The sequence below is a fragment of the Xenopus tropicalis genome, chromosome 2 (assembly GCF_000004195.4).
Source record: "Xenopus tropicalis strain Nigerian chromosome 2, UCB_Xtro_10.0, whole genome shotgun sequence".
Taxonomy (NCBI): Eukaryota; Metazoa; Chordata; class Amphibia; order Anura; family Pipidae; genus Xenopus; species Xenopus tropicalis.
In genome coordinates this window covers 89,261,594-89,333,682 of record NC_030678.2, presented here as the reverse complement: position 1 = coordinate 89,333,682, position 72,089 = coordinate 89,261,594, and the positions used below count along the sequence as shown (strand labels likewise).

The window sequence follows — 72,089 nt, the reverse complement described above, 5'->3', positions numbered from 1 at the left end:
TTCTAATCATAATGAGTGCCCCCATGTCATTTGGAAGGACCTACTGGTTAATAAAGCATTAGTGAATTTATTAAATGATCCCCTTATATATATATTTATACGTAGTTATCATGTCATCTTAAGCGCCTCTTCTCCAGTGTAAACAGACCCAACTTGGCCAGTCTTTCTTCATAACTGAAGAAAGACTTCATACCCTTTACCAGCTTAGTTTCCCAGCTTGTACCCTCTCTCACTCAATATTATCCTGTAAAATTAATATAGACCCAATAAAGAACCCTGAGGGACCCCACTGAGAACCTCACTCCAAGTAGAGAATGTACTTTTAACAACCATCCTCTGTAGCCAATTACCTATCCATGTGCAAACGACTTCACTAAGACCAACAGACCTTAGTTTAGAGAGCAGTCGTTTGTGGGGCACTGTATCAAACACTTAGGCAAAATCATGAAGCAAACAGAATTGATTGAGTCCTCTAAAACCATTCTTTTGAATCAATATACTGTAGTTCCTTTAAGGGCTCTGGCACACGGGGAAATTAGTCGCCCGCGACAAAAATCCATGTTCACGGGCGACTAATCTCCCCGAGTTGCCATGACCCGGCATCCCACCGGCGAACATGTAAGTCGCCGGCGGGATGGCACACGAGGCGGCGCGATTTCCTGGCGTGTGCCATCCCGCCGGCGACTTACATGTTCGCCGGTGGGATGGCGGGTCATGGCAACTCGGGGAGATTAGTTGCCCGTGACAAGGGAGATTTGTCGCGGGTGACTAATCTCCCCGTGTGCCAGAGCCCTTAGTGTAAAGACACACGGAGCTACTAGTAGCAGCTACTTGTCACAGCTACTAAAATAGACAATGCTGATCATTTACTGATAATTGTCTCTACGTGTGTTTAGGCAGAGGCAATTCTCAGTATTGTCTATGGCAGGGGATTTTCTGGGGTTTAGTAGCCATGACAAGTAGCTGCTACTAAGTAGCTCCATGTTTCTTCACCCTAACATTGAGTGCACACTCCTGATAACTTGGAAACATATCAAATGCAAAAACAGATGGATGTCATTCCCGTTTATGCTGGGGCAAAAACTGCCTCTGCTGTGGTTTATTAGGGCAATTAGCAAGGATGGTACAGATGTTTAAGGGACCTCACGCCCCCTTTTTCAGTGCAGCATTCCCCATCACCAACTCTGAGCTTAATTTAAAACCCAAAGTCTGCATACCAGACCATTCGAAATCTTGCGAGATCAGTGATGTCAATGTCTACATACGTCGGCATCACAATGCTAGGTGTTGGTCTGGACAATACATAAACATTCCATCTTATGGTTACATTCTAAACAGTTGTTACTGCGCTCACATAGCGCCTAAGGAAGAAACATAAACCACATATGAAATTAGCAGTCAGATGGATTGTCATACTCACCAGTATGCAGGACCTAAATTTTAGCCTATAGAAACTGTTATTCTGTTCTCTCATTCAGACTTGAAGGGGTATCTATAAAATATGTCCAGCATGCCTTATGTTCATTTGCTGACAATATCGGATTTGTGTTGTCCTATTCAGTCTTTCACTGCTTTAACTGTTTTGCCCACGTATCTATAACCCACTGTCCAGCTTCTTACTTAGCTCATCATAAAAAGCAATCAGTTTTGTCTGGCATGACCTAGTCTTCCTAAAGCCATGCTGATTACTGCTCATAATGCTCTCCAGAACATAATTTTGAATGTGAACCCTTAACAAATATCAAATAACTTGCCCACCATGTATGTCAGACTTACTGGAGAGGTTTTAGAGTTTCAAAACCTTGTATTTTCTCTCTTTAATTATATTTAGAAGGTGAACTTTTCAACAACATTACTGGAAGATACTCTTGAGAAACATAATCATTTGCCAATCATGGGAAACATTCAAATCAACAGAATATCTAATAATCCCAGCAGAGATACACTGACCTCGTTGTGTGCCTTACATATGATTTTATTAGTATGTTCAGTAAATACATTGTTAATGTCTCCTCAAGTCCTCATTCTCCAAAGGGTAATATATACAGTATGTTTAAATGCCATTATGTTTTGTTTTCTTTCTTCTTTCACTTATTTTTTCAGTTTTCCCAACTTATTGACTGTAAACAAATAGTGGGTCCTTGTTTGATAATGTAACAGTTACATTATTTTTATTTTATTTATTTAACCTTTGTATTTATAAAATGATATATAAAAAGAAAACATTTCAAAGACAGTGGAGTAACTATAGAGGAAGCAGACCATTCAGTCGTGAGGGGGCAGGACCATGGGGTCTGCTTCCTCTATAGCCAGTGAATGATTGTGCACCCAGTTCGGTCAGATGTGCTTTCTGCTCACAGCAGGGGGGGAGTTTGGGGGAGACTTTGGTGCGCACCCGGCCCCTCCAAAGATTTCAGGCACTGCATCTTGGGTTGGCAATTTGCATCAAATTAAATATTTAGCACTTTGCAAAAGATTCTTAAATAATCCCTTTATACTTGAACTTTGATAGTAAGCAGTAAACACAATAGAACTTATTTAAAAACATATTTGCTAAACATAAGTGCTAAACTGCATAACTGCAGTTACCAAAAGGTCTTTCACTTCCCACTTTGGTTAAAAGTAATTGATTGGTTGCTGTTGGCATCTGCAATTTAGCATTACGGTTGTAAGTTGTAAGCCCCTGTTTTTGGCAAAGACATAAAGACTAGAAAGGGTGTATTAAACCACTGCTGTCCAGCTTATTACATGTAGTGGGACAATAATATCTCACACAGCATGTTGGAAGGCAAAATTAAATTGAAATATTGATATATATAGTGATGTCTATGGAGCCTATGAGCAGACTTGGGGCCATAAAAATCCTTTGGCCACTAATATCTTCATGCACAGGCAAAGGTGCTCCTCAAATGTCTGCATATGTAAAGGTTTGAAGCTGGAAGATCAACAGGATAGTTAAAGGAAAGTTTTGCAACCCTTATTTATTGGATGGGCTAAAAGCATTGTGACCTCTCCCTGTGTGTTCAGATGAAGAGTTATTTATAATCTTCCTTAAGTTCTCCCTTTGTTCATCCGCATCAGCAGATGTCCACAAAAATGTGATTAAAATGGAAGTTACAGGAAACTATGAACATTATACACCTGTTGACTTTTTACAACCTAAGCAGTTCAGGAATTTAAATTCATCTAATACTAGTCTCTTGAGTTCCAAATATGGTAAGGTATTTCAGTTAACATTTCTAAGTAGTTCTGAAATAGAAAAAACCTCTAGACTAAAATATTACGAAATCTAGGATCTATAAATTTATTACAAAACACTTGAAACCCAGATTTAGTGAGCTCCTTTTAAAGAACAGCAAGTGTCTTTAAAGTTCTAAAATATGTTTCTAGAAACAAAATGTATTTTAACTCAAGTATGTCTTGTACTACAGTAACAATAATATAGTTTTTTTTAAGGCAGAGTAAAGGCCCCCATACACGGGCCGATAGAAGCTGCCGATATCGGTCCCTTGGACCGGCTCAGCAGCTTATCGGCCCGTGTAGGGGCAGAAACGAGGGGCCTGGCCGACCGATATCTGGCCTGAAATTGGTCAGATATCGATCGGCCAGGTTAGAAAATCCAGTCGGATCGGGGACCGCATCGGCTCGTTGATGCAGTCCCCGAACCGACTGCCCCATTGCCACGTGCAGAATTTGATCGTTTGGCCCCAGGGCCAAACGATCGAATTCGCCTACATGCCTCCCCGATATCGCCACCCGTATGGCCAGCTTAAGACTAGAAGGTTGGAGGAGATTTTAAACCAGAAATAGAGAGCAGTAAGGCTGAAGGGACATGAGGCGCAGGCTTAGCATCTCGCAGCCTGCATTTTATATTTGAATGTTGATTTATAACCCCCTTAGTGTGTCTTCACACAGGCCATGTACCTGTCAGTGCCAGCTGAGTTTATGGGAATGCATGAACTTCTTTCCGCCTGTGGAGAATACGCAGATGGAGAGAAGCTGAGCCTGCCCTGGTCATATTAAGGAAAACTGGTAAATAGGTGATGGGGTTAATGATATAGAGGGCCCAAGAGTTGTGCTACTCAAGTGACTTTGGTTTGATAAAGCCCAAACAACAACACAATAGTTTCCGGCATGCTTCAAAATGTAAGAGTAAGGGCAGAGCTGCACAAAAGACTTAGATCAATAATATACTGTATATACTTACCACAAAATCTTGCCACATAGCTACATGCAACAGCATGAAATTTTGTAGGATGCTTTGAAAACTCATCAGTTTCCTGCTGACAATTATAATGGGGGGGGGGCTGTAATATCTGTATGTTAATCATTATGTAATGTAAAAAAAAGTAAACATGGCAGACAACTGCATTTCTCCAGTACACATACTAGGTTTAGTTTAATCAAAAGTCAGTTATCCAGGCTGTAAGGGAACAAGCTGAAAGATCTTGTATATAGTGAAGTTGCCAATAGTTTAGTCCCTCTGTTCTGTATTGGGTTCACTTATTTAATCTGTTGTGGGTAGGTATTGAAATTATTGTATCTAATTTTGCTATTGACATAGGATTGTGCAGAAAAATCCATCTAATTTGTGCCATCAATGCAGTGGAATCTTGATAAACTGGCATCTTGGGGAGACAAGTGGCAGAGAAGATTAAGAGACAGATTTATTTAAACTCGTATTTGAGAAAAATTTGTGTTTTTTTCTACCACTAGTAAACCTACTTTTTTTAAAAAAAAAGCAGAAATGTCTACACATTTATTAAAATGCAAAGACAGTTGTTTAGACATTTTAGAATATACAAAGAGCAAATATATAAAAATGTGAACAAATATGAATAAGAATACGAAAACCTTGTTTTCACAAGATTTTCATCTGATTAAAAACCAAAAGAATCCAGAAACCCTCTAAAACTTTGAATCAAATAAAGATTTTACAAATTGATAAGGGCAATTTCCATTGACTGCTACATGGCCTTGGCAGCTTTTAGATGACAAAGTTTTATATTGGAGTTTTTTGTGGTTTTTACATCAGATATATTACAAATAATTCATGTTTTATAGCAGTGTTTCCTAACCAGTGAGCAACATGTTATTAACCAACCCCTTGGATGTTGCTCCCAGGGGCCTCAAAGCAGGTGCTCATTTTTTAATTTCTGGTAAGGACGCAAGTTTTGGTTGCATAAAAACAAAATATAATGCCAAACAGAGCCTTCTGTAGGCTGCCAGTCCAGATAGGGGCTAATAAGTAGCCAATTATAGCTGTTATTGGCACCCCCAGGAAAGTTTTTTATGCTTGTGTTGTTCCCCAACGATTTTTCCGTTTAAATACGGCTCACAGGTATAAAAGGTTGGGGATCCCTGTTTTATAGTAATTAACTATTTTTAGTTTAAGTTTGATTTAAGGAAACAAGAGTGTTTAATACAGGCCTCCTCAGCAGTAGGATTAGAAGGTGTAAGTAAGCAAAATTCTACAGGCTTTGTATGTTCTGCTTAAGTAGCAGCCACAGACTCTATTAAAGGTATAGTTGAAATCAAAAGTGTAAATAAAAAGAGCATGTTCACTAGCTATCAGCATGATAATTTTATGTAACACGTAGGTTACATGTAGGTATCATGTACAATAATATTAAAAAACAAAACAGAACACATAGAAAGTTAAACGAGGGTTACAAGAAACCAGCCTGGAGCGTATTTTTGGAGATCATATCTGTAAGCTTGGATAACAGACTGCTTTTGTATCCTTTACATAACATTTCTAGTATGTGTATAAAGTGTTTAAAGCTTTATTTTTATTTTCTGAACAATCCATTTTGAGGCTGTACCTGACTTTAATATAGTGCGGATGTTCCAGACTAGAGTAGTACAAGAAATCATTGGGAAATTGAGCCAAGATGGCTGCCTGTCACTTCCTTTCAAAACTATTGTAGGCCAATTAGTTTTTGACTAAAGTGTCAGGCCCATGGTAAAAAATGTTATTAATTGGAAGGTGTCTAACAAATTCACTCCCCAGTGATTATGACTTTCCTTTTTAATGTAACTGCATCAACAACACATTAATCTGACAATCAGCTTTTTTGTCGCATAATCAACGAAAATATATAATATTCTACACATCTGTTTAAAATGTGGGCCCATTGCATATATGACTAAAAACATTGGTCAGATTTGTTTAGGAATGGGAACTGATGTTCTTTGATGGAAGCATCTTGTATTGCTTTTCATTTCCTGTTTGCCTCTATGTATTAAGGATTTCTTTTAAAACTTAAATCACAGTTGCTTTGTACATTTCAACTAAGCAATTACAATTGTTAGTAATTCCTGGCAAAGCATATTATGGCTGTAAGCCACATGTCAATGCTGTGCAGTGTGTGTGTGAGGTATGTTGTCACTGGCGCTGTAATTACTGTAGAGAGATAACCGTAATTACTATGGTGAGTGTAAGAGAATGCTGCATGACCACATATAAAATAGACAGATGCATCAAACTAACATCAGGAAGGCATATATAATTGCTTTAATAACATGCTTCCCTGATCAGTCAAGACAGCTAAAGCTTTAAGGAGAAAACACACCTTGTTTATAAGTAGCATTTAACTTGCTCACTCACCCCTTATCAAGACCAGTGCACCACAAAGTCATAATTTGTTTGTGCATATGACATACCTTCCCCCTAAACAGTAACATATAAATATCGCTAGGTGGCAAATAGATGGTTTTTTTTTATGCCTTCACTAATAAAATAAATGAACGGCTAAACTAAATGTTATACTGATACAAACTACCATTCTTCTTGGTATAATAACATTGGTATTAAATAGCAAACCACTAAAAGCGATTAGTCTGAAATCACATTGTTGAAAGTCACAGTAATGTCTATGGGATTAAAAATATGACAAGCAGCATATGACACGAAAGGCAAGCAAACTATATTTCAACTCTAGATTGTGATTATTGTTAAAGCAATCTATTCCTAATAAGTTATAAAAAGGCCAATCTGTACTGAGCCTCGGTCTTTTTAATAATGTTAATGTAGAGAAGATAGAGAAGGTGTCTATATTATTTGATGATATCACACAAATATGGAATATCTGGTGACAACAGAAAGATGAGGTACTCTAGAAGATTGCATAGGGAAATGAAGTTCTCTTGCTTATGGGCCTCCTGATTTGGACACTATGGTGGAGAAGCTAAGGAAATTTAGTTCTGTATTAGTACTGGGAAAGATTTACATGGTGTTGAAAACAACTTCTCTCAACCCACTTAGTGAATGACATCAAACTGAATAACTGATGATTGTATATACATATATGCTAAATGTTGCAACTCAGTCACATTCATTCCCATATACTTTAATTTGCACATGATTTTGTCTGGCATTAGAAGGTGTGTTATGAAATAGTTCCACTGAGTAAGAACTGTGTTTTCTGTGCTAAGATGCGCTGCCGAATTTGGAAATTAAGACAGGATGTTGCCCACAAATGTTAATCTGCTCCTAATCAGAAACACATGTTCCAGGTTTTAGAACATTGCTGTAGAAATGTTTCCATTACCGGTAAAAGAAGAATTTTAGTGTGCGCTTACAGAAATTCCTCTCGAAAACATACATCAATTTAACTCTTCACACTCATATGCTTTTGGTAGAAAACCACATGTTTTAAAATAAAGGTAACATTATGTACTATAGAAACTTACTTAGGGTGAGGAGGTATTTTTTCCATGATCATATTGAGTGTTTTAGGACAGGTGGTTCAAAGGTTTGCTTATCTGCAAAAAAATCTGTATTTCTTACATATTGCAAGACTACTTGATACATGCACACACACATGGGGAGACTGTATGCAATGAAAATATTACATTTTTCTGATTCCTAAAAAAAGGTTACTAATTTAGAATATAGGTCTGGCCAAGGTTCCCATTGCCTCTCTCCCCATTGTTTCTCTCCATTCTGTAATTTACAACATAAAACTAACCTAGGATCAAATTACAAGGGTCATATTTATTATAGGGTGTAAGCCAACATCACCGATGGTGTTGCCCATAACAACCAATCAGCAATTAGATTTGAACAGTCACCTGCAACTTAGAAAACAAAAGCAAAGAAATTATTGGTTACTATTGTCAAAATAACCGGTAATGTTGGCTTACACACTATAATAAATATGCCCCTTGAGTTGTTCACCTTTGAGTTAATTTTTAGTATGATGTAGAAAGAGACAATTTGCAATTAGTCCTCACTTTTTATTATTTGTAGTTTTTTAATTACTGCCCTTTTTGTTCAGTAGTTTTGCAGTATGGAGTTTCAGCAGCTATCTGGTTGCTAGGGTCCAAATTACCTTATCACTCAGGGAGTGGTTTGAATAAGTCACGGAAATATACCTGTAGATAGAAGAGGGCTTAATAGAAAGATAAGTAATAAAAATAACAATAACAATAAACCTTAAGCCTCACAGAGCAATAGATTTTTTGCAGCGGGGGTCAGTGATCCCCATTTCAAAAAGCTGCAAAGAGTTAGAAGAGGAAGGCAAATAATTAAAAAACTATAAAAAAAAAAAAAAGAAATAATGAAGACCAATTGAAAAATGGCTTGGAACTGGCCATTCTATAACATACTAAATTTTACCTTAAAGGTAACTTCTTGGAGGCTTTTTGGAGTGTGGGCTTGAAGGTTCTTGAAGGTAGGCTTCTTGGAGTGTATTTTGATGTGTATGGCTGTGTGGCATGATGCTGTGGGTTCAAGGGTACTATTTCCTGTTGCAGATTCAGTATTTAAATCCATTAATCCATTCTAATGTGTCTCATATGCATTCAATTACGCTTAAGGTGTGTATGTCAGACTGTGGGGGATAATGATTTGTTGTTTTCTTTAATGAGCTGATTCGTAATGATATTTACAATGTCATGTATGGCACCAAAACACAGATATTACCCAGTCTTGTCACAAAATTATCAGGTCAGAAACAATTTTGCTATAAAATATACTGTTTCCTATTGCAGATACAGTATTTGAATCTATATTCTCCTGATCATATTGCTTGTTTGCTTCTTGTCTGTATATTGTGGCTTGTGCCTTAATCCAAAGTCTCTCTATGCTCTTGTGGTATTTCTAGTCTACTGATTTTCAAACCTGTTAAGTAGTGGGGGTGATTGTATATATAAAGGACAGAGTATATTAAAGGGGTTGTCCACCTTGTGAGTTAACTTTTATTATGATGTAGAGAGCAGAGTAGAGACAATTTACAATTGGTCTTCATTTTTTATTTTATGTAGTTTTTTTAAATTATTTTACTGTTTGTTCAGCAGCTCTCCAGTTTGGAGTTTCAGCAGCTATTTGGTTGCTAAGGTAAGCTATCCAAATTACCTTAGCAACCAGGGCATGGTTTGAATAGAAGAGAACCTGAAGAGAAAAATAAGTAATATTAAGTAGCAATAACAATTAAACTGTAGCTTCACAAATAGTTTTTTGGCTCCTCGGCCAGTGACCCCTATTTGAAAGCTGCAGAGTTAGAAGAAGAAGGCAAATAATTCAAAAACTATGAAAAATAATATAATGATGACTAACTGAAAAGTTGAAAATGTAAACAAATGTTTAATAACACAAAATATCTAAAAGGAAGAAGCCCACCTTCTATAGCAAATAGAAAAGCTGCACGAATGTGGAAGCCATAATAATTAAGATAACTGACAGTATAACTGAGCCTTACGTGAACCAGTTGCACAACCCAATAAACAATGATATGTATATTACTGATAAAGAACATCAGATACCTAATGAACTCCCTACAATATGCAGTTGCCAATCTACCTTGTAGTACAAGCTTATTTGCTGTTCATTAATTAAAGTTCTACTAGTGTGTTTATAATAGCTGATGCAGGAAAAGTTGATGTACCGTGTTAGCCAGTCAAAAATATTTACAGGGTAACAAAAGTGGTATAAAGGTGATACCTTTATTGGCTAACTAAGATAATCATAGCAAGCTTTCAGAACATTTTAGTTCCTTGGCTTGAAAAAGGAACTAAAATGTTCTGAAAGCTTGCTATGGTTATCTTAGTTAGCCAATAAAGGTATCACCTTTATACCACTTTTGTTATTTTTTATTTCAAAAGGGTTACCCTGTAAACATATAATAGCTGAGGGATGCTTTACAAAGAAATTAAAATCTAACCAAAATTGGAATTAAGTTTGAGTTTACCTGTTGAATGAGTCAATATATCAGGGTAAGTGGAACATATTGTTACGTATGTGGGATAAATAGGATTTCAATTCAAATAAGCAGGGGATCAGTCACTATTATAATATTTTCAGTGCCAAACAATTTTGAACTTACTTCTTTGCATGTTGCCAGGAGAACTGTAAAGGCAAGGTTGATTGCATGCTGGTACTTCAAGATCAGCACTGTAGATTTTATACTCACTTATTTAATTGTTTTAAGGAGGCACATTGATCAGAGACAGAGATGATAATATACAAGAAGCTCCCAAAAAGAACTAATAACAAGGGCTGTCAAATTAATTTTATGTTAATTTTGTCATTGCCTGTTAGATTAAACAAGAAAAAAAAATCTGTATCTGCATATCCCCAGTGGTCCTTTTTTAGTCTGGACACTCCCAAATTCCAGAACCCAAAAAGGGACTGTGCTAACCAGAGGGCAGATTGTGTTAAAAAAAAAGACAAGGACGTGTCTGTCTGGGGCTGCTCCCAGCATGGCCTAAAATGACCCAGTTTTTAATGCTGGGAGGTAAGGAATACAAATTAAATCAACTTGCTGCAGGTCTGATTACTAATCAGCTCTGATACATGCAGTAGGAATGCTTTTGGTGTAACTATTCACTACATAGCTCATTTCTGATCAGGCCTTCAGAATTTGAATAAGTGTTTGATTTTATATGGATAGGGGATAGATGTGAAATCTGTATACCATAAGGCTGAACAAAAAGTAAGGACCAGGGACAATTCTTAGCCCCATGCCACCTAAGACAGCCTTCCCGATGCCACTCCAGAAGTTTTTCTAAACTATAATGGGGAAGAGGGGGGCCACATTGCTAGTGCAGAGAGCACGATTGAAGAACTCTTAAAGTGACAAGGGGCAACTTTTTATTCATCCCTGGTAATTAGCTGCATGTATAATAAATCATTACTAAACCATTGTAAATAACCTAAACATATTGCCTTGCTTTTGAGGCACATTATTACCAATTGTGTTTGGATGTCACAAAAAGTAGATTTGATAAGTTGTAGAGGAATAAGCTCTCCTGCACCTTCTACAATCATTTGTCATTTCACATGTTCAAATTTGGACTAAAATTGTTCAGGATGTTCTAAACACTTTTGCGCAATTTATAATAATTATTTTTTTGCTTGGTTGCAAATCTATTAACAAATCCGGCGCTGACAATGGGGTCTGTTTCCTTTATAGTTACGCCACTGCTAACAAGGAGAACTCTTCTGATGTCTCTGTTTTCCTTGGGAGAATATTCTTCTTGTACAGTTGCAGGAACTAACCAGAAGGTAGCATTGTAGTTACAAAGTTCAAAGTATATTAGCAGCTAATAAACAGCTTAATAGCTTTGGATGGAATGATAAATATTAAAAACTGCAAACATGCTAAGAAAGAACATCAGTCTGAACCTGTCACTAATCCTTAGTGAGTTGTGTCTATGCATGCAACTTGCTTCCAGTTACATAGATGCTAATACAATTGTTCATGCTATGTGCAGGGCCGGATTTAACTTTTCAGCGCCCCAAGGCCGCCCCCGCCACGAGTGCACATGCGCAATCGCACAGCGCCCTCTCCCCCGAGTGCGCATGCGCGATCAATGCACATGCGCAATTGCACATTTAAACTCCCATACGGAGCAGTGGGGAGAGGTCCCGACTGCTCCGTATGGGAGCCAAATTTAAAAAATCTGTTGCGGCGGGGCGGCATGCCGCCCCTAAACTTGTGCCGCCCTAGGCCCGGGCCTTTGTGGCCTTTCCACAAATCCGGGCCTGGCTATGTGCCAGAGGTGATGCCATTCACACACTAATACAATAACAAAAACATACACCACAACTTGTACTCAGTTTGCTAAAGCGTATGCAAAATTACACCTGTATTGAAGAAGCACATAACATAATAGTGGAAGTCTAAAAAGATACTGAAATTATGAGAAAAAAGTTGCATAGCTTATAAAAATCATGGCAAAGTGTAACTTTTTTGTAACATATTTATTTACTGGTATTTATATAGTATCAACATCTATACGCAACACTTTACACACTGCCCCAGTGGAGCTTACAATCTTACAATCTAAGGTCCCTACTATCAATTACACGAGGACCAATTTTTGATCAGGAGCCAACTAACCTACCTGTATATTTTTGAAATGTGGGAAAATATACAAACTCCCTGTGGCATGGTGGGGAGGGTATGCCACACTAGACAAGCTGTGAGGGAAGAAGAGTGCTTACTAGGGTTAGGCAGGAAAGGTACTTGCCTGGCACCCCTCCCCCCATCCCCATTGTTGCACCCCAGGCAGGAGCCTCTTCTGCCTACTCCTGGTTCCAGGGGCGGGAGCCCCGGTGGGCCCTTCACCCCCCAGTCCGACCCTGGTTCCAGCCCTGTACACCAGCACTGCAAAGCAGAATTCCTACCTACTGAGTCACCATGCTGCATTCATAAATATTAAATAGAATATTATTTTGCCAAAATAAATAGCACTGTTCCATTGCAGTCTATGGCACAACTCTACCAATTGTTTACATACATACAAATAAGCTGGGAGTGGTTTTTTAACATGTTAAGCTCTCCTTAACATATATCTATATAGAATAGAAATAAAAATATATCTATATCTAATAGAAATAAAAAGAAGACATGCTTTTCTGATAAATATTTGTTTTTGTTTTAAAGCGGACCTGTCACCTTAAGAAATAATTTCAAATTGTTTTCTATTGTGTTTGGCAAGCAAAATAAACTTTACTTACACTATATAAATTATTTTAATCTTATTTTCTTCAGCCTTGGAATTCACAATTGCAGCAAGCAGGCAGGGGCCATTTTGTGGACACTGTTATCAAAGCAGTCATTGCATCCTGCCAATATCTTGTTTCTGTGCCAGTATGGGGGGACCTGATGCCCATGTCCATGCACTGGTTACACAATTACATGGTGAGGAAGGAGGGGGAATGTGAGGAGGGCAGCGACATCTAAGAAGTTCTGAATTGAAAGGGAAAGTAACTCTCTGCCCCACCTCTATGCCTAAGGCATAGAGGCGGGGCAGGCATTATATGATTGATAGCTGGGATTTTAAAATGCTTTTATAATGGGTTTGGATGTGGTAATAAAAAAATTATTTTGGGTTTCATGTTTAATTTGAAAAGGACTTTTATTATACAGCTTTTTTTTTTTTTTATACAGGTCCACTTTAAAAAAACTGCTGTTATTTAAACTGAAGGGGACCAGTGTTACAGAGATATAAATAGTATGTACATATAATTTACACACCCAGTAAGTATTTGTTCAAATTCTGGTTTTGGCACAGGACCCTATAATCATGTGCTACCTATAATCTAATTAAAAATGATCTTTTATAGTAGAGTTAAAGGTAGCTTTGTTCCTGTAGAGACTTGCACATGCATGCATATAACCAGTAATAGGATCTGATGCAGATACTTGATCTTACAATATACTCCCTTTTTTGTTCAGAAAATCTCTTATAACCTGTGTCATACACAAATGTAGGTATTCTACTTTTCATCACAGGCAGAAGTATATAAAAACTTTATTACAAATGGCTCAGCTTCTGTATGACAAAACATTACAGGGATAAAACCATATGCAAAGGCTTAGCCCTGATAAACATAAACAGTTTCACAGTATTCCACAGCAGGGGTATGCTTAGAGCATATGATTAAGTGCATACATGCACGAAACGCGTCAGGCGTTCTGTTTTTAAAAGGATGTGATTAAAGTATCGAAATTTTATTCTACTCTTTGGCTGTCCGTGGTGCTTCAAGAGCCGTCTTTCTGAGATTTAGAGCAGGGGTCCCCAACCTTTTATAACTGTGACAAACAAACTAAAGTAGAGTTTCTGAGGCAAACACACCAGTACCAGTGTAGGGCAACAGTATATTTTAACTACTTTAAAACACTTTCCTCCAATGGGAATCTCATCTGATCTGTGTAAATCTGTCTCAATGTATAACTAAGTTTTCTGTCAGTAGAATTCTTATTGGTTTTGCATGTGTAATTACGTGTTTTGGTAACTTCTATAAAGAATTAGAAGGCATGGGGGACAGATTTACAGTAGGATTTAGGGTCCCTAGGTGGGCTAGTGTAAAATTGTACGTCTTTAGGCTAGGTGTGTTTCCACTTAACTAATGGCTTATGAGTAAAAAAGGGCGGGGATGACTGCTCTAGAGAAAGGTTCTTGGAGGTATGAAACCCCAAGAGCAGGAGAGTTCACATTACAAAATTAGCTTTTCCTGGTGCAAATAAAAGACAACAAACAAAATACCAAATAATGAATAACAGTGATTTTCAGTTCTTCACAAATAAACACAAATAAAAGGAAAGTCATTACTGCAATATAGAATTTTTATTACTACCCTTAAATTTCCTAATAATCTCAAGTGGCTTCAAATGGTTCTTGGAGGTTTTAGATTTTACCGTAGAGCTCTGCTGCCCTCTAGTGAAAAACAAGGAACTTGTTTCTAAATGATAAAACTTGTACCAAATTTCTTTTAACAGGAATTTATTCAAAGGGGCCCCTTACCTTAAATAAAAATGACATATGGAGTGTTGCGTTGGTTTCTGGTTACAAGACATAATAATTATTTGATCATATATTTTGACATATTTATGATAAGCTGCAGTCCATTACTGGCAAAAGTAACTGAAGTGTGCAAGGGTAGTTGTAAAAAGTTGGCACCAAGTCTAGCAACTAATCACAGGTTTGCTTTCAGACAGCATACTAATGAATGCTGCCTGCTGATTGGTTCCAATGAGTTCCTTGAACCACAGCAAACCTAGCCCCATTAAATCATTATACCGAAAATACAAAATGAACACTCCAAGAACACAAACAGGAATACTATGCAATCAGGTTGACTTTTTGATGACCCACATATGGGTTTGTGGCCAGCAGCATACTCTTTAAGGACAAAGACAAAGGGGTTCTCTGCACTCTCCATAATCAATAAGCTAAGGATATTATGGGGCACATTTACTAATCCACGAATGTACGAAAAGCGTCCGAATGCGTTTTTTCGTAATGATTGGTATTTCGCGATTTTTTTGTAAATTGTCGCGACTTTTTCATAGCCATTACGACTTTTTCATAAATTGTCGCAACTTTTTCGTAGCCGTCGCGCCGAGTACGAAAGTTTCGGATTCATTCAAGCTTCAGTATCGTGACTTTCCTTGGGCCAGGTTGGAGCTGCAGAGTGCCATTGAGTCCTATGGGAGGCTTCCAAAATCATGCAAAGTCTGAAAGGTTTGCCCGCCATTTACGAGCGCTCAATACGAAAAAGTCGCAACAATATACGAGCAAGTCGTAACGGCTACGAAAAAGTCGCGACAATTTGCGCAAGTCGTAATGGCTACGAAAAAGTCGCGACAATTTACGAAAAAATCGAAAAAAACACGAAAAAGTCGCAAAATGTTCGTTTCCAATCCGAATTTTTCCCATTCGGATTCAGATTCGTGGATTAGTAAATCAGCCCCTAAGTGTTTATGATTGCTCGAGCCTTTCAGCTTAAAGCAGTCATAAAGGAAATCCTGCACGAGTTAAACCTCATTAGCTGAATTATTTTCCCCAAGCGGGCTTTCTTAAAGGAGAAGAAAAGGTAAAAACTCAGTAAGCTCAGGGCTGGATTTCTACTTGGGGCGCCCCAAGGCCGCCCCCATTCGGCGCCCCCCCCGCCGCGAAAACGCGAATGTGCATGCGCCTACCTTCCGCATGCGCGAACACCCCCTCCCCACCGCTAATGCGCATGCGCAAGCGCCTAGCTTAGAACTCCCATACAGAGCAGTGGGGAGATGTCCCCATTGCTCCGTATGGGAGCAAAATGTTAAAATTTGCTTGCAGCGGGGCGGCATGCCCCTGTGTATGTGCCGCCCTAGGCCCGGGCCTTTGTGGCCTCACCACAAATCCGGGCCTGAGTAAGCTTTATCAGAAAGGTCTATGTAAATACAGCCATAAGCACTCACAGAAACGCTGCACTCTGAGTCGCTGCACTGCACAGGGTCCTCTGTCAAAAGATTTCTTGCCTTTGTTTTCCTGTGCCAGAGACACGCAGCTCTCTCCTCTCTTCCCTTTCCTGCTGCCCCCTCCCTCAAGAATGCTAAGAACTCACTGCCCCCTTAGGAATGTGGATCTGAGCCAATTAGCAGAAAGCTTTCTCATAGTTTTACTAACTGGGCATGTACATAGGTCTTGGTCTCGGTGCAGGAGCGAGGCATTATGGGAACTTTCTTTACAGAGTTCAGCGTTTGATATTCCTATGAGGCTTCTGATCATCTGAACAGGTGAAATATGGGGAGACTTAAGGGCACTATTGAGACAACTGAAGGTATGCCTGCAGCTTGAGATTAACTCTTTATTAGCCTTTCCTTCTCCTTTAAATAAGAAAAAGTTTAGCACCGAAAAGTTTGGGTAAAAATTCAAAAACTAATAAGGTTTTGCCCCTGAACCCCACATGTTCCTTAACTCATGCAGGGTTTCCTTTATGATTGTTCAAGCCGAAAGGTTTGAGCAATCATAATAATAGCCAGTACTCTTGGCAGCAGGGTGGTGATATCATAGGGGGGTGAACTGGGAATTGAGGGCAAAAATAGGCCAGTGGGGCAGTAGCTGTGCATGGAGGTGGGAAAGAACGATAGGGAATTACAAACTTACTGCCTCAGATGGTTATTTACAGTCTGGACAGGTGAAATATCATCACTAGGCAGACTAACCAAAAGAAGCCAAGGGTGAAATTAGCACTGACACCTGTACCTAGAGGGGTGACATTAAGTTGGGAAAACTAATGAATATAATTAATATAAATAATAATGACTATAAATAATGAATATATATAGTAAAATTCCTACTAATGTGGCCAGAATTTCTGAATCATACAAAATTAATTGGTCAATGCACTTTTAAAATTTTTTATTTTACCATTAAGTGATCAAATGAAGACCTCCTATAGGCACTAAACTTTGTCAAAATTACCAAGTCATGCTCATAAGACCCAAGTCATATGGAGTACATTTGAATGTTCAACATTTTGTGTATAGATGCCCCTTATAGTTATTTGTATGTACTAAACATATTTCCGTTTCCATGAATATTGTGCAAACATGATGTCAGCCTCCCCTCACCTGTCAACTTACTTTTGGAGGAGGTTAAAACCATTATATCACATGGGAAGATTGTTGGTATGTTTCCAGTGTTCTATTGGAAGACTGATCTTTGTGGTAAAAAATCAAATTCCATTTGCTAGCTTCGGGCCCCTTCCTATTCACTTGAATAGAAACCTCATCAGTTCACAAAGTAGTGCTTGGAATCGTGCAGCAAGTAGGGCTGCTACTCAAAGTCTTCTATGGAGAGCTTTTGGCTAGCACAATATTAATGTATACTGTAGCACAGACAGGCTGTTGAAAGGAGGGATGATGAAGTGTTGAAGAGTAACTTGATGTGTTTTTGGACAGTGGGTGAGTGGGAGTGTAATTGAGTGGAACATACCAACACCTTGCTCACTGGACTCCAACTGAGGACCCCAGTGTTTGCAAGGCAACAGTGTTAACCATTGTGCCATTGTTTGATTGATCACAGTTAGAAATCTATTTTCATGAGTTGAATCTTATTTTAATGTTTCCTTTTTCAAACTAACTCCCCTTAGGCTCAACTATGGATCTTAGAGGTTAGTACTACAGCAATATCCAGTGATCTACAGTATATGTGAATGATGAGACATATCCAGTGCTCTAATGGCGATGAAGGGAGAAAGGGGAGGAAGGAGAGAAACTTCCTTGCTCAGAACCATACTAAGGAGAGAGCACAGTCCTGTTTACTGGGAAGATATGTTTCTATTTCTGTCCTCGGTCAATTCAGTTATTCAACTATATTAGAGGCTCAATGAAGTAATAATGCACCACCCCACCTGCAGGTCTCACAACCAAAACATTAACTGAAACAATGTCTGATGGGATTGGAGATACCACACACATTCACTGTCGCTCACCCTCCCCCAGACACAATATCAGAAGACCAGTTCAGTGGGTAAGGTACCAATTGCTCAGAAGTATTCTGTCCTGGCACTAAAAAATTGCTTTTATTCATAAGCCACTTATCCCAATTTGTAAGAAAAGGCATGACGTTTGCCTAGGAGCAGTAGCCTATAACAACCAATAGGATGTTTGTTTTTAAACAGGTGACTGGTAAATGCTTCCCATTGATTGGTTGCTTTGGGCTACTTCACCTGGGCAAAGTTAGTGCCTATTATTACATAACCCTGATAATATCACCACAATATCACAAAACTGGAATGGTGGTGGGCAGTGCCCATAAGAGCACTTAAGGGTAAAAACCCACAGAGTGGTTGAGTCGCCCGCAATAGATCTCGGCTCTTCCACCGGTGACTCCTACTGTTGCCGGTGGAAAGTCTTTTCGGGACGGTTTGTCACCCGCAATAGATCTCTTACCCTTAAGGAGAGGGAAAGGCATTTTACTGCCAATAGATCAGCCACAATAGTGCAAGCTAGAATACTATATTTATTCTGCATAAAGCTTTACCATACCCGAGTAAACAGATCTAGAAGCTCCCTCTGTTTCTTTAAGATAGCAGCTGCCATTTTAGATTGGTCTCAGTAGTTTTCTGCTGCAGCTCTAGCTGCTGGTAGCTAAGATTACACAGCACAGTTGGGAGTGGGAGCGAATTCTGATGGGGGGGGGGGAGGTAGAGAGGAGCAAACTGAGCAGACTCATGCCCGTGCCCTGAAGGATTTTTCTGAGAGCAGGAAGTCTGATACCGAAGAACATGTGTACAAAAAGAATAAGAAAAGAAATCCTATGTTTATTTTCATAGAGGACTCAGTGCAGCATTTCTGTATTGACCTTGTAAAGCTTACTTAGTTTTTACCTTTCCTTCTTTAAAAATATTTATGGTGGACTGCTAAATATAGTGGCAAGTAGTAGATCACATACCCATTAATAGCCCTTGTTTTCTCACCCCACATAATGGCTATTATTTGATAACCAATCTCTTACTTGTCTTTTTGAATTGATCACCTGGAGCCCTCTACCCCTCTAGTGCACAGCATAGCAATTATTTGAGGAAAAAAACAAGATTTTGCTTGTTAGCCCCCACCAAGTCTAAAGAAGGCACAGTGGAGGAAAACTGGGGAGGCATGAGAGTAAAGAATTAGCTGGATATATGAATTTCCCAGGGTATACAATATCAGTGCTGGAGCCATCATGCCCTAAAGAGTGCCCTGAAGAATTGGATACACGTATAGGTTTTTTTTGGTACCCTGTAACTATATCAGGATGACTGCTGCACCAATCTATCTACAGTATATATCTGCAAGCTAAAGGGTCCTGGCTTGAAGACCAATCCTGATTAACATTTTGGTTCTCCTAGAACCAGGCGAGGTCTGCCCTTGCTTTACTGACCATTACACTATTATTAACTAACTGCTGTGATTTTAGTGAAGGAGTGTAATGGATATGGCTCATAAAATGGGCATGGCTTAAGAGTTTTGGTGCTGCTTACTGGTATCCTGATCTTTGTTAGGGGGCCCTATCCATAAAAATGTACGGGAAGTCAGGCTTTCAGGTAGCAGAACCTTACTGAAGATAACTGATAATACATAACCCAGGAATTAAGTGTAAGTAAAAGACAGAATGTTGAACATTTTGTACAAATGTGGAGGAAAGTAAATCTGTTTTTATGTACGGTACTCACTCCTATAGCTCCATAGACAGGCCCGGTGTTGGCTTGTGTAGAGCTACACGGAGTGGATATTGGTGCGAAAATTTGTATTTTTGAGTTTCCACAACAATATCCTCTCTACAGGCCCGGATATGTGGCAAGGCCACAAAGGCCCGGGCCTAGAATGGCACAGATTTAGGGACAGCATGCTGCCCAAGCCACACTGAAATTTTAGCCACATACGGAGCAATGGGGACCAGATGCGTAATCTCTCCCCCACTGCTCCGTATAGGAGTTATATGGACACACATGCACGCGCAGGTGAGGGGGTTGGGGAATGGGGGCGGTCTCGGGGTGCCCTGATAACATATCCGGCCCTACCTCTCTAACTCTCAAGCTAATGCTGGGCATTTCAATGGAGCTAGAGGAGTGCATGAAAACAGATTGCCTCTCCTTTGTCTGTGTACAAAAATGCAATCCGCTTTGCGTGCCCCTGCCCTAAAGCTATGAACATCATTTAAAGTACCCTTTGTATTTAAGATCAGCCTTTGTTGATACCATCACAAACCACTAGCTTTGCAGCCTTTGGACATTTGCAGTCCCCTGTGGCTATTTGGGCTTTCCTCCACCTGGCCTGAGATTGAAAATAGGCCCAGAAAGACCCACTTGTCTTTGCAGTGGTGCAACTATCTGACTGAAACCGGTCAGATGTCGATTGGGCAGCTTTAAAAATCCCATCAGGGTAAGGAGCATGTTGGCTTGTTGATGTGGTCCTCACCTCAATGGCCTGCATCCCGTCAATGATCTACTCTAAAAACAATGTAGGGCCCCCTAATTTTGTGAACAAGACATTATAAAATTAAAATGCATTGACCTCCTGGGCCTATGGTTGCCACCTGGCTGTTATTTTACAGGTCTGGCAAGAAAATATAGGGCTTTATACTAAAATTATTAATAGGGCAGAAAGATAAAAAATATTAGAAGGCTGGTATTATTTTCAGAGACGGTGGCAACCCTATCTGGGCCTTCAGCTTCTTATAAATTTATACCAACTGCCTAAAAATTACTGGCTAAACCACTAGCTAAAAAAGGAAAGCTTCTAAATACAACACATTTAAAATTTTTAACCATTTTTCAAATATCTCCACCTTCTAAAGAGCTATATATATAAAAATGTGTTTAGGTGTAAATATCAACTGCTTCGTTTCTTATGGTTTCAAGGTGTTCTAATTTGTCTCTTACTGTATTTTAATATACTTGGGGCACTAGTATTAGCTGCTTCTCACTGTATATAATATAGGTGTGCCAGTATTTTCTCCTTTTCCACTGTATAATGCAGTGATCCCCAACCAGTGGCTCGAGGGCAACATGTTGCTCACCAACCCCTTGGATGTTGCTCTCAGTACCCCCAAACCAGGTAGTTATTTTTGAATTCCTGACTTGGGGGCAAGTTTTGGTTGAATAAAAACAAGATTTACTACCAAATAAAGCCTCCTGTAAGCTGATAGGGTGCATAGAGGCTACCCAATAGCCACACTTAGCCCTTATTTGGCACCTCCATGAACTTTTATGATGCCTGTGTTGCTCCCCAAGTCTTTTTACATTTGACTGTGGCTCATGAGAAGGAAAGGTTGGGGATCCCTGGTATAAGGTATCAGGGGCACTTATACTTGCTGATCGTCATTGCCTTAGGATACAAGTAAAAAGGCAAATTGACTTCAGCATACCAGTTGCATACCAGATTTTGGGAACAAGCAGGCCCTTGGCTTGGATGCAGTTGCTTGGGGACCCCTAAGAAGCAGATGTGCAAACAATGTCTCTACTGCTGCCTCCACTTCCTTTGCCCTCCACAGTCACCCACAGCATCCCTACCAATCAAGGCAGCCCACCTCTGGATCAAGAGGTCCTCATGCCTCTCTAGACTGCCTGTCTGTTACAACACATATGTGTTACACACTCAAAAACACACTTTTTACACTAAACACACATTTACACAAACAAAACCTTTTGAGGATTGTGACACATTATTTTTTCCTTAGAAAAGTTTTATTGCCAATGCAAATACCATTATCGCTACTTCCACTGTGCAGTATCCTTTGTATTTTATTTTGGTGATTTATTTACTGATTTTGTATGTTTTGAATTCTTTTTTGTGCTTGTAAACTTTCATTGGATTAACAAAACTATTTAAACTGTGATGCTAATGACCTATGTTTCTAGTCAGAAAAAATGTGATTGATTTTATTGGTTTTCAGTTATTTTTTTGCAATCTGCTCTATTCTTTGTTACTTGATGCACACTGGGCATCAAACTGTTCAGAAGGGTCCTGCCATTAATATAAAGTGTAATTTCTAGGATACATTAGAATATGTGGAACATATGATGGGGTAAAATGCAGGCATTGGGGTGATTTTGAGAAATTTCATAAAGCAGATTTACAATTTTGCAGTCTGGAGAAAAAAAAAGATGTATTTACCTATTTTATTTTCTGATTTCTGTGTGGTACTTTAAAGATTTGGGAGTGTAATTCTGGGAGTTGTTGATGTCAGGAATCTATATAAAACTTTACATATTTGGTGTTGGTGTGTTCAAGAGACACGGGACTTTATAAATCATTTGTATGTTCTTGTAAAAAATAAAATCTGTTGATCATTTGTCTGAAATGCTGTAATATTGAGGAACCTGACATGCAGACATTTTATATCATTATATGTATATATACATATATATACAGGGCAAGGTTTAAAGTGCCCTGTTTGCAATTTGCACCTTGCCCCACAAAGGGTTGCCACCTTTTCTGGAAAAAAATACTGGCCTTCATATATTTTTGCCTTTTTACCCTATAAATAACATTGGCTGGCCAGGCAGGTAAAATCTAGCCACGTGGTAACCCTAGCCCCACTGTATGCCTAGAATGTAGTCCACTTCAGTCATTAGAAAGTGCTGTCTGTGTTTAGAAGAGCTGCATAAAAGAGGGGTTACATTTATTGTGACGACTTTGTAACTGGTTTTGCAACAGCACTGATCAGTGTTGGACAGGCCCACCAGGATACCATGAAAACTCCCGGTGGGCCAGGAGTCAGTGGGCCCTTCTGCTCCTGACCATTTGGCCTACTTCATGACCATTCAGGGCCGGAACTAGGGGTAGGCTAGGAACTAGGGGTAGGGGTAGGCTGCCTAGGGTGCAATGATTAGGGGGTGCCAGGCAGAAGCCTCTGCTGCCTACCACTAGTTCCCCTACTTTGCCATTGCCCCCGCCGCTAATGACAAGCATTGGGGGCAATGACCCATGGCATCGCACCCCCCCCCGAAATGTGCATGCGCGCCAATGGAGGGGGCGGGGCGGGCGAGGTAGCCGACTGGGTTGCCTAGGGCGCCCGGATGACTTGGCCCGCCCCTGTGACCATTCCCTATTTCTGAACGCGAACAAAGAGGAGAAATAGATGGAAGAATAGATGCTAGCATGTAAATACAAGAGACTTGGAGAATTAAGCGGTTGAGTGAGGAAAAATAGTTTGGAGAGTGGGCCCATGGTCTAAGGTTTTCTGGTGGGCCCCTGGGGTCCCAGTCCGACACTGACACTGATAGTGGCCACTTCCATTTATCAATCTCTTTGCGGCTCTCAGAGATTCTGGGAGCTGTTGATGTCAGGAATCTTGACCATCCATAAAACTTTACATATTTGGTGTTGGCGTGTTCAGGAGATATGGGACTTACTAAATCAATTGTAGATTTCTTCATTTTATTTGAAAAGGAAGCATTTCTGTTCAAGTATGTTTCAAAAGATTACTATTTTCACTTTATCTACCCATCCGGACAATTTTATGTTCACGATAGTTCCCCTTTGAATTAAAATGTTGCAACTAGCAATAGCACTTAGAAGGGCAGAGGGCAAGCAGAAGGATAAAGAGGAGGCGCGTTTGGGGCAAGAGCAGATGGTAAGCGAAAAGACCTGTGAAAGAAAGTCTAAAATCCAAGGACCGCGCAGCTGGCAAATCTCTCTCTTAGGGTACAATAAGGCTGGGATCCACGGGGGGTGGGGTTTAAGGGCGAGAGCTATCCCAAGCACCAATAGTAATGAAGAGAGGTGGGGCTTGACCTGTTTGCGCGTTCACGCCTCCCAGGCTGTGTTGCAGGAGCGCGCAGGAGAGGAGCAGAGCTCGTGCTTGCCGCCACTACACAAAGCTTCAGCCGCCGGTGCGTGGAGCGCGTCTCTACTACTCCTGTTGCTCCTTCTGATTATTCTGCCCGCCTCCTTAGCTTGATTTGAGGCCACGCCCCCTATATCTTCCAGCCTGATGCTCACTACTAAGAAGTCCGAATCCAGTGGGGGTGGCGACAACGGCAGCGACCCGCAGCCCCCTGCTTCTTCCTCTTCTTCATCTTCCTCCTCCTCATCGTCGTCGTCTTCGTCCTCATCAGGGATAATGGCTTCGCCGGATACAGCTGCTGGCCTAGAGAGAACGCCAAGGAAAAAGGAGAGGGCCTCCCCCGGGGCAGAGCATGGAGCCTCCACTGCTCCTGGAATCATGGCGGGCGCAGAAGGGGGGCAGCCGGAGACCCCCGAGGGACGGAGGACCAGCCGCAGGAAAAGGGCCAAGGTTTGTGAAAGGCTCCAGGTTTATATATATATATATATATATATATATATATATATATATAAAATGGGTGGGCTGCTGCCAGTATTACTTCCACACTGGTAATATTCTTGTCTTCAGTTCACATATTCATACTAGTCATTCAGTAGTTTAGGCTATTGGTGGCCATTCTGCGGCCCTCCTGCTGTGCTTCAGTTTCTCCTCCCAGCAGCCCCTGACAGCCACAGAAGAGGCCAGTTAAAGTTCAACAATAGCTGGGGGGAGGGGGCACACATTGCTGGTATTGGGCGATTTTCTTAGGACTTCCCTGTTATTGTGATAATAAAGGGGCTTATTCTTGTCCCATTTAAGAGCAGTTTTAGGATATTTATTATGTGATATATGGTGGCACAGTGCTTTTCTGTGGCTGAAAATGAATACCCTGTGCCAAGCATGCGGCTTCTATTCAGGCATTTATTTACTGGTTTATACTGTACCATGTGCAGTACTTTGTGTGCCAGTGAAAAAGTATGTATATCTGGCTGTATAATCTTAGTGTCCTGGTACCAAAAGTAAAGTGCCATGTGCATTAGCCTTATATGCCTACTAAAATGAGCAGTTAGAGCCCAACATTATTTTATGTGTTTTTTTTCATTGCTAGCCCTTCCCAATTGTCACTCCCTTATGGCTCATTCCTAAGGACAGATCTTTTGTGTATTTAGGACATAGGCAAAAGATTATGTGCTCACCTGCAAGGTGAGTAAACCAAAGTGTATAGTGTAGATCTGGACTGTTTGGCTTGGGATAAATAAAAATGCTTAAGGTGGCCATACATTACAAGATTCCCTAATATGCCCATCTAAAGTGGGCGATATCTGCTTAATTTGACCATTTGGCCAGATCAAACCTACCCAATTGACACCTGGACTATTTCAGATAGTGGGGTATGGCCATTGGGGGTCCCCATATAGGGGTAGATAAGCTTCTGATTTGGTCTAAAGGACTCAAATCAGCAGCTTAAATCTGCCTGAGTATGGCCACTGTAAGAGTTTATGAGTTTACAGCTATGTATGAGTTTACAGCTATGTATTAGTAGTTTTGGTCTAACACTCTGATACTTTTAAAAGGGATGGGGATGACTCAGTTATAAACAAATTGGATACAATTGTTCTTAGCCTTTTTAGTACAGTGTATTTTGCTAGTGTTTTATGTTAGTGCCTTTATAATAATTTGTGAGCATGAGTGGAAAAACTGTGCTGTGAGCACTATAGACCAATCTTCGCAATCCCTGGGCTGACACATGCGGAGTAGAGCGAAAAGATGGATTTTTTGTTAAAGTTTGACTTTTCACTCTACTGCGCATGTGCAAGCGGCGTAAAGGAAGGGGGTCACTCACTCACTGGTACCCTTGGCTGGTGCAATTTTTTGCTAACAGGAGCACCGGCCTAGGGTATCAGGTAAGTGATTGTACCTTGCCTTCTCCTTTAAAAATCTCAGGAACTCGGCACTGATGAACCATTCTATACATTGGGGTAAACCTGGATTTCTTTGATAAAATAATTAGCTAGTTACTAAATCTATTCAGTAGAAGACTATGATGACCACATTTCTGGAATATCTTTGTGTATGGGAAAATTGATACAAGAATTCGTAAACATGCAAACATAAGAAACTGGTTCCCAGATTTTATTACTTGTCAGCTCTAGTAAGTAAAAAAGAAGCTGTTCGATTGCAGCAACAGCAGCAAAGGCAGATAACTGTAATGTGAATTAAGGCTTTTTTTTTTTTTTTCAATTGGATTTGATAATGGGTTAAGACTATATACTATAAACTATACTGAAGGGCCTTGGACCATATGTGTACCTTCACAGTAATTTTATCCTTAAGCTGGCCATACACGCACCGATAATATCGTACGAAACCTCATTTCATACGATATTCGGTGCGTGTATGGCATGTCGGTGAGTCGACCGATATCACAGGAAGCTGCTGAAATCGGTCGACTCGCCGATCGCCCAGGTTTGAAAATTTTGATTGGGCGCCATAGAAGGCGCCTGACCAAAATCTGCCGTCAGGGCTGAATTGGCAGAAGGAGGTAGAAATCCTATTGTTTCTACCCCCTTATCTGCTGTTTCAGCCCTGAACGGTGTGTGGCGGATCTGACGATGTTTCGTGCAAACATCGTCAGATCGCCAAGTGTGTGGTCACCTTTAGGCTTGACCATGTACTTAGTTTCTTTGCATTACATTTTCATTTTAGTATAACCCAACCCATTAACCTTTATATAGAAAAAGTAGCCCATTTTATGACAAACGTTAGACAGCACTGTTTCATTGAGTCTAAGATCTGGAGTTTACATACAACTTCCTCTTCTCTTGATCTGGTTAGTATCATCAGCGCTTTATATTTTACCCATAACTAAATGCACTGCTGCTTCAACACTCTTTAATGCCCCCTTTTTGCAAATTAATTCAAGCAGCCTGCATAATAATTGTTGTGCTAGTTACTCCAGTTGTGAACAGCAGTAAAAAGGGAGAGGGGTTATTGTCAGCCATCTGCTACTACAAACAAAGAGTCCATTAGAAAAGGCCAAATGATATAACAAAAGCTCCAGCTCTTGCTTGCTTTGTACAGGGAAAAGAAGCCATTTTAACCAATTCTAAACACTGGACCTCTTAATGCCTAATATTTTGTTAGATGAAGAAGCACATAATGTGATTTCTTATGAGCCCTGGTGCATTTTCATTTCTGTTTGCACCTGTGAAGAACTTTAACCTCACTATATCCTGGTATTTGTGCATCACTGCCTGTGACCCAGAGTACCATTGGCTGCCCTGGGGTTCTAGTTATGGGCAGAAACATGGCACGCCAGGGCCACTGCTTTTTTTTTTTAAATTGCTCTTTGCTACTTGCAAATTTTCATATAATAAATGCCCTGGTATTTTCTGTAAGAGGGATAACCCCAGATAGAATGAACACAGAAGCTCAGACGTGTCTGTTTTATACATATTTTAGCCTATAATTTAATTTATCAATCAACAAACATGTATCTGTAAAATTGTAAGTAAGGTCTAAAAAGGCTTGTTTAAAATTGTTACAAAAAAATCATGACTAAGAATCATTTATAGTGTTTGAATTTAGAGAACGAGCTTGCTGACAATAAACCAGTTAGTGTTTCCTGACATTGTTACATTGTAAAATGCAGGCCCAAGATATGGTTCAGTTGGGCTGGCAGTATTTTCCCTTACTTCTTGGTTTGGTACTTATGATTAATGTGCAAAAAACATCATAAATTGGCATTCAGTTTTCTGTAAAGAAACTACAAAATGTAATAAGTGCTGCAGCATCAGCTAACATGAAAGGCTATGCACACAATGATCCCACACGGCTGAATGTATGAATATCATACATGGGGCCATATATAGTATAGCCACCTATCTTTTTCCAGACATTCAGGCCGATAGCCAGAATGATAAGAATGCCAGGAAGTCTAGAGGAGACGTGGCTCCTGTTCATGACCTTACCTCATGATGCACTGGCCGACACTGGAGCTCGGGCACATGAAACTTTTATACCTGTCTGAACTGAACCTTAGGGCCGAAGTCACTCAGGATGATTAGTCGCTGTGACTTTTAAGAAACTCAATCCAATAATGTGACATTAGCAGTGTGCCGATTAGTTGCAGAGCTTTTTTAAAAAAAAAAAAAAAAAAGTTGTGACTAATTGCCCTGTGTGATTTCCCCCCTAATTAGGTCTTCAAAGCAGCCCCACCTTCAACATTATTTCAGTAAATGACCAAGTCTGAAAAACCACAGTATCATATGTTCAGGTTATATTAAATAGTAAAAAATGCAGTGCTGCTGTTTCATGCTTTTATTAAACTTTCTTTACTTTTTCACTTTTTTGTTGAAGAGAAACTGTTATTATACAAAGTATCAACTTTTGCCTGAAATTCTTCTGATTTGGAAGTTATTAGCACTCTTTGTTTTTGTAGAGTAGTCCATTTCCTGCTACTCTTAGCTATTTTTGTTTTCTTTCTGGTATCCAACAAAAAAACAGCACTGGCAATCATTTCAGTTAATTGCCCCATTAAAAATGTTTTAGCACACAATTTAAAGGAACAGTAAAACACTTTCATTTTTTGATGTTAAAGTAATTCAAATATAATGTGCTGTTGCTCTGCAAAAAACTGGTGTTTTTGCTACAGAATAACTACTATATAAATAAGCTGCTGTGTAGCCATGGGGGCAGCCATTCAAGCTGGAAAAAAGGAGAAAATACACAGGTTACATAGCAGATAACTAGTAGATAAGCCCCATATAATGGGGGTTTATCTGTTATCTGCTAAGTAACCTGTGCCTTTTCTCCTTTGAATGGCTGCCCCCATGGCTACACAGCAGCTTACTTATATAAACTATAGTAGTGTTTCTGAGGCAAACACACCAGTTGTAGAAATGCAGGGCAACAGTACATTATATTGTAATTACTTTTATACACTTTAATTTTTTGGTGTTACTGTTCCTTTAAAGGAACAGTAACACCAAAAAAATGAAAGTGTTTTAAAGTAATTAAAATATAATGTACTGTTGCCCTGCACTGGTAAAACAGGTGTGTTTGCTACAGAAACGCTACTATAGTTGATATAAATAACCTGCTGTGTAGCCACGGGGGTAGCCATTCAAGCTGAAAAAAGAAGAAAAGGCACAGGTTACATAGCAGATAACAGATAAGCTCTGTAGAATATAATGGGATTTCAGTGCCTTTTCTCTTTTGGATGGCTGCCCCATGGCAACACAGCAACTTTTGTGTATATAAACTAAAGTATTTTTTCTGGGCCAAACATGCCGGTTGTACCATTACAGGCAACAGTACATTATATTGTAATTACTTTTACACACTTTCATTTTTTAGTGTTACTGTTCCTTTAATGTCAATTTGCTGTCAAGCTCCAGTGCTGCTTCATTTAGGCAATTGTTCTTTAACCCTACATGCAGCAGGTAGTGGCTAACCCTTCTTATATAAGATATAAGAAGATACTTATGTAAAGTATAAATCTCCTTAAAGGATAAGAAAGCCTTTTATTATTATTATAATTATTTATTATTAAAGCCCCAAAAAAGAATATATAGAGCACTCTGTTTCATGTAGATTCTGTATCACAAGCAGCTCAACTTAGTGTGAAGCTCTGCCCAGTTTTCTTTGCTGAGCTCTCCTTCTCTCTCTAACAGTGAAGATTGTTGAAGAGGAGTCTACTGCACATGCTTTCTGCCTCCGCTCCAGTGGAAAATTGGGCATGCACAGCAAAGACCTTTAACCATCTTCACAGTAAGGATGAGAAGGAGAACTCGGCAAAGTAAAGCGGGTGGAGCTTCATCACTATATAGTAGGAAGTGGCTTAGGGAGCTGATGATTAAGCTGCTTGTGATACATAATCTACATAAAACTGGGCAGAAAAAAGTGACATTCAAATAACTAAAACTGTGGTAGTTTCCATTACTTACTTTTGCTTTTGTAAATGTACTCTTTGAGGTGGAGTATCGTGAGATGGATGAAAGCTTGGCAAATCTCTCAGAAGATGAATATTATTCTGAAGAGGAAAGAAATGCAAGAGCAGAGAAAGAGAAAAAAGTGCCACCGCCTCCTCCACAAGCCCCCCCAGAAGAAGAAAATGATAGTGAGCCTGAAGAGCCTAGTGGTAAGCGTTGTTTCATTCAAAGCTGCAAAACAGTGATCTTCTGCTATATTAATCAGGCTTTGTAAGCTGACAACTTGATTGGAAGGTGTAAGCAAGCATTGTAGGCTGACAACTTGATTGGAATGTTTAAGGAAGCATTGTAAGCCAGGTTTATTACTATAATAGATAAACACAAAGTATGATAATAAATACTAGGTACGATTGAAATAAGTTAAGAATCAAAGAGACAAGAGGATTGAGGTCCCTGCCCTGTAGAGCTTACAATTTAAATGGGAGGGTGGCCTACAGACACAAATAGGAGGATATTGGTGCTGCAGGTTACAGTAGGTGACACTGCAATATAAATGCTAGTTCTCAGATCTGTTGCTTTGCGAGTGCTCCAAGAGGTAGTCTTTGAGTTTAGTTCTGAAAAGTCTGAGGGAGGATTCTCTCCAGAGGAATTCAGGGAGGGCACTCCAAATGTAAGGGACAGCAAGGCAGAAAGGTTTAAGGTGGGAAACAGCAGTTGTATTGGGGAGGGGGGTGCTTATTTTGTTGACACTGTTGTTAAGGCAAGCATTGTATCACCCCAAAACCTAGTTTGTGCCAGAATGGGGGACCTGATGTTCATGCACTGGCTACACAATTAGATAGTGAGGAGGGAGTGGGGGGGGGGTGAGGACTGCTGTGACATCTTGGAAAGTGCTAAATAGAAACTGAAAGTAGTTGTCTGCAGGCATAGAGGCGGGGCAGGCAATATATGATTGATAGCTGGGATTTTTAAATAGCTTTATAATGGGTATGGGTGTGTTAATAAAAGAGGAATTTGGCTTTCATACGTAATTTTAATAGGACTCCTTATACAGCTTTTTATGTCCGCGTGACAGGTCCCCTTTAAGACAGACTGTAGAGGTGATAGATGGGAGTTAGGGAGGACAGTTAGTAGCAGGTTACACTAGTCTAGTTAGGATAGGATGAAAGCGTGCATGCAACCAATCAGATTGTTGTTTTTTCAGCTGGCTGGGAAAAACCCCATTGCTGATTGGTGGCTATGAATGCTTAGCAACATATCTGCTCTCTGTTGCTAAATAAATCTCAAAGTTTTGTAACTGGTAATGGTGTTTCTGTAGCAATTGGATTGTTGATATTTTGTTAACCTGTTTAATATGACAGTAGAACATTGTGCATGTTACATTATATCTGTTCAGAAGTTGCGCTGGCATATATGTAAATTGGCCACTAAAGGCTGCAAGGTTTAAAGCTACAATTGTCCTCAAGGATAGATCCATTTATGAAATAATTAGTAGCCAGACATTATGAACGCAGAGGGGAGTAGCATATGTATAAACATGAATACAATTAATACATTTAGCACACTGCCTGCGTGTTATCTGGAGTGTATGCCTCCTTTATTATTTTGTGCTACATCATATGCCGGCCATGTTGGGGGAGATGTACCACAATTGCAGGAGTGTGTGGAACACAGTAACTCTGTTACAGGCTGAAGTAACATCCCAACACATTGCAAAAAGTTATGGACTTTGGGTAAATTCTCATTTACTTTCCTAAATACCTGTCTGTCTGAAAAGTTTTTCTCACTTTAAAGATTTTCTGCTCTTGCTGGTCCTTCCAGCTTATTTTGCATGGCATTGATCTAATAAGCTATGCTAATAAGCTTATGGTAGCAAGTCATATCAATGACATTGAAATAAAAGTAAGATGACCAAACTTCACCCAGAGCCTAGGTTTAAACAGATTTTCTACCCAATATGTCCTGGCAAACTCCAGAAATGTTTGACATTGTTCTCATGTATAATGGCTTATTTTGCACACCCACCCTTGCAGAGCTCTTGAATACTTCTGCAAGGCACTTTGTGAGTTAAGGAGGCCCAACCAAAATTTAGGCCTCAAAGGCAAGGATTATACTTCAAGGAATACTGCTATGGGAAAACTTCATTTTTCAAAACCCATCAGCTAATAATTTCTAAAGCAGAATCCTGCATTGAAATCCATCTTTTCAAAGTGCAAACAGATTTTTTGACTCTTTAATTTAAAAATGTCATATAGGGCATATTCATTTCCTAGGGTGGCGCAGCTATGTGGCTTTTTTCTGTTGCCATGCAAGTTGGAGTATTATCACTCCTTTTTCCCCAGCAGCCGATCAGCAGAACAATGGGAAGGTATCAAGATAGCAGCTCCATGACACCTGTATTGCTATAAGTGGTAGATATCAGAATAGAACTCAATAGTAAAAAATCCAAGTCCAGCTCATGACTCCCCCACTTACATGTGAGTAGGAGAAACAATAGTGTAGTGCTGGCTCCTTTAATCAAATTTTGTTTTGCCTTTTGTAGGTGTAGAGGGTGCAGCTTTCCAGAGTAGACTTCCTCATGACAGAATGACTTCCCAAGAGGCAGCATGCTTTCCAGATATCATCAGTGGTCCACAGCAAACTCAAAAAGTTTTTTTGTATATTCGGAATCGTACAGTAAGTGAATATACCACTATGCTCTGCTGAATTGAATATAAAGGTTACAGCAGTATATGCATTAAGTATCCTTATTACAGCTTGTACATTTTGTTTGGAAAAAAATGCTGTGCAATTTTATGTTCAGATGACACTTATTTTTTTGTATATCTGTTTCAGTGTTTTCTTGCAGAACACCAGTGACATTGTTAATGTAAATTGTATGTGATGCCACAGACAGAACAGCAGTGACATTAGCGTTAATGTAAATTGTATGAATGTGATGCTACAGGTGATTTTGTTGTAAATGTTCTTCATGCCTGCACCTGACCATTACCCGATTCCATCAGCAGAGGGCAGTAGATGGTGATTGATTTTTTTTTTTTGAATTTTGATGATAAACTGAGAAAAAACATAATGAGCAAAATACTGCAAATTCCTATTTTTAAAATGTACATCTGAAATACAAGGAAAGCCACTGATTACAGATGTCTTAATTTATTTACTGGTTTTCTTTTTTGTAGTTGCAATCGTGGTTGGACAATCCAAAAGTTCAGCTTACCTTTGAGAACACACTTCAGCAATTGGAAGCTCCTTACAATAGTAAGTTGCTCTCTTCTATTTGAAATATACAGTGTTATCAGTTCTGTTTTGACAATATAATGAAAATTTGCTCTGCCATGTATTGGATGGCATTGAGAGGTAGCTTCTTAACACTTCAGAATAGGTAAGGTAATAATGTGGCGGATGAATGCCTGTGTTCTGTATTTTAGATATATTTTAGTTATTTATACTTCATCCAGTGCTAGCCTTTCTTCAGGACATCCCAATGTTTTTTAATCTCAAAACTATAAGACAAAGACTCCTTCCATTTTTTATCTGGACTTTGTAATATTTAATAAAGTTAATAGCCTTTCTTCTTCGTCTTGATAAGAAACTCTGTGGCTCATAACTTCAGCCAGAAATTATATTGTAATTTGATGTGTTCCGCAAAAAAGTAGTTTTTTACATTGTTCTTGAAAGATTGAAAAACAATTAAGCTTTATACACTTTTGTGTCAAATGTACATTAAAAACCAAGATTTTGTATAATATTTATATTTATACTATTTATACTTTTTTTTTTTCCTTCTAGGTGATTCTGTGCTGGTACATAGAATACACTGCTATCTTGAGAGGCATGGTTTAATAAACTTTGGTGTTTACAAACGACTGAAGCCTTTACCGAGTAAGCAAGCACATTCTTAGTAAATATGCTTTTAACCTTAGTTTGGGATCTGACATAAGAAGGTCATCCTGTTATATAGTTTTATTGTGTTTCTGCTCTTTTTCTTACTTTAGAAAGACTGAAGCCAATCCGAATTTCAAAGAAGGCAATGACAATAACTGGATTGTTAATACAGAATATTATTTTTCATGTGATATTACAAATATTTTAAAGATGCAGTAGTACAGGATATTATCATTAATTGGAACATTATAATTCTGTTTTGTTGTTTATAGATAACAAGGTTCAGATTAATTACTTTACAGATGTATGTATGTATGTATAACTTTATTTATAAAGCACCACAAGCGTACGCAGCGCTGTACAGTCTTACAGAATACAAAATTACACACAGGGAGGACAAGTGATATAATAAATAAATACAATAAATATATATATGTATATATATAAGTGCCATGTGGTATGAGACACAGGAAGGAGGTCCCTGCCCCGTAGAGCTTACAATCTAAGTGCAGTACAGATGTACTAACGTGCTACTTTACTATTTAAGCAACTAATATGCTCTTCTAGTGGAGCCCCTGCAAGCTTCATTTACTTGAAAGATATGTATATGGCTATTACCACAATGTGTGACTATAATAATGGGCCACCATTTCCTTCATGCTCCTGGCAGATCATTGTGATAATCCTTCTGTTAATTATAGTTGTTTATTGTAGCATATATTGACTATTGTACATTTATCGTTATGAGGCATTTTACTAACCATTAAATTACTTTCATGTGTTTTATTAATAACAACTTTTCCTATGGCTAGTTTGGGGCAGCCAAATTGTGTTACCCAGTGTGAGTATGTATTGAAAAGGAATCCACCCCCCCCATTGTTTATGTACCTTCAACTTGTATCAAAAAGAAGGGTATGTTTTGAAAAATATTTGAAAAAGAATTGTCATCTGACAATTTACATTTTAATGTAAAATTGAGGTTATCTATAAATAATGTGTCTGTATTTTCAGCAAAGAAAACAGGAAAGGTTATAATCATTGGATCAGGTGTTTCAGGCCTGGCTGCGGCTAGACAGTTGCAGAGCTTTGGCATGGATGTTACAGTGTTGGAGGCCAGGGTAAGCAACATTTTTTTGCAAAACAATTCACTATTTTATGTATTAACTAATTGTATGTGATACAAACTTTACTCAAAAGATGGATTAGCTTATAGCAGGGCTGGTTAACTGGCGAGCAGACAGCACACTTCCTCTAAGCCCCCAGATAGACTGTCAAGACCTTTCTGTGGCCAGCTTCAATCCATAGCTACGCTTAGGAGTGTATTTATGGGATGAGTCTTGTGAAGGTGGCTGGGACATTTTTCTTTTTTAAGTCAACCTTTCTGCCCCTAAAGCTCCTGCTACACCTCAAAAAGCTTATTGTTCGGACTGCAGCCGGGGCAATTTTGTCATCCCGGGTGCAGGCGCGCAGAGTGGATTTTGGCATGTAACTTTATGGTTATCGAACAATGTTAAATGGCTATTAACAAAGAATAAACTGTGCAGTTTATGAGAAGGTTAAAAATAAACTTCATGTTTGTTTATTGTAATCTGTATGGGTCAGAGACCAAAATTGCTGCAGACTAACTGTGAAAAGACAAAAAAATCATTAATTTGCTTACATACACAGTTAAAACATTTGAAATTTCATACTATTTAATAATATATTGATGGATCAACATTCATTAGTAATCCTATTTTTATTTGTCTTTAATGAAACAAAGGATCGAGTTGGTGGAAGAGTTGCTACATTTCGTAAAGGAAACTATGTTGCTGATCTAGGTGCAATGGTGGTCACGGGACTTGGTGAGTTAATTGCATTCTTGAAGCAAAGGTGTAAATTTCAGTTCACTGCCACTGTTGCCTTCGGCATGCTTAAGTGTCATGCCTTGGCTATACTACAGGATCACTGCATCCAGATTAGTAAAACTATACTGCATATTCTGATTCAATAGAAGGCCAGCTGTGCAAGGGTCTGGTGAGGGGCATGTGCATTCATTTTTGTTTCTTAGGCTGGTTTAGTATTTAAAGGAATACTGTCATTGGGAAAACCTGTTTTATTAAAAACACATTAGTTAATAGAGCTTCTCCAGCCGAATCCTGCATTGAAACCAGTTTTTCAAAAACATTTTTTTTTTATATTTAAGTTTAAAATTTCATATGGGGCTAGCCATATTCTTCATTTCCTAGGGTACCACAGCCATGTGACCTGTGCTCTGACAAACTTCAGTCACACTTTACTGCTGAGTTGCAAGTAGGATATCACCTCTCTCCCAGCAGCTCCCCTCCCCCTCCGGGATATCAGAATAGCACTCAATAGTAAGAAATCCAAGTCTGGCTTGGGACTCCTCCAGTTACATGGGAGTAGGAGAAACAATAGTTTATCTGAAAGCAGTTCTAATGTGTAGCAATGGCTCCTTCTGAAAGCTCTGACACAACACACTGAGATGGCTGCTTACACACCAATATCACAATTTAAAAATATACATTTGTTGGTTCAAGAATAAAATTTTAAATGGTGGAGAGAATTAAATGCTGTGTAAACACTGTAATTTAGAAATGAAAAGTACACCATAAAAATCATGACCTTGGGGTGAAAAATTAAGTACTGCTTATGTTTTCCCACCAGAGATTTACTTTATTTCTGGTGGGGAAAACATTTTGGAAGTTTAGTTGCCTGCTGTAACAAAGCTTTATCTTGGATTATAAATATCCTCATCTAAAAAAAATAGCTTATACTTTCACTATTTATTTTATTTTACTATGATGAAGCTTACTTTATGTATTCATTTTCCATATACTTTTAAAGAGAGCAAGTACAGTGCGCAAAGTGCAATTTAATATACAAGATGCCAATGGCTATCCAGTATTTTTTGTGATATTTTAAAATTAAATAATTGAGAACTATAAAATTAATTTGTATTTTGAGTTGGTTTTTTTTCTAATTTTTTTTTTTTCTATTTTTTTTTTTTATTACATTAGCTGCTTATAGGGACCATAGTGGATTGGTGGATTAAAATCCATGTCTAATTTGCTCCTTAGGTAATAGTGTTTTTAAATGTTCATATTTTTTTTACTCAGAATGCATCATTTTCCTCCACAATTACATACGATGCACGTGACACAATTATGTTCTGTGCTTTAAAGCATACATGCAACTTCAGATGCAGTTGTGCGGAAAGGATGTCAACATTTATGGGGCTCGCTGTCAAAATTTATATTGTCAATTCTATTGACACAGGCCACTGTGGGAACCCATGAGCTACTGTCAGCTTTTAGGTAGCATTAGTTCAAGGGTTCCAAAGTGTTAATAAATGCACTTATTCGCAATTCGAAACAGCTGGCAGGATGCAAGTAGTGGTTGAAGCTTTAATGGATGGCTTTGGTTTGTGCTAGGACTGTGCATGTGTTCTGTATTCTTTATTGTCAGCCAGTGCCCCAGAAAATAAACCAAGAGCAAGTGAATGGGAAGTTATTAGCTCAATTATGAACAGTAAATATAAAAAAGGCAGAAACCCACAACAACAAATAAGTGATTAGATTTTTTTAGCCAACTGTGGGTAGAACTGTAAAATCAAATATACACAAACTGTTGTTTCAGTACAAGCACTATGGATTCCTACAGCTAGGCTTTTCCTGGTTTAGACTTTGTCCAATCTGGAGACTGCAGTGTCACCTGAGGCGCCCTCTCAAAGGGAACATTCCAAATCTGAAATGAATTCTTATGCATAAAAATACACTTACAACTTATTTAGAAGATCAAAGGTTCATAATAAAATAATTTCCCCTTCAGCCTCTGTCTTAAGGCCGAAGGGGAATTATTTTATTATGAGCATTTGATGTTCTAACACATTGTAAGCTTAGTTTTGTGTTTCAATAGGTCGTTTTTTTAAATAGCACTTGGAGAGCTCCCCCTTTTTATTAACAGTAAAGGCAAATGGTTGATTGCCATGGGTTATTGTCCAACAATAATTTTACCCTGTGTCAATGAGCCTTTACTTTAAAGGAACAGTAAAATCAAAAAATTAAAATGTTTAAATGTGATTAAAATATAAGGTATTATTGTCCTGCACTGGTAAAACTTATGCTACTACAGTATATGCATATATAAGCTGCTGTGTCTAAAACAGGAGAAAAGGAAAAGGTTACACAGCAGATAACACATATGCTATGTAATACAATACAATGGGTTTAGATTAAGGTGTAAGAACTAAACCTATTGTATTTTACAGAGTTTATCTTCTATGAAACCTGTGCCATTTTATACTTATGATTGCAAACTAAATGTACCACTGCATATATTGAATTGAGCTGTATACTTCTTTTTGTTTTTTAATAGGTGGTAATCCAATGGCTGTAATTAGTAAGCAAGTTAACATGGAACTCGCTAAAATCAAGCAAAAATGCCCACTCTATGAGGCTAATGGACAAGGTGTAAGTAACACGTACACATTTAGTGCAGGACGACTTGATATCCATGTATGCCATTAAATAACAACCATATAGATTATTGCAACATGAGACTTTATTAATACCATTCTTGCTTAGTGTTATTCCTGTAATGGAGACATGATCTAGGTGTATCACTGAACATCCAGGCTTTTAGAAATACATTTTTTACCTTTTTCAGCATTATGCATCTGTACAATTCTTCTAAGGTCCTCTGATATAAAAAGTGAAAAATATAATAGTAATGTTTTCCTTTGTTCTTAGGGCCAACATGACAGCTACCCTTGGCTCTTTAACTGCCAAGAAATGTATTTCCTACATTCTTATTAGATAGAGCATTTGAGTGCCAGCAAGGAGGAGATACATGCTGAGCAGGCTTAATAGTATATATTGTTTGATTTTTTGTTGGTGTGTGTGTCTTCTTTAGAATATGCAATCGTATTTTATATTACTGTCATCTTTCATTTTAGGTTCCCAAAGAAAAGGATGAAATGGTAGAGCAAGAGTTTAATCGTTTACTAGAAGCTACATCCTATCTAAGCCATCAACTGGACTTCAATATTCTTAACAATAAACCTGTGTCTCTAGGGCAGGCTTTGGAAGTTGTAATACAGTAAGTCTGCTTTTAAAATTTGTTAAAGTTTATAGGATGTGATTGTTAATAAGGCGCTTTACAACCCTTTAACTCCTGTTTATTTGAAAAATGGCTTGGTTCATTGAGCCAGCTACTCCTTCATCCCAACCAGCTGTAAAATATTTCAGCAGGAAATTTGCTGTAGAAAGAAATGTGTATATGTTTGTTTTTTTGGGACACTACTTTTACTTTAAGGTGGCTATACAATTTACATGACTTATTTCCTTTCCTTAAGATAACCTAGTCAGTGTTATGTGTTTTCGGTTACACGTGTCTGGCCTAAATACACCGACCTGCTTTTTGTGAGCCAAAGGAGCATATCAGCACTGTCTAAATAAAGAATAATAATAGGCAACATATCAGTCTCATGTCGGTGTTTATGTAGTGATGCCATTGTACATCACACAGAGTAAAACCGGTAGGGATGCACCGAACCCAGATTTTTGGGTTTGCCCGAACCTCCAATGGCTTCCTGTTTGCAGGAAGGAAAATCGCGGAAGTTGCCTTGAGAGAAAACTTCCACGATTTTGGGAAATCGCGGCGCCACGTATGCCATCCCACGGGTGATTTACATTCAAGCCGGTGGGATGGCATATTGGGGAGATTAGTCGCCCATGACAAGGGAGATTTGTCATGGGCGACTAATCTGCCCGTTTGCCAGGGCCCTAAGAATAGTATCAGATGGCCCTGCTCGCTAGAGCTTACAGCTATAATGCAATGATTTGTTTACTAACAGCCAAAATGCTTGAGCACATGAGTTTGGATGTGGTCAATTTATGCCAACTTTTATTTCTGTGGTAGCAGATGTGGTGGGAATACTACACCATCCCAGCAATCTCAGTTTCTCTCTACTCAACCCTGTCTCCCTCATCTGTACCCTGACTGTACTTTTTACTTTGACATTTGATTTTAGGTTACAAGAAAAGCATGTTAAAGATGAACAAATAGAACACTGGAAAAAAATAGTAAAAACACAGGATGAATTGAAGGAACTTCTCAATAAGGTGTGGATGCCTTTGTTCGAGTTTTGGTTTTAGTTGAACTTTTGGTTAATTTTATCAGTCTTTACACTTTATTTTGTGTTATTTCCCATTTAAAGGAGAACGAAACCTGGTATAATGAAACTGTCTGACATTTTCAATAAATCCAAAACTGTCACTGCTATTTTCTATTTGTTTGTGTCACTTCCCAGGGTTTCAGAAACAGACCTCAGTCAAACAGAACTGATTGCAGTTTTTTATATTCTGCCAACTTCCAATTTTACTTGCCGCTGCATTGTAAAGAAAAGCAAATGAGGTGTTTGAAATTGGAGGGCATGACTATAGTAACATGATCTTATTGGAGCAGCAAATTAGACAGGCTAGATGATCATCAACGATGATGTTTGGGTGGCATCATGCCAGAAGGAGAGAAAGCTACGGATTAGTGCACATGCTAAGGGCTTTAGTTAGATTTACTGCACATTTGTGTGCCCTAAATTGATCCTTTTCTGAAGATATAAGGATATTGCACTTTTACCAACAGCTTGTCAATTCTTTTGCAAATGATTAATGGGTATAAAAACAGAGCAAATATTTAAGCAACTCAATTCTGGTAAACACATCAAAATATAATTAGCAATAAAATCCAAGCTGTCTTTATTTTTAACCTTTCATTGTTGTAGCTGCCAAATTAACTCCCTGTTTCCATGACTTTGTATTTCTCTGATACATGTTTAGTGTAATAGCCAGAAGATTACATTAGTTTTGGCCATTATTAGTAATAACTGAAAATTGGTGCATATTTTGATTTCAAATTTCATCCAAATGTATGCATTGTTCTTCAGTTTTAGTCCATCTGCCCACACCTTGGATCAAGTGCTTATAAAAACTTGTGTCTAATTAAAAACTAGGTGAAATGTGAACAATACATGGCGCAGAATTGGGCTATTATTGCTATGTGCACTATAAAATGTGTTCTAGTTTTTCCTCCACTGGGACATATGGGGGTACTTGCCTTAGGTTCTTACACCTACAGAAAAGATGTGTGCTACCTGGTGCAAACCTTTGTTGCCCACCAAGTAGCTATGGATGGAAAGAATAGTGCTTTTTGACTATAAAAAGTCCATATATATTATATAAACTCAGGATATAGCATATATGGGTTAGATTGCACACCTTGTTCTCCTTTGTAGGGAGAATAGAATGGAAGGAATTGAGAACCATTCTTAACAGTTCTTTAAATGCTTGTAAATGAAGTGACACATATATTACAGCAATGTGTTATTGTTAGATTAAATCCCTTACCAAGAATTGCACTTTTCTAAAAATGTGTGGGGTATAGGGATGATATTGTATGTAAAGCGTTGCTGGTTTTTACAGATGGTTAACGTCAAAGAAAAAATCAAAGAACTTCATCAGCAGTACAAAGAGGCATCTGAAGTAAAGCCTCCACGTGACATCACTGCTGAATTTTTGGTAAAGAGCAAACACAGAGACCTCACAGCACTTTGCAAGGTATTTAGTTATTTAGTTGTAATGCCTACACTTGTTAAGGTTTACACCACTACTGGAGATTCACATTTGTTTATTCCTGTAGGAATATGACCAGCTAGCAGAAACTCAGGTAAAACTTGAAGAAAAATTGCAAGAGCTTGAGGCCAATCCTCCAAGGTATGTATCCTGTAGGTATGCAACATTTTGGGTTCACACCTGGTAATACACATGCTGTGTAAAAATTAAAAAACATGTACAGTACACCTTGAAAGAACTTTTTGTAGTGGCTATTTATCTATAAGCCATCATATAGCCCAGTGCAATTAACATATAACACAGCCTACAAGGCATAATATTCACTGACTAACATGAGGTAAAAGGAGGCCATAATGGGATTTTTCTTTTTTTATGGGGGAAATATGTTGGTAGAAATTGTGCTAATTTCTGGAGATGCTCAATGAGGAATTTATCTTGGCGATAAATAGGTAGCCAAATTAGAAATTTAATTGTGAGGTTATGTTCTTTCTGGAGTCACAAGAAGGTTGCCACGTATATGGACTAAGCATACTTTTGTGTCTTGTCTCTCTGTCTAGATCAGACATGTTCTTAGACTGGGGCAGTATCTTATTTAGCTTGCAAAAACATGCAGATAAAAAGCTTGGGTTATAAGTTTGTTCTATATCAGACTATACCTCATTCAGTTGTAGCTGAGGCTAATCAGCCCACACACCTGACCATGCTCTCATTTTTACTTCTCTTTGTGCTGCTTCATAAAGCATTCTGGGAGGGCTATATTGAACTTCCATGATATATTTGCAAAACTCTTGTTCATGAAACATTTGTTTCATGTACCTTCACAGTACTGGAAGGTATTTTTACAAAACATGTCCTTTGTTGAGATGGGCCACTGTAGTAAGCAGTTCTTTAGGGAGATAAAATGCATAGCAGTCTTTCACTAAAACAGTTAAGTGTCTTTTCATATATATTTGATCTTTTTTTACCTAGTGATGTTTACCTGTCATCGCGAGACAGACAGATATTGGACTGGCATTTTGCTAACTTAGAGTTTGCTAATGCAACCCCCCTCTCAACCCTCTCTCTCAAACACTGGGACCAGGTAATATGTTTTAATCTTAATTAAGTGATACACAAAATACCTTTTATTTACAGGCAAGTCTCAAAATAAAAGAAATTTGAGAAACCACTGCAAAGCATACCTATCCAAAATTCAAGGTGCACTTGATAACACTACATGCTCTTATCTGACACTCATGTCAACTTATGTTCAACCAATATACATATTCCACTGCTGTAACATACATTTCCCTTCTTAGTTGCCCCCCCTGCTTTTGTATTTCCCCCACATGTTAAAGGAATACTGTAAAGGGAAAACAAGATTTATTTCAAAATGCACTAAAATCCATTTGTTTAAAAGAGCAAATAGATTTCTTTATATTTAATTTTGAAATCTGACATGGGGCTAGACACTTCCTAACTTTTCCAGGTGCCCCTAGCCATGTGACTTGTGCTTCAGTCTTTTTTTACTGCTGCAGTGCATATTGGAGTGATGTCCCCCCCCCCAGCAGCCTATTCGCAGAACATTGGGGAGATAACTAGATAACAGCTTCCTCATACCTTTGCTGAACTGCCCTTGTGCCATTAGCCTTAATTAGCATGTACAGTAAAGGATATATAGATATATACACAGTGTGTACTTGTAAATAATATTACTTTGACTTCTATGAACAATAACTTCAAATCCTAAATGCATTAGTGAGGGGCAGAAGTAGTAGCACCACAAATACATTACATAGTGTAAGAAACAGTGCTCCAAATACATTAAATATAATGAGGTAATCATTTCTGACATCCCACCCCCTTACCCGTCCAATAAAAAAAAACAGGAACAGTGAGGCGGGACACAACAATACAAAAGAAGAAATAGCTCCTCTGTTGCTGACTATACCTTCAGCAGGCAGAGCCCAGTTCTGTTTTTTGTTGTGTCCTCAAGAGGTTAGAACAGAATTTGCCTCTCTGCTACACTTGTATTTCTGTCAGTTATCCTGACAACTGGAAATGGTCAAGACTCCTACACTGAGTAGGATGTCTTTTACTGAAATCTCCCAGCGCGGGATCATCTCCAGGATCTCTTATGTGCCTTTGCACTTGCCACCCAGCTTAAGCTCACCTCTCCTTTCCCTCACAGGGGGAGAGCTGGCTGGCCGGATGACAGGAAGGAGCTGAAACCTACATGAGGTGAGCATAGGCAGTCATTGGACCCCTCTCACATCCCTCCTCCAGAGTCTTCATGGGGCACGAAGGGTTCTCCCCTACCTCCCTTCCCACAGGGCTCCCCGGGTGGACCTCTGCCCCCTCATGCCTCTTATTCACTAGTGCCAATATTCAATAGTGCCTTCAGAATAAAGCACCTTCAGGAGTGCTGCACTTCCTCTCTTCACAGGGGCACTGCTTAATACCAGAGGGCAGCGAGGGTGCTCCACAGCTTGAGTACATTTTTAAAATTGGCACCATTTTCCCTCGCTGGTTCTTCATTTTTACACACCTTCAATATCAGGTGCATCCGGAAGTATAGGCAGTGCTTCCATGCCATTACTGACGGGGCTGCCCTGGTTCTTACACCCATTCAGGACACGGGCTGGATTGGCACTGCATGCACCCCAGCACCATGCAGACTTCTGCACTCCATCATTTCGCATCAGGGGGGTTAACTGCTGCTACTACACTGCAAGCACATACCCTTGGGGCATCTTTCGCTCCCTCTCTCCCTTTTTCTCTCTCCTGCTTCTCCACCAGTTGCAGATCAGTTAACTAGGAAACTAGGAGGATTACTGTGCTGCTTGTTTGTAGTCTTTGGCACTTTCCTTTGTCCCTTTCTGGCCACAGTTTGGGTCAGCAGTGCTGTCAAGTTATGGTCTGTCCAGTCATGGTCAGACTCTCTTCACCAATTTTTTTTGGGGCTCTGCATCATGAACTGTCCCAGTGGCCTCCCTGACAAGGAAGCAAATGAATACACCTGTGAGGCTTGGATGGACGCTGCTCAAGTAGCGAGCCTGACTTCTGCCCTCTGCCTTTTCGTGCCTCAAAGACCAAGAACGCAAGTCCATCCTTCTTATGCCAGTTGACCTCGGGTAGAGGCCCCTTCCGAGGCTAACCCAAGTCTTCCTGGCAGAACCATAAATCCTCCACCAAGCCATTCGAAACCTCGGAGGTTCAGACCTGTCATTGCAGAAATTACTCAACATAAAGGATGTTTACCTTCATGTGCCTAGTTTCCCTCCCCATCAGAGGTACTTCTTTATTTTGCCTTTCTCAATTACCACTACTAGTTCACAGCACTTCCTTTTGAATTGACAGCCACCTGCTTTTTTACCAAAATTATGGCAATGGTCAAGCTAGTAATCCAGAGGGATTTTGATAACCCTTTACCTGGACAACTTTTTTAATCAAGGTGCCTTCTTCTTGGAAGCTCAGCAATTGCTCAAAATCATGGCCATGCTGCAGGACCTTGGCTGGTGCCTCAACCTAAACAAATCCTCTCTGATTCGCAGCCAGTCCATGATATTCCTTGGGATGCAGTTCAACTCCCTGCCTTATAGTTTCCCTTCCACATCACAAGATTCTTCGCGTCCAGTCATTGCACAGGTCCCTCCTGTCAAAGCTGGTTCACAAAATCAGGTTCTGCATGAAAATCTTGGGCGTCATGATTGGAACTTCAGTGGAATATCCTCTCTTGGAAACAGAAGTCCCTACTCCAGGAGCTTCAGCTGTTACGCCAAGCACGAGCGTCCCTCTTCTGGTGTATATAGACCACTTCTCCACAGGCAGACCCCTTGGGAAATCCCCCTGGCTCCTTCTGACGCAAGGCTCTTAGGCTGGGGAGCAGTCCTGGAAGGCTGCTCAGCACAGGGGCAATGGACTCCAGAGGAGAAATTATTACCAAACAACTTACTAGAAATCTGAGCAACCCACCTTAGTCTACCCCCACTGGCAGCACAAGTTAAAAGGACGAGCGGTAAAGATCCAGATCAGATTTAGCTGTTGTTGGACATCTATATTCCAGGCCTTCTAAACTGGGAGGCAGATTTCCTAAGAAGACAGTCACTGGACCCAAGCAAGTGGTCGCTAAAAAAGGAGATCTTCCATGAGATGTTGTTGAAAGGGGGGCACCAGAGGTGGACCTCATCGCAACAAGGCACAACTGAAAAGTGCTAAACTTCTTCTGTGGTACTTCCTACATAGTCCTTTCCTTCTGCTTCTTCCTGCCCTACTCTCATGGGCGACAGTTTTGGTACATCCCCACTGTTTTGATCATTAAGATGGCTGCCTACACATCAATATTACAGCTAAAATAAAATTAAATTTGTTGATTCAAGAATAAAATTTTAAATGGTAGAGTGATTTTTTTGCTATGAAAATAGTGTCATTTAGAAATAAAAAGTACACCATAAAAATCTTTATGGTATCCCTTTAAGCCAATATCACCTTAATGGTGAAATAAAAAATATTTTAGTAAACCCATTAATAGTGGTGAGGGAGAGACGGAAAAAGAAGAAAGAAAAATAGAAAGGTTTAAATAAAATGTATTAATATATGGGAAAGGAAAGAAACCATTATGAAGTGTTATAAAAAATAACAAAAAATAAAAAAATGGAAAACAATACTTGATTTGTAACTCGATACTTGTATCTTTACGTCATATCTTAAAGGGATTCTGCCATAATCTTTGTGGAGTACTTTTTATTTCTAAATAACACTGTTTACATAGCAAATAATTCACTCCACCATTTAAAATGTTGTTATTCTTGAACCAACAAATTTATTTTTAAGCTGTAATATTAGTGTGTAGGCAGCCATCTCCGTGCATTGTGCCTGAGTCTGAGCTTTCAGAAGGAGCCGGCGCTACGCATTAGAACTGCTTTCAGATAACCTATTGTTTCCTACTCCCATGTAACTTGAGGAGTCCCAAGCCGGACTTAGATTTCTTAAAGGAGAAGGAAAGGCAAAGTCACTTGGGGGTACCAAAATGTTAGGTACCCCCAAGTGACTTTAATCGCCTGCCTTGTACCCCGGGCTGGCGCCCCTGTTAGGAGAAAACAGCACCAGCCCGGGGTACCTGTAGCGATGCGCTTCCTTCTTCCTACTCGCGCTGCTGCTTATTCCGGGACAGGTGCATGCGCAGTAGACTGAAAAGCCGACTTTTCTGTTAAAGTTCGGCTTTTTTTTCTACTGCGCATGCGCGCGCAGCGAACCAGGAAGCGCTGGCAGCTACCCCTGGCTGGTGCTGTTCTCTCTGAACAGGGGCACTAGCCCAGGGTAAAAGGTAGGCTATTAAAGTCACTTGTGGGTGCCTATCATTTTGGCACCCCCAAGTAACTTTGACTTTCCTTCTCCTTTAATAGTGATTGCTACTCTGATATCTACTGGGAGCTGCTATCTTGCTACCTTCCCATTGTTCTGCTGATCGGCTGCTGGGAGGAGGCTCAGCAGTAAAGTGTGACTTAAATTTATCAGAGCACAGGTCACATGGATGTGGCACCCTAGGAAATGAAGAATATGGCTAGCACCATTTGAAATTTCAAAATTAAATATAATAAAAATCTGTCTTTTTGAAAAAGAGGATTTCAATGAAGAATTCTGCTGTATAAGCTCTATTAAAGGGGGCCTGTCACCCAAACATAAAAAGCTGTGTAATAAAAGTACTTTTCAAGTTAAACATGATACTCAAATTCTGTTATTAATAACACTCCCATGCTCATTATAAAGGCATTTAAAAATCTCAGCTGTCAATCATATATTGCCTGGACAATTACTTTCACTTTCCATTTAGCACTCCCTCCTCGCCATCTAATTTTGTAATTAGTGCATGGGCATGTGCATCAGGTCCCCTATTTTGTCACATTAACAAGATTTTGGCATGATACACAGCTTACCTTATTAACAGTGCCCACACAATGGCGCCGGCCTGCTTGCTGGGATTGTGTAATTCAAAGACTGAATGAAACAAGATTTATATTATTTAAATAGTGTGAAAGTGAAGGTCTTTTTGCCAGACAAACTACACAGAAAAGAATTTGGAATTTCGTCTTAGGGTGACGACATGTTTTCCCATTAAGGGTGACGACATTGTTTTCCTTTAACCTCAGTATGTTTGCTGCACTCTGCTGCTCTCTGCTCCTCAGGCACCCCTCACACCACACGCTGTTGATATTCTGAGATGAATTGCAATTAATCTTGTTTTTTTTGTGGTTTTGAATTATATAGCTTTTTGTTCAACAGCTAATGAACTTGGAATTTCAGCAACTATCCTGTTGTTAGGGTCCAATTCAAAAACTATACAAAATGAAGAATAGGACATTCTATAATGTTATAAACCCATTTTCTGACTGAACGTCCAGCAATAAATATAAATGTTTTTTTCTACACAAATGTATATTGAAAGGATCTCATGAAAATCTATCTCTGTGCATAGGCAGCAGTTCCCCCTTAAGCTTACACATTAAATGCAACCCTTCCCTCACACTGTTTCGTTATGAAGTGAGTACCAGAATCCATCACTTCACAATAGATCAAGGTAAGGAAGGGATGGCATATTACTGTGTTATGGCTTTCTTTTAATCTGTGAACTCTACGTTTTTGTAGATACAAAAAATTCTTATTTTATTTCTATTTATGTAAGTTTAGATAGTGTTTATATACCTTTTCTACATAAACTCAACTTAATAAGCTCAAAGTTGAGGGTGGTATGTTTTAAGCTGGCCACACACGTGGCGATTTTCGATGTCGCGCGAAAGATTGGTCCAACCCTCCACTGACATTCGGGGCTGAATCGGCAGATATGGAGGTAGAAACAATAGGATTTCTTCCTCCTTCTGTTGAAGGCAGATTTTACTCAGGTGCCTTCAATAGCACCTTATCAAAATCTTTTAACCTGCCCGATTGGTGAGTAGCCTTCTGTGATATCGGTCAACTCGCCGAGTTGCCATACACGCACCGAATATCGTATGAAACATGGTATCGGTGTGTGTATGGCCAGCTTTACCTTTTGAATGTTTACACTTCCTTGTAATTTATTTATTTATTTTTTCTAAAGACCCGAAATGTTTTCTTTATTTTCTTAGAAGTGCTATGTTAAGTTATATTTTACAATATATATATTTTATATATAATAAATATATTTAAAAAAAAAAAAAAGCATTAAATAATTTTTTTTTTTTTTCTTTAATAGGATGATGACTTTGAATTCACAGGCAGTCACCTAACAGTCCGTAATGGTTATTCCTGTGTTCCTGTGGCATTAGCAGAAGGACTGGACATAAAATTAAATACAGCTGTCCGACAAGTACGATACACAGCGTCCGGTATGTTGAAAAATTCTGTGCAGATACTGTATGTAAAGGACCCCAGCCAAAGTAAAAGGCTGCAAATGGATAGCTTTTTTTTGTATTTCCTGTTTCCCTTGAAATATTTTTTTATATTTGTTTGCTGAATCATAATTATTTTGCCCTTACAGGGTGTGAAGTTATAGCAGTGAACACACGGTCTACAAGCCAGACTTTTATTTATAAATGTGATGCTGTCCTTTGTACACTTCCACTGGGTGTACTCAAACAACAACCACCAGCAGTACAGTTTGTGCCTCCACTTCCAGAGTGGAAGACATCTGCTGTTCAAAGAATGGGATTTGGAAACCTCAACAAGGTGAGCCACATCAAGTGGCAGTTTCTAATTCATATTGCTCTATAAAATGAAAAATAATGCATATACATATGAATATTACTCAAGTAAGAAACATTAAGCTTTTAGTCATTTTTTAATGCAAATGTTAATCAAGCATTTTGCAGTACAGGTATGGGATCCCTTATCTAAAAGCCCATTGTTCATAGAGTCCATTTTAAACAAATAATTATAATTTTTCAAGGACAAAGAAAGCCCCCAAACCTGCCTAACAGGAGTCAACCCCTGCTTCTTGCTAATCCTTACCTTTATTTTCCCTGAAATCTGCTTACTTTTTAACTATAAGAGCCCAGGAAAATCCTCCTTACTTTTGAGATTACAGGTGCCATTTTGATTTTATTCACATTATCCTCCAGATCTTAAAGGGATTCTGTCATGATTTTTATGGTGTACTTTTTGCTTTTCAGCTACTTAGTTTACATAGCACATAATTCACTCTACCATTTAAAATGTTATTCTTGAGCCAACAAATGTATTTTTTTTTTTTTTTTTTTTAGTTGTAAAATTGGTAATATTTTTCATTTTTAAAAGTTTACAAAGGGCTAGCCATATCCTTCATTTCCCAGGGTGCCACAGCCTTGTGACATGTGCTCTGATAAACTTCAGTCACAATTTACTGTTGCGCTGCAAATTGGAGTGATATCACCCCCCTCCCAACAGCCGATCAGCAGAACAGTGGGAAGGCAGCAAGATAGCAGCTCCCAGTAGATATCAGAATAGCACTCAATAGTAAAAAATCCAAGTCCGGCTTGGGACTCCTCCAGTTACATGGGAGTATGAGAAACAATAGGTTACCTGAAAGCAGTTCTAATGTGTAGCGCTGGCTCTTTCTGAAAGCTCAGACTCGGGCACAATGCACTGAGATGGCTGCCTACACACCAATATTACAACTAAAAAAAAAATACATTTGTTGGTTCAAGAATAAAATTTTTAAATGATAGAGTGAATTATTTGCTATGTAAACAGTGTAATTTTGAAATAAAAAGTACACCATAAAAATCATGACCGTAAAAAAAAAAACAACTTTGGATTTAAGTCCTATCATATTGACCCTCTGCTATATTATTGTCAATTGTTATTGTGATGAATTCAGCACTGCTTGTAAGCAAGTCTAAAATATTAATATTTAAAATGTACCTTCTCTCTTTCTCACTTTGTCAGGTGGTACTTTGCTTTGACAGAGTATTTTGGGATTCCTCTGTAAACTTGTTTGGTCATGTTGGGAGCACTACTGCCAGCAGAGGCGAGCTTTTCTTGTTCTGGAATCTCTATAAAGGTTATTTTTCCTTTTTTTTAACCCTTGTCTGCTGAAACAATATAATGCTACCCAGGTTCAAATACCCAGTCCGTTTTAGCTCTAATTAAAAAAAAAAAAACAACAACCAACAATAAAATACTTTAAGCACTGTTTTATTGGTTACCAGTTTTATCATAAAGCATTAAATTGTCATATTCCTGTATTTATTTTTGTTTACTAGTGAAGAAATAGTGTCAGATTTAACGTGTGCTAATTGGAGTGTGGTCTTTTGTCTGTCTTTTTATGTAGTGAATACAGTGTTTTAACTCATAATTCATTATTATTTGTTTGTTAACAGCACCAATACTGCTGGCTTTGGTAGCAGGAGAAGCTGCAGGGATTATGGAAAATATCAGTGATGATGTTATTGTTGGACGCTGTTTGGCAATCCTGAAAGGGATATTCGGAAGCAGTGCTGTTCCACAGGTCTGTATAACATTAAATTCAGGGATTGCCTCATTAGAGCTCTTTTTTTAATTCTTCTGAAAGATGCAACTGTTCTTTTGAACATTAATAAAGTATTTCCCTATGTAGTTATTCAGGCTGGAAACATTTATTCATGTATTTCTTACATTTAAACCTCTATTCCTGTAGCCAAAAGAAACCGTTGTCAGCCGCTGGCGGGCTGACCCTTGGGCCAGAGGTTCTTATTCTTACGTAGCTGCTGGATCTTCAGGAAATGATTATGACTTAATGGCTCAGCCAATTACTCCAGGCCCTGCCATTCCAGGTGCACCACAGGTAAGTTAATTTCTTGAACAGATAATTCTGAAGGGTTGCCGAGGTCGCCAGACAAAAAGATCATCTCCCAATATGCCCACCTAAGGTGGGCAACATCAGGCTAATTTGATTGTTTTGCCTAGGGCCAAGCGATCGAATTATAACGGCAGGGTAAAAGGGCCATCAGACTGAGGACCAGATCAACGAGCCGATCTGGTCCCTGATCTGACAGGAAAATCAAACCTGCCTGATCAAGATCTGGCCAATTTTAGGCTATATATCAGTCGGGTAGGCCCATCAGGAGTGCCCATACATTGGCAGATAAGCTGCCGAATTGGTCTAAAGCAGGGGTGTCAAACTCAATCACATAAGGGGGCTGAAATCTAAAACACAGGCTAAGTCGCGGGTCGAATTCTTTTAGTTACTATGTGAGGAGAATGAAAATTGATTATGCTGGATGGTCAGACACACTCACCAACGGCCACATAAGACAGCCAGGCGGGCCGAATTTGGCCCGCGGGCCTTGTGTTTGACATATATGGTCTAAAGGAACTAAATCAGCAGCTGAAACCGGACATATATGGCCACCTTAAGTTAGCAGTGGACTTGCAAGCGTATGCAGCATTATGACTATATATAGATGCTAACATGATCAAACATGCCTATATTTACTTTTTATTATATTTAAAGGAATACTGTCATGGGAAAATGTTTTTTTCAAAATGCATCAGTTAATAGAGCTTCTCTAGCAGTATCCTGCATTGAAATCCGTTTTTCAAAAACACAGATTTTTTATATTTAATTTTGAAATTTTACATGGGTGACTCCCTCCAGTAACATGGGAGTAGGAGTTATCTGAAAGCAGTTCTAATGTGTAGCGCTGGCTCCTTCTGAAAGCTCAGACTCAGGCACAATGCACTGAGATGCCTGCCTACACACCAATATAACAGCTAAAAAAAAATACATAATTCACTCTACTATTTAAAATTTTATTCTGAAACTTACAAATGTAAACAGTGTAATTTAGCAATAAAAAGTATACCATAAAAATCCTGACAGTGTCCCTTTAAAATATAGAGAATGCCTTATTTGCAGTTCTCTATAGTTTAGTTTAATTTCAATGTGCGAAGATTCAGTATTTATCCCAACCACTACAAATGTATAAATGATTAATTCTTGCTGCACACTTTAAACTTTTATTGCCTATGTGAATGCTTCCAGTGCTACTACCACATTATGTACCCATTTCTGTACTTGGCCATTACAAGCTCCCAGACCCCTTAGCCAAAAACAGTGAAGCACATTTTCCATGAATTGCATGCATTTTCATGAGATTTGTCACCTGTGTGTAGCACAGTTTTCCTGTGGGAAACATATCTCCCTCTCTCCTGAGGTCGGCAAATGAGCAGATCTGTCCCCAATATGCCTGCCTTTAGATGGGTGATATTGGGATGATCCATCAGTTAGAGGACCACATCACTGAGGCCACGTGGATTTATAAACCTGTCTGATTTCTGGGCAGATAATGGCCGAACAGGCCCATCAGAGGGCCCCATACATGGGCAGATGATCTGCCGACACAAGCTAAATAGGCTGAGTCTGCAGCTTAAATCTGTCTGTGTATGGCCCCCATACTCTGAGGCTGCAACCAAATGTTGCATGTGTTTAACTGTTTCTAAACTGGAGCACTACTGCTCCGGCATTACAGTTTTCATTAAGCAAAGACCTTTGTGATGTTTTTCATTAGGGTGAATAAAATTCTCTGTGAGAAAATTTAATATTGGCAAAATGTATTAAACTGGTTATAGGTTCTAGTAGTCTAAGAGTCGAAAAATACACCAAAATACATTATTTTGTTATTCTCTAGCAAATGATTGTAAAAAAGTGTTTAATTGAACTGTATAAGACATTTCTTGATTTTTTTAATTTTGGTCTTTTATAAACTTCCTTGTTTTTTTTTTCTTGTCTTTCAGCCTATACCACGCCTTTTCTTTGCGGGTGAACACACTATTAGAAATTATCCAGCTACTGTCCATGGGGCTCTGCTGAGTGGATTGAGGGAAGCTGGCCGTATTGCTGACCAGTTCCTTGGAGTTATGTATAACCTACCTCGTCAGGCTACCCCTGGGGTTCCAGCACCAACCTTATAGTACAGTTCAACTGGATCTTGAAACCATGATGGATTCTTTACATATGGACACACACCTCTCCTAACCATCAAAAAGCATTAATGGATTATTTTCCAAGATTTTTTTTCCCCCCCCGCTGCTTTTTTTTTTTTTTTTTTAAACAATGGGTGCTCACATGGGAACCACAATAGACTTTAACTACTCAACTTTTTTTTTTTTTTTATAATTATAATAAAATCACTGCTAAGGCCTTCTGAACAGAGGTATTTTTTCCATTATGCAGAAAGGGGACTTCATTGTACTTTGTTCCCTAACGTCACTTCGGAATTCTATCCATAGTGGAGGTTGAGGAGGTTGCATTGAGGAGAGTGCTGGGCTGCACACAACAGACAAAATGTGGATGTTCACCAAGCATATATTTTTAGTGAACCTAAAAAAGTATTTCAACAGAAAGGGGTGGACATTGTTATTATTGGGTATGGATCTAATTTTTCTCTGTAATAGTGACCTACAAAATCATGTAGCCATTAGCATAATGTCTTATTGAGTTTTTATTTTAAATATTAAAATTTGTTTATGAAAATTATTTTAAAACTGTTTACTTCCCCCCCCCCCCCCTTCCTTTTCAAATATTTTTAATTGGAAACTATCCGTAAATCCAGGCATGTACTATTGGGGATTCAGAGCAATACATAAAGTTTTGAAGCTAATTCAAATCGATAAAATCGGTGGGCTATATATTATTATTTACATTTATACACATCACTCCTGCTACTTTTTATATATCTAGAATGTACATTCGTATAAATAGAATAGTTCATTCACTCATTACAAACACTAAAACTAGTTTAAAACTTTTAGTAAATTATTATTCCCATCCCATCTAGTAAAATCGCTTATGTCCATACTTTGGAAGTGTAGTGACTAGCATTTTGCCTCTGAATGGCAAATTAAGATTAAGGGTATTAGCACACAGTGCAGAAAACCACTGCCTTCTATACCCTTCCTGCTCTGAAATGCACAGCAATGGCCTGTCAGCACACATGGATCAGAAACACAATCCCAATGATCAGGTTTCCCTCAATTTTTTTGGCAGTGTGCATAAAAATTATCATTTGTGTGTACTTTTAAAAACACTGTGCACACTTTTAAAAATCTGTGTGCACTTGGGAAATGGGCGGAGCTGAATAAGTACAGAATTCTGTGTTTTAGTAAATGTTTTGTGTGCAACACAATTTGTTGTATAAGATGGCCTGAAAATGTGTATACTATCACAGTTAGAGGGAACATTGCTGGTGGGGCAGTTAATAGATTTAAGGCATAATCCTGCTGCAGAGACCATGTAGCCAGCGCTGCCTCAGGGATCCTGGCTTGAGGCGCCAAGTTGATGCCGCCCCCTTTGCTACCACTGCGCTTAGCTTTTTTGCGTCAGAGGCTGCATCAAGATTGCAGAGAGATTAATCATGTAGCAGGAGGAAAACCTGCACAGCTGAGGTACTGCCAGTAAATTCTTGTTTGAGGGGGCAGATACTACTAGCTGTAGGGTTGGGTGGCAGGCAGGACAAGGGTAACTTTAGTATGGGATGCTCTGTAGGGTTTCTTTTAGTTAGGAAACATGTATGTTTTTAGCTATCTCTTGCAATAAACAGGGCAAAATCTGTGACATTATACCTCCTGCCCATCCAAGCACAGTCTGTATAATGAGCTGCTTCTGATCTAAAAGTCTATAGCTTGAGGAAGGGATGGGTTTATTTATTCTTAATGGACTGTTGATTTGGTTTTGCCTTGTTCAACAGGAAGTAGAGAAGTGCAGACAAAATAAGCTTTCTCCCTTCTATATAAGGCTGCGTATAAGGTCCGTATAACGATTTCAGTTATTTGTAGCAAGCTGTCTGAGGTGAAGTTATGAAAAACAAATAAATACAAAGCAATATGCAGAGATAACCAGCAACTACACCTCCCTGGTTTACCCTTTACTAACATCCCTATTAACCCCCCCCCCCCCCATATTTGGTTTCTTTACACATGCTGTTTTCTTCTGTATACATATAAATGTTAAACTGAAAGTATATTACTAAACTAAAGCTGGCCATGTGTATGAATAATATTGTTTGGTACCGTTATTGGTACATGTATAATATGCACATATTGATGTGGGTCTACAAATAAGCCAGTGCATGGGCAGATGGGAAATGTGAAGCTGCAGCTCTTCTTTATTTCTTGCTTTTCTAAAAATTTGTGGTATTTTCACAAAAAGTTAAAACAGTTGAAATGCTGCCATACTCTGTGTGGCCATTGTACACTCTTCATCAGTTCGGCCTGTGGGCCAATCAGGCAAGGCGGCGTATGTGTTGCTGCCTTAACTTTAACTAACTAAAGGGTGGAGTTCACAGACAGCCAAAGCATTTAAGAGAAGGATTCCTTGTGTGTCAATGGGGTACATCAATGGGCTGGACTAGATGGCAGCCTGCAGGACTTCTGTGGAAGACTTGCAACCTAAATAAAATGAATGAAAGCTGGTAATTAGGCCCAGGTGGCAACCTTGCAAATTTGTTTAGCAGTGGCTGCATTATATAGGTCCCAAACTGATAGCTCATGTTAAATGAGCCTCCTTTGGAAAGGAACTGGCTTATGACACCATATGTAGCCAGAAATGAATCTGACTTACTAAAATTCTTCATTCGGTCTAAGTAATATTTAGCAAGCTGATGCTATCCTTGCCCTGATGGGCTTTTTAAACCTGCCCAATAAACCATCTGGCCACTTTGCAGCCAGATATCAGTCGGACTGACCCATACATGCAGAAAAGCTCCAACTCTGTCTGAATCATCAGCTTGAATCTGCACTGGTACGACCACCAAAATGCTAAACACACTAAGCTGAAATCTTGGGGAGGATTGCCCTGAATGAAGATGTGACTGAATCTGTGGCATCCCTGATGGCTTTGGTCTGTTAAAGGTTAATCTGGCATCTGATCTTTCTCGGTCGTCCCTCGGCAGCACAGGCACAGTGGGTTAATGCGCTCTTCCCTTTAGGAGGCAGGATAGCAAAAGAAAGAAAAAACTAGGTCCTGTGACCCCTGCTCCGCCTCCCTCATCCCCGCGTTAACCCCTCCTCCAACAGTTCTTTGCTATCCTGCTTCCTGGAGGCGCCAATTTTCCTTCGCGCGCAAACGCGCCAGCCCGAACTTCCGGGACCAAGCGCGGCGCGCACTTCCGCTGACGCTCACCTGCACGGAACAAGCAGGTGCGGTCTATCAGAGGAGACTCTTACACTCGGGGGAACATAAATAGAGCGTTTTAAGCTACCAGACGCCACAGGTACGGTGGGCACAGCTCCCTCTCTCCTGTTTTTTCCCCTATTTCTTCCCTCACGGTCTCTATACTCTGCTTTACCCTACCTACCTATTGGGCACTAACTAGCCTAACATGGCTTCTGAGGCAGATAACTCTCCTAAGCCAGACACGGCAGATCCACCAAGGCCCATAGATCTACCTCAGGGTGCAGGCAAGCGGCAGAGCAAACGCACCAGACCCAGAGAACAGGCTCAAGAGAGCAAAAAGAGAAGATGTTCACCTCAACATGCTGAAAACCCAGCCGAGATACCAGATTGGTTTAAACCATTCCAAACCACTCTGTTAGGCATTTCCTCTTCCCAAGAGAAGATTTCTACCATGCAACCACCGCAACAAGGTGCTTCATCAGACAAACCAGTGGCACAGGGCACAGCAACCAACATTGCTAACAACCCTGCACAACCAGACACAGAGGGCTATTCCTCGGACGAGGACAACCCAGACTTCAGCGACACTGACAGCTTAGACCCAGTAACGCACCCTACTGACTCATCACGCAGATCCCAATCAGAGGCCATTAATGTGTTACTAACGGACATGTTCCAAACACTAGGCATACAGGAAGAAGTCAAAGAACAAAAGACCTTGGATAAACTCTTTGGTTCCACTTAAAAACATCAAAAACATTTCCCAGTACATGACACGGTACAGGAGCTCATTAAAAAAGAATGGAAGACTCCAGATCGCCGCCTATCTAAGGATAAGAGGCTTGACACCCTGTATCCCTTTGACCAACAACACAAGGAATTGTGGGATAATATCCCTAAGGTGGATGCCCCAGTAGCTAGGTTAGCTCGAAGAAGCCCTCTCTGCAGCTTCGGATGATTCCTTCGACATGCATGGCCAGCTATCCAAGATCCTCAATGCAGTACACTTCCTATGTGACTCATCCATGGACATTCTCCAGCTTCTAGCCAAGACGTCAGCTATGTCAATCGGAGCCAGACGGGCCCTCTGGATGAAAACTTGGAGCGCAGACCCAGCCTCAAAGAAGAATCTAGTGGCACTCCCCTTTACGGGAGCTTCACTATTCGGCCCCGAGTTGGACCATTATCAACAAAATCACAGGTGGAAAAAGCAATTTTCTACCACAGGATAAGAAAACTCGCCTCGGCAACTCACAGCCCAAACGGTCCTTTCGTCCTACCAACTATACCAGACGCCCCCCTCTAGGCGCAAGGCCGCAGAGCACATACTCAGGCCATACGAAAAACTACCGTGCCAATAAGAAGCCAACTTGGAATTCACAGAGGCGACCCTCCGACAAATCCCAGGAGTCATGAAGTACAAGCCACCCCCGAGAGTTCGGAGGCGGTAGGGGGTCGTCTCTTACTCTTCAGGGAGGCATGGCTGTCCACAACAACAGACAGATGGGTTCAACAACTCGTTTCGTCGGGCTATATGATACAGTTCTATCATCAGCCACCAGACAAATTTCTCGAATCAAACATCCCCCCCACACCTCAGAAGAGACTCGCACTCAAGCAAGCCATAAACTCCATGTTGGTCTCCAAGGCGATTATACCCGTACCGACACCAGAAAGGACAACAGGTTTCTACTTCTACCTTTTCCTGGTTCCAAAAAAAGACGGAACATTCCGACCGGTGCTCGATCTGAAGGCCTTGAACAAATACCTCCGGGTCCCATCATTCAAAATGGAATCCCTCCGGTCAGTGATAGCCAGTGTCCAACAAGGAGATTTCTTCACGGCAATCGATCTTCGAGATGCCTACCTCCATATCCCTATCCATCGGCACCATCAAAAGTACCTAAGATTCGCATTCGCCAGAAGACATTACCAATTCCAGGCACTGCCCTTCGGCCTGGCCACGGCCCCCCGCGTCTTCACAAAAGTAATGGCAGCCTTAGTAGCCCATATGCGGCAACAAGGTCTTTACATACTCCCTTACCTGGACGATCTCCTGCTAAGGGCTCCGTCACACTCCCAAGCTCTCGCCGGGACCAACAAATGCGTAAGCATCCTAGAGTCACATGGATGGAAGATACACCACAAAAAGAGTACTCTACTCCCCACACAGTCGATCATCTTCCTAGGCGTCCGTTTCGACGCCACTCTACACAAGGTGTTTCTCACCCCAGAAAAACAGAAAACCCTATCGGGGGCCGCACAAAAAGCCAAGGGCTCTCCGTCAATGACCGCAAGAGCGTGCATGCGCCTTCTAGGTCTGATGACGGCTACCATAGAGGTAGTTCCATTCGCTCAATTTCACATGCGACCACTACAACTAGAGTTCCTCAGACAGTGGTCCAGACGACATCACGACCTAAGAAGTCCGATATCCTTATCCCAAGCCACAAGGCTCTCTCTGCAGTGGTGGCTCCAACCAGAAAAACTCCTCGCTGAAAGGACTTGTTCCTTCACCAACTGGGCCGTAATAACAACAGACGCCAGCTTACTCGGCTGGGGCGGGGTATTCGACCACAGAAATGTACAGGGAAAATGGTCACCACAGGAAGGAAAACTTCACATCAACCTACTGGAACTTCGAGCGGTATTCCTGTCGGTCACTCACTGGACACACCTTCTACAAGGACGTCCAGTAAAAATCCAGTCAGACAATGCCACCACGGTGGCATACATAAACCACCAAGGGGGCACAAAAAGCCGCAATTCATGGAAGGAAGTGCACCGGCTACTTCAGTGGGCGGAGATCAACCACTGCCGACTAATGGCAGTATACATCCCAGGCCACCTCAACTGGGAGGCAGATTTCCTCAGCCGCAACTTCATAGACCACGGGGAATGGTCTCTACACAAAACCGTATTCCAACAGATCACACGGCGCTGGGGAATGCCACAGGTGGACCTTATGGCCTCCCACTTCAACCATCAGGTCCCCCGTTATTGCACTAGATACAGGGACCCAAAAGCATTCGCGATAGACGCAATGACCACTCCATGGAACTTCAGCCTGGTATACATATTTCCACCCATACCTATGATCCACCCAGTACTTCGCAGACTGCTTCAATTCCAGACGACGGCCATAGTTCTAACGCCATTCTGGCCGCGAAGGGCATGGTTCTCCGACCTCCAAGCGTTGGCAATAGCACCACCATGGAGGCTCCCTCCGAGACTAGACCTCTTACACCAAGGCGAGTTCCTCCACCCTGGTCTGGAAAACTTAGCTCTCACGGCATGGCTATTGAGACCGCCATCTGGTCCCGAAAGGGCTTCTCCACCGAGGTAACATCCACTCTCATGAAAGCCCGCAAGCCCGTAACAGTAGCTTCCTACCACCGGATTTGGAAGACATTCCTCTCCAAATGTTCACACACCCAACGCAACTCCTCCGAATGTCACATTCCCACATTACTGGATTTTCTTCAGAGCGGCCTTGACAAAGGCCTAGGCGTAAACTCCCTGAAGGTACAGATATCCGCTCTCTCACTACTTTTCCAGCACCAACTGGCGATGCACCCGGACGTCAGGACATTCCTGCAGGCCGCAACACGCATAAAACCGCCGTACAAGGATCCACTCCCCCCTTGGGACTTGAACTTAGTTCTCCGAGCTCTACAGAATCCTCCATTCGAACCACTAGCTACAATCGAGTTGAAACTCTTAACTTGGAAAGTGGCCTTCCTGACCGCAATCTCTTCAGCCCGGAATTGGGGGCCCTATCTCATACCGCCATACTGCATCTTCCATCAGGACAAAGTAGTACTCCGTACTCTCCCCACATTTCTACCTAAAGTCACGTCGGCCTTCCATCTCAATCAGGAGATTGTTCTCCCCTCACTCTGCCCCAAACCATCGTCCCCACGGGAACGACTGCTCCATAACCTGGACGTGGTAAGAGCACTAAAGTTCTACATTCATAGAACAAGAGATATCCGTAATTCAGACTCACTCTTCACACTGTATGGTCCCCATCGCAAGGGCGCCAAAGCTTCTAAAGCATCCATCGCTCGCTGGATTAAAGCTCTGATCATCTCAATCTACCGTAACAAGGGTTTGCCTACTCCGTTGAAGACATCGGCACACACCACCAGGGCCCTCAGCACCTCATGGGCAAGAGCCAACACAGCATCTGCCGAGCAGATATGCAAAGCAGCCACGTGGTCATCAATACACACTTTCACTAAGTTTTACAAGTTCAACGTTTTTCTTCTGCGGAAGCCACTTTTGGCCGCAAAGTTCTTCAGTCAGCAGTGATGTAACTGCCACTCCTTCCCTGTTGCCATGTTAGAGCATCTCCTACTCTCTCAGTTTTCAAAGTTATCTAGGTTCTATTACCTACTGCTCTCTGCAATTCCCACCCTCTCTCTTCGCTTTGGGACAAACCCACTGTGCCTGTGCTGCCGAGGGACGACCGAGAAAAGGGGATTTATTATACTTACCGTTAAAGCCTTTTCTCGGAGTCCCGTTACGGCAGCACAGGGAGTCCCACCCCTATATCTCTTCTAATCAGCTGTGCTAACCGGAACTGTTGGAGGAGGGGTTAACGCGGGGATGAGGGAGGCGGAGCAGGGGTCACAGGACCTAGTTTTTTTCTTTCTTTTGCTATCCTGCCTCCTAAAGGGAAGAGCGCATTAACCCACTGTGCCTGTGCTGCCGTAACGGGACTCCGAGAAAAGGCTTTAACGGTAAGTATAATAAATCCCCTTTTTTCATGTAACCATGTTCCCTCACAGGTAAGAGGTGGAAACACTGCTCCCCAGCTGGATGGGATGATGTAAATAGTGATCGCATTTCATGGGAGAACCCAAAAGGGGTAATTTCAGGCTGCAATAACTTTTAAACTAATGAAAATGTAATAAAAGTTTAATCATTAAAATAAGAAAGCTTATAAATATAATTAATACCGTCTGAGTATCAGGTAAAAGTTCTCATTTATTTGAACTTAATTAAAATATGCTTTTTTTCCCCCTCTCTCTTCTCCCCCATATTTTTTTGGTGAACTACGGTTTAATTTGGACTTTATTGACTCTTTGTGAGGTATATGAATACAAACTGACTATAGATATGCAAAGCCACACTAGGAAGGTGCATTTTTTTTTTTTCTTCTTTCTTTCATATGGGAACATGGTGGGGTACTTGTTATTGTTTATTATTTTTTGTGTGTATGGATATTATTTGGTATTATTATTTATTTAATTTTTTTAAATACTTCTGAATTAAGCCGCCTATTATATTGGTAAAATATTTTTGTATTATTGAGCATGTTTTCTGTCAAGTCGGGCAATTACACAGGGCATAATCAATGGGATAGACCTCTATTTTGGCTTTAAATTGTAAGTTGCAATGGGCTACACTCCCCTGCCAAAAGATCCTTTTCACTAAATGAGATAGCTTAATATATAAACCTGTTATTGTTTACCTTCAACAAATGAATTTTATCAGCTATAGTGAAAGTAAACAGTATAATTATATGTATCATGTGGTGGGCAGAAATGAAAGACACGGGTATCAATTTTTGTAAATACTATTGTTATTTTCAAAACCAGGAACATTATGCTATCCACAAAGGTCCAACACATTCTCCCTTGTCCTTGATTTTAAAGTGCATGTAGTACATCCATCGTACTGTATACCGCAATTTATACATGTTAATAAATATACTACATGAGTGGTATTACAGTTTATAAAGTATTGTATGCTATAAATTTTCCCTGTACTACTAAACTCCTTTGATTCCATTACAACTCTACATGTAATGCAACACAACCCTTCACATTTATAAAAACCTTTTGTACTTAACCAATTCTCTTTTTTAGGTTTCATAAGAGATAGATTTGGTTATAGCAAGTTCCCTAACGTTGGGGCTCTTCTAGCAACAAATCTAATTGGATTTGAATTCACTATCAATTTGTTTGTTATTCACCCTCGTCATGTTTTGTTGTCTCTGACCTTCTCTGTCTTTACATAATGTATAACCACTTTGTAAAAACCTATCGCACAGAGCACATGCTTGTCAGTACTGCATTTCTTTCATAGCCGTAAAAATTGTCCCTTAGGGCCACCACAAAAGACATGCAGTGGACATGCAGAATCTGCCCGCAGAAGAGAATTCCCAGAGCATTCTTTCCTATCCAGGGTACTCACTACTTTATTTAAACCCCCTTAGCCCTATATCCAAATAGTCAATGGTGTGCCGATTAAAACTATATGTAAACCGCAAGTTTTAATCATTAATCTACAAACGATCTATCATCTGAATAAACTGTACCTGACCCTGACCATACAAATAGCAGGTCATCGATAAATCTGCCATTAAACTTTATATACTGAGAAAAATAATTTTCTCCAAAACTATTAGACTCTTCCCACTTCCCTAAATATAGGTTGGCGTAAGTGGGCACAAACTCCACACCCATTGAGGTCCCACATTTTTGGAGGTAAAATTGACCATCAAATGAAAATATATAATTATGAGTTATAATTATAATAGACCCCTTCTCACTGCTGCCTTGAAAGCCAAGGAGAACAATTTGTAGAATGGCACTTTTCTGGCCCATGGGATGCTCACCCGAATAAAGAGGAGGCTGTTTCCTGCTTCTGTCGGAGCCCTTCTCTCCATGCTCCTTACCCCTGTCACGGTAGCCATACTACCTGCCATCCAGGCGCCATCATCAGGCTTTCTGGGTGGTTAGAGCATGGTGCTAATAATGCCAAGGTCATGGGTTTGATCTGCATACGGGTCACTCATAATACATCACCCTCTTTTGAGAACTTGCACCAGATCTTGGTCTCCTCTTTGGAAACAAGCCTGTGAGTTGCTGTCATACCTTTCAAATGCTTAGAAAGTTATGTCTGCTATGCAGGGGCGATTCTGGACATATCGCCGCCCCCCCCCCCCGCTCCCCAGCACTTACCTTCCGGAAATTCGGCTCTTAAAGTTACCAGGAGCGGCTTTTTGCCGCCCCTGGTAACTGGGGCGCTTCTGCCGCCTGAGGCGAGTTTCTTAACTCGCCTAATGGCAGAAGCGCGCCTGCTGCTATGCTTCCTATTTTGAGAACCCACACAAGCATGGAACAATTTGCAGCCAGAAGGCCAGGGAATGGAATATCATGCACTTCGCTACTTTCTCCATGCCTGCATGCTTGATTGTCAAATGACCCCCTCCACACCATTCTTTTTATCTCCTGCTCGGATCACATTTTTCCTCCCCACAAATTCGGGCCTGAGAACGCTGGCTGCCTTTTGGCAATGTGGAAAGCAAATATTTCTACCTTAACAGATGATGAATGGCTAGATGCCTTGGAAGCACCAGGATATGTCTCCCCTAATGCAGATCATAAAATGAAACAAAAATATAGAGTGCATAGGATGTATCATACCCCTATAAGGCTGCATCTCAACAATCCCCCACCTGTGGTAGATGGGACTTTTGTGCATATAATGTGGGAACGTTCTCTATGCATTCTTGCTGGCAGGCAGTATTTGCCTACACCCTAACCCAGAGTTGGCTATACTTGTTTTCTGTGATGACTTCCAGTAAAGACCAACTGGTCACCAGAAGCCTAAGTTCATTTCAGGCTTGTAGATGCATTAATTCTCAAAATGAAAAAACAGTTATATAATGATATGAGGTTAAACGCTAGCCCCAGACCTTCAGCTTAGGGAGCCAAAACAGGATAGGCAGACGAGATACAGACTGGCACTCAGAATCACCGAAAAAGCTTAGTTTATATTCAAAGCATTTATAGCTAGGAATGCTTTGAATGTAATCTAAACTGCTTTTGATAATCTAAGATGCTTTTGATGTTGGAAGTATGCCACACCTCAACATGTGTTAAACTGAGTGTGAGTATCTCCCGCCAAGCCAAATGAGGGCCTGGTTTACCACGGCGGCCCAAGCATTATTACAAGATGGTAAAGATTTGCTATACTGCAAGAAAAGATAACATTTGGTGAAGTCTTTTAAACATCTTTACTGAAATTTACATGCACAGGAATTAATTTTCTCCTCTGCTGTGGGGAAGGTACTGAGGCATCTCCTTGGTAACCAGATTCACACGCATAGTGCTTAGATGCTTTTACTGTGCATATGCTTGCCCTGTAGTATAGTTTTTACAAACAAAGAGAAAAAAGGGTGCTCCAACTAATCACTCTGTGATGATATATGGATTACATCATACCTCCCAACCGTCCCGCTTTTAGTGGTACAGTCCCGATATTTATGGCACTTCCCGCTGTCCCGGATTCACTGTTAGATGTCCCGCTTTTCAGCTTTGCCATTTAATTGATTGCTGTGCCTGCTCTGCTCTGGGGAATAAAGCCACGCCCCCTTAACTCTTCAATCTCCCCTGCTACACTCAAGCTCACAGCCTTACCTTGATGTTTAATTGTCCTGGGAGGAGCATTTGTGACAGGCAAGGGTTAACTATTGGCATTGGCTGCATCCCTCTCCTGCTCAGTGGGTCAGGGGCTGAGGGGGCTCTGTCTTTTATCAGGCAGAAGAGGCTGCTGCCTTTATTTGTGTGCTGGGCAGTTTCACCTTCCCACCCCTAACATATATCTCTCACTCCTGGGAATCTCTGGCAGAGCACAGCATGCAGGGGAAGAAGTATCGCTCATTCATAAAATATAGCAGACACATACACCGCTTTTTGCGGGAGAGTCCCGCTTTTCATGGCGCATCCCGCTGTCCCGGATAGTTCCATGAATGTCCCGCATTGCGGGATGTGCTGGCTGGAGCCGGACGTTCAGACTTCCCCAGCGGCTTTACTCATTATGCGACTCCTTATACAGCACGGCAGGCCCTTTTATAAGGTTGCGCCTGTGGGTACGTGTGACGTCATTACGCACGGGCACAACCATATAAAAGGGCCTGTTGCTGCCGCACAAGGAGCCGCATAAGGAGAGGAGCCGCAGACGAAGGAGGAGCTACTGTGGGGGGTAATGTGTATGGGGGGTAATGTGTATGGGGGACTACTGTGTATAGGGGGCACTGTGTATGGGGGGGCTACTGTGTATAGGGGGCACTGTGTATGGGGGGCTCCTGTGTATGGGGGGCTACTGTGTATAGGGGACACTGTGTGTGGCGGGGCTCCTGTGTATGGGGGGGCTCCTGTGTATGGGGGGCACCTGTGTATGGGGGTACTGTGTATGGGGGGCAAAACTGGTACATAGTTATAACTCACTTATAACTGACTGCCTTCTCTCTATATTTGTATTTTAATGTAGGAGTTGCTATATTGTTTTCCTGAGGCAGTACAGAATGAGGGTATAGCACAATTGCGTCTGATCCCGCCATTTCATCTATATAAAAGGAGTATTTAAAAAAAAAATGGGGTGTGGTAGTTGGGGCGTGGTAAAAAAATTACCGCGCTGCACGCGCCAAAACTTTTTGTCCCACTTTTCATTTTTCAAATGTTGGGAGGTATGGATTACATGAACTGCTTATATGTAAGCAACACATGCTTCAGGTAAGGATATGTACAGACCATTTTATTATTTTGGGTTACTATTGATTTTTTTCTTTTATTACTCTTTAAAAAAGAACTAAAGCTTAGCCAAAGAAGTAGGGCAGAAATATGATACATTATGTTTTGGGCTTCTGTACCAACCCAAACCAAGCACAACGCTTTAGCAGGGAAGATCTGTGCCTCCAAAGATGCCCCCAGTAGCTCCTCATCTTCTTTTCTACTGATTCCCTGCGCATACTCTGTGCTGCTGTCAGTTACCTGAGTTTAGGGGCCGACTCACAATATACTGTATATATAGAATATAAATGTCACATTATATGACTGACTAGCACATATTTATTAGTACATAGAAGCTGTTAAATTAAAATTAGCATCATTTTATATGGCATGCAACCCTCATGTTCTGCTTGATAATTTGAGATGACCCCTAAACATATCTTCCCAACAGCTGCCCAGAGCACACTGAGTCTAGAAAACTCCTGTGAACTTTCAAGGTCTATAGAGATGCTGAACCCTATGTAATTATAGGGTGTTAAAGGGGTGGTTCATCTTAAAGTTCACTTTTAGTATGTTATAGAATTGCCTATTCTAAGCAACTTTTCAAATGGTCTTTGTTATTTATTTACTATAGTTTTTGATCTATTTGCCTTTTTCTTTTAACTCTTAACAGCTTTTATATGGGGGTCACTGACCCCAGCAGCCAAAAAACTATTGCTTGGTGAGGCTACAGTTTTATTGTTACTTTTTATAATGTGTTTTTCTATTTAGGTCCTCTTCTATTCATCTACCATCCTCTCATTCAAACTGCTCCCTGGTCGCTAAGGTTATTTGGAACCTAGCAACAGCTGCTGAACAAAAAGTGAAATAACTAAAAAAATGAAGACCAATTGCAAATTTTCTCAGAATATTTTCTGTAATGTTGGGTTTCTTTCTTTAGTAATTTTGCAATAATCCCTGAATGTCATATACAGGGTCGGACTGGGGGGTGCAGGGCCCACCGGGGCTCCCGCCCCAGGGGCCCTGCAGGTGCCCCAGCTGCGTCCCCTAACCCCCCCGCAGGGCCCCCGCCTGACGTCCTCCCCGAACGTGTATAAATTGAACGCATCAGGGGAGGAACAGTCAGTAGGGGGAGCGCCGGCAAAGGTCGGACTGGGCCGCTGGGGCCCACCGGGATTTTTCCCGGTGTCCCGGCGGCCCAGTCCGACCCTGGTCATATATTTACACATAGGTCTATAGTTGGGTTGAAAATACATCTGTGAAGCTCATAGATCCTATAGAATGTATATCAGTAAGTACTGATGCATCCGAGTTGCTCTGCATAAAACTCTGGCCAAGTGATTTTGCCTTTTGTACTTACTGCATTTTTTTCCATATACAGGACAATTCTTTCTAAACCTGGTGTGCCTGCTTTCTCAGAATTTAAATGTTACAGTTTCACTTTTGTAAACTTATTCTTTTGTTTTAAGCAGAGGTGTGACTACCATACTGCAGACTCCACAGCGGTGGGGGTGGGGGTGGGATAGGCCCTGTGGTTTGCTATACAGTAATGTAGCCCCCAAACATGCAAGGAAACTTTGCTTGACTAAAGAAAACCAAAGCGGCCTTTCCACCAGACCCTAAATTCCACCCTTAAATGAACTTTTAGTATGTTATGGAATATTCTATCTATCATAGTAACTTTGCAGTTGGTCTTCATTAATATTTTTAGTTTTTGGATTATTTTCCTTCCTCTTTTACATCTTTCCAGTTTTCAAATGGGGGCCACTGACCATAAGGCAAGTTGTGAACCTTTCCCCACAACTTTAAGAGATGAATTTCCAGTTATTAAACCAGCAATTGCGCTCTCTACACTAGCAATGCGCACCTCCCCCCATCCTTCTCTGGCACTAAAAAAGTGCAGGCCAGCATATAGTGACAGGAATCACCCCTGGCTCTATGAGCTTACAATTTTATTTATTACTTTTATTGTTACTTTTTATTCCTTACCATGGATGAGCAAAATAATTTGTGTGGTGGAAAAAATCGCTGCACGGCCATAAAATTTGCATTGCTTCCTTTGACGCATGTGTCAGCTTTTGACCCGTGCATTGTTTTTTTAATGTGTGCGTCCAAAGCCGATGCCCGCATCAAAGGATTGCACTCTATTCCTTACCTTTCTATTCATATTCCAGTCTCTCCTTCAAACCACTGTCTGATTGCTAAGGTAAACAAGGCCCTAGCAAAAATGGAGAACTGATTTAAAGGTAAACAACCCCTTTAAAGTACAGACACTGCATATTTATGCTTTTTTTAAAGTTAGACTTGCATAGGTTTTAATATATTTAAGCATGTATCAAATGCAAAAGTATAAAATGCAGAAAGTTGTGTGTAAAAAAAATGCAATGAAACACAACTGTAATGAAAGGCAGTATTGAAAGCTTGTGGGTCCAACAATCAGAATATAATGGAATCAATCAGCTCATTTGATTAGATACCAAAAGAATGCCTGTATGTGAGAATGTAACCTTGTTATTGGATGATAACTGTACCTGGAAATGCCCCTGTTTAAATGCAGGGAAATAACTACAACCTCTTTTGCCATTGTTCCTACTGCAAAACATCCCATGATTAATTGGTTCAATGCATGTTAGCATACAAACCAATGAAGCCTGCTGTGTCTATTTAAATCAATTTGTAATTGAACATTTGACATGTGGAACTTGTGTAGGCTTTTAAATGGATGACGTGACGAAGGCTTAATAGTTAAATACCCACTAACAAAACTTTATTTGGTTTTGGTAATCCCGCAAGTTTTACAAATATATTGGTGAATGTTACCTCTGACTCCATTAAAATCTATACATTTCCTCCTTTAGAGTAGGTAAGTTATTTTTCCATTTGCTATTGCTTGAAGCAAAAAGCTGAGCAGGCTGCACCTTAATGCCACATGCGACTATTCCTTTATAGATAGGACAGTTGTAGGATAACTGGTTTATCCACCTCGTCTGCACTTGGGAGTGGCCACTAGGCTCATGTTTATGTGAAGCTGTAGGACTCTACATTTGTTTCCTAGAAGGACAAGAAGTCAAGAAGTTATAAAGTCCTATGACATGTAAGATGTTACTTTCTGTTTTTGTTGGTTTTGGCTATCAGTACTATATTTAACAGTACCTACTGTACAGTCCACATAATGTAATGTGAATTGTTGTGTTCTTAAAATATTTTCATTTACAGCAGAAACAGTGGGCATATATGGCACAGTTGATTGTTGTATGTCTAGCAAAAATGTGTAGGGGCACAATATCAATGTTACTACCTCTATTGGGGGAATTAAGAAGAATATGGGGCAGAAATGTTAATTTATACCATAACAACCCAAAATATGTAATTCACTGTAAATGCAGTGCTGCGGAATATGTTAGCACTTTATAAATAAATAATAAATAATAATAATCAAATCTGTGAGTAAGAACAATGCTTCTTCCAGTCTAACTCTATTTTGTGATACCATGTGAGGCTTTATGAATACAATGTTCTTTTTACAACAGTTTTACTCCAATCTCTTTTACGTCAATTTCAATTTACTCTGCCTTTATGAATTACCCCCCCCCCCCAGTATGTTTTACTACTTGGGCCTTGTAATTTCTGTTTTGCATGTGAATTCCACTGGAATAACTGCTTGCATACATAGTCAGGTTTCTCTGCAAGCAGAAATTATATCTGCTGGATAGATGCGATTTCAGCAATGCTCTCCTCTTCTCTATCTCACTAACATAAATTGCATCTGACTGTGACATTATGTGGTCCTGTGCATTGTTGCCACCTCAGTATGAAATCAACATTTCTGAATGGCTTCAATATGACATGCACACTGCAAGGCTGGACAGAAATCAGTGCAATCTGCAGCATGCCTGTAAATTAATTAATACTGCAAATAGAAATGTAAGATGTATATTTAATATAAGTTGGGTTTAAAGGGGTGAGGTGTTCTATCTATCCATATTGCAACTACATCACATAAATGTTTCTTTGTGTGCTTGGGTATTTATTGATGTGTGTTCATGGTTGTCTTGTATAAATCTGTTCTAGCAATTGTTAAAGCAGCTGTCAAACTAAACTCTGCAAGGTTAACAAAAAGGGATAGTTAAAACTTAACAGGCACAAAAATTAATTGAATATGATGTTGATGGCAGCTTCAGCTTCTCTCAGTGCATTAGGGTGATAACACACAGAGCTACTTAGTAGCAGGTACTTGTCACAGCTACTAAACCCCAGAAAATACCCTGCCATAGACAATACTGAGAACTTACTCTCCTAAAACACACATACAGACACTTATCAGTAAGTGATCAGCATTGTCTATTTTAGTAGCCACAACAAGTAGCTGCTACTAGCAGCTCAGTGTGTCTTCACCCTTATACTTCAGCTATGACATTATAGTAAATCAATGCTGCAGAATAAACAGCACTTTATGACAGGCACAATGTGGCCCCAAGCATTTTATGACAGGCACAGCATGGGTTACCACAGATGAACTGATTACCACAGATGAACTGTGCATGTGAGTCTTGTCAATCCCCATCAGGGCTGTTTTAATAAATGGACAAAAGAAGCATTTCACCAAGGCCCACTAACACACATTATATTTGAGATAACTTTTAACAAAAGCATCCAGCAGAGAAGGCAGACCTCTCATTTTCATCAACTGGAAGAGCTCTACAGTATAAATATTTAAATTTTCTTCTGCATTTTTTCTTGTGGCATCGCCATTTAGTCATTTTTCTTCTCCTAGGGCTGTGTCTTCAACCTTAAAGGACAAGGAAAGGCTAAGTCACTTGGGGGTGCCAAAATGTTAGGCACCCCCAAGTGACTTAAATCGCTTACCTTGTACCCCGGGCTGGTGCCCCTGTTAGGAGAAAACAGCACCAGTCCGGGGTACCTGTTGCGAGCGCTTCCTTCTTCCCTATTCACGCTGCAGCCAATTGTCCGGGACAGACGCATGCACAGTAGAATGAAACGCCGACTTCTCTGTTAAAGTTCGGCTTTTCACTCTACTGCGCATGCGCACGCAGGCGATCAGGAAGAAGGAAGCGATCGCTGGCTGGTGCTGTTCTCTCCTAACACCAGCCTGGGGTAAAAGGTAAGCGATTAAAGTCACTTAGGGGTGCCTAACATTTTGGCACCCCCAAGTGACTTTGTCTTTCCTTCTCCTTTAAGCTGGCAACACACACACCAATAGTACCGATATTCGGTGTGTATGGCGGATCAACGAGATGACCGATAGCGTAAAAGCTTCGTATATCGGTTGTCTCGTTGATTGGATGGGTCAAAAGATTTTGATCGGGCACCGTTGAAGGCGCCCAAGCAAAATCTGCATTTAGGGCTAAATTGTCAGATAGGGGTAGAATACCTATTGTTTCTACCTCCGTATCTGATGATTCAGCCCTGAACGTCAATGGAGGGAATGAACATATGTGTATGGCCACCTTTATGGTGAAGACACACAGAGCTACTAGTAGCAGCTACTTGTTATGGCTACTAAGGGTGAAGACACACAGAGCTACTTAGTAGCAGCTACTTTTTCACTGCTACTAAACGCCAGAAATTAGTTCAGAATTGTCTATTTTAGTAGCCACGACAAGTAGCTGTTACTAGTAGCTCCATGCGTCTTCACCCTAAAAAAGACAATGCTGATCCTTTACTTACTGTATAATTGTCTCTACATGTGTTTTAGATGAGTTAATTCTCAGTACTGTATATGTTGAAACAATTGTTTAAAAAAAGACCATTTTAAGCTAGGAATGCTTGGTCCTGCAAATAATTGGATTCTCCAATCAGATTTATTATAAACTATGTAATTTCTGATATTGATTTTCTAGATGTGACTGTCTGTAAGGAGCAAAGTAGATTGCACACATCTATTCATGTTAAGGTTACAGACCTTTTGAATTCTCTACCGAAATCTTAAATGCCAAGTGTTTCTCAGAATCAGCCAAGCAAAAAATCAGAGGAT

The 72,089-nt window shown here is 40.1% G+C and overlaps 2 protein-coding genes across 4 annotated transcripts in view; both read left to right on the top strand.

Annotated features, from left to right (window-relative positions):
* Positions 1-24,031: 24,031 nt before the first annotated feature.
* On the top strand, positions 24,032-53,930 carry kdm1a (lysine (K)-specific demethylase 1A). The gene is made up of 19 exons (XM_002936594.5): positions 24,032-24,501; positions 30,007-30,172; positions 32,506-32,639; positions 33,143-33,221; positions 33,753-33,845; positions 34,860-34,966; positions 35,611-35,692; positions 38,226-38,320; positions 38,806-38,948; positions 39,883-39,973; positions 41,330-41,464; positions 41,547-41,620; positions 42,449-42,560; positions 48,690-48,822; positions 48,975-49,162; positions 50,360-50,474; positions 50,794-50,921; positions 51,090-51,236; positions 53,189-53,930. The coding sequence occupies exons 1-19, from the start codon at positions 24,199-24,201 to the stop codon at positions 53,363-53,365; spliced, it is 2,502 nt and encodes an 833-aa protein (XP_002936640.1). The 5' UTR covers positions 24,032-24,198; the 3' UTR covers positions 53,366-53,930.
* Positions 53,931-68,786: 14,856 nt separating this feature from the next.
* The window catches only part of tmem30b (transmembrane protein 30B), an 18,008-nt gene continuing 14,705 nt past the window's right edge, over positions 68,787-72,089 (top strand). The window contains exons 1-2 of one of the 3 annotated variants that reach the window (XM_018091322.2): positions 68,791-68,953; positions 69,044-69,188. The gene's annotated coding sequence lies outside the window, so the exon portion shown is untranslated. Of the gene's footprint in view, positions 68,958-69,043; positions 69,189-72,089 lie in introns of all 3 variants that reach the window. The other 2 variants (XM_012957176.3, XM_012957177.3) reach the window with 2 other exon arrangements.

Bases quoted from the DNA above. Each gene is read 5' to 3' on its own strand.
- kdm1a (XM_002936594.5), top strand. From the start codon at position 24,199: ATGCTCACTACTAAGAAGTCCGAATCCAGTGGGGGTGGCGACAACGGC. The intron at 24,502-30,006 runs GTTTGTGAAAGG...GTACTCTTTGAG, and splicing joins GCCGCAGGAAAAGGGCCAAG to GTGGAGTATCGTGAGATGGA. The intron at 39,974-41,329 runs GTGTGGATGCCT...TGGTTTTTACAG, and splicing joins TGAAGGAACTTCTCAATAAG to ATGGTTAACGTCAAAGAAAA.